Source organism: Apium graveolens, chromosome 3, assembly GCF_009905375.1.
Source record: "Apium graveolens cultivar Ventura chromosome 3, ASM990537v1, whole genome shotgun sequence".
Taxonomy (NCBI): Eukaryota; Viridiplantae; Streptophyta; class Magnoliopsida; order Apiales; family Apiaceae; genus Apium; species Apium graveolens.
In genome coordinates this window covers 294,820,784-294,882,828 of record NC_133649.1, presented here as the reverse complement: position 1 = coordinate 294,882,828, position 62,045 = coordinate 294,820,784, and the positions used below count along the sequence as shown (strand labels likewise).

General features: G+C 35.7%; 3 protein-coding genes, 1 long non-coding RNA gene and 1 pseudogene across 6 annotated transcripts; 4 read left to right on the top strand and 1 right to left on the bottom strand.

Annotated features, from left to right (window-relative positions):
• Window positions 1–2,344: 2,344 nt before the first annotated feature.
• LOC141715221 (uncharacterized) lies at window positions 2,345–3,082 on the top strand. Its single transcript, XM_074518697.1, has 2 exons — window positions 2,345–2,729; window positions 2,772–3,082. The coding sequence occupies exons 1-2, from the start codon at window positions 2,345–2,347 to the stop codon at window positions 3,080–3,082; spliced, it is 696 nt and encodes a 231-aa protein (XP_074374798.1).
• Window positions 3,083–5,431: 2,349 nt separating this feature from the next.
• Window positions 5,432–9,373, top strand: LOC141715220 (replication protein A 70 kDa DNA-binding subunit B-like). Its single transcript, XM_074518696.1, has 7 exons — window positions 5,432–5,798; window positions 7,555–7,642; window positions 7,731–7,855; window positions 7,981–8,198; window positions 8,286–8,443; window positions 8,703–8,997; window positions 9,083–9,373. Exons 1-7 carry the CDS (start codon window positions 5,534–5,536, stop codon window positions 9,209–9,211), a joined length of 1,278 nt encoding a protein of 425 aa, XP_074374797.1. The 5' UTR covers window positions 5,432–5,533; the 3' UTR covers window positions 9,212–9,373.
• A 104-nt stretch (window positions 9,374–9,477) lies between these two features.
• On the top strand, window positions 9,478–17,874 carry LOC141715219 (uncharacterized). The gene is made up of 11 exons (XM_074518695.1): window positions 9,478–9,888; window positions 10,464–10,561; window positions 10,674–10,766; window positions 11,969–12,266; window positions 12,850–12,918; window positions 13,002–13,121; window positions 13,240–14,619; window positions 14,754–15,068; window positions 15,221–15,293; window positions 15,754–17,767; window positions 17,830–17,874. Exons 3-11 carry the CDS (start codon window positions 10,743–10,745, stop codon window positions 17,872–17,874), a joined length of 4,338 nt encoding a protein of 1,445 aa, XP_074374796.1. The 5' UTR covers window positions 9,478–9,888; window positions 10,464–10,561; window positions 10,674–10,742.
• A 42-nt stretch (window positions 17,875–17,916) lies between these two features.
• On the top strand, window positions 17,917–20,729 carry LOC141711155 (uncharacterized). Of its 3 annotated transcripts, XR_012571247.1 has the most exons (4): window positions 17,917–18,086; window positions 18,287–18,327; window positions 19,440–19,545; window positions 19,861–20,729. It is a non-coding gene; the product is annotated as an uncharacterized LOC141711155 (long non-coding RNA). The 3 variants fall into 3 exon arrangements; XR_012571248.1 differs by lacking the exon at window positions 18,287–18,327; XR_012571246.1 differs by lacking the exon at window positions 19,861–20,729 and having other exon boundaries at window positions 19,440–19,758.
• A 6,064-nt stretch (window positions 20,730–26,793) lies between these two features.
• LOC141715218 (uncharacterized) lies at window positions 26,794–33,959 on the bottom strand (annotated as a pseudogene).
• Between the last annotated feature and the right edge of the window lie 28,086 nt (window positions 33,960–62,045).

Below are 62,045 nucleotides of genomic sequence, written 5' to 3'. Positions count from 1 at the left end.
ATTAATGTTTCAATTTTTTCAAAATAATTTATGAATGATCCAAACATAAGGATGTGAAGATCTATATATATTAGTGACATGATAAAATTCTTAGAAAAAAATAAATTTATTTGGTTTTGCTATTTTAACAGTCAACTAGTAGTTTGACCAGTACTTCTTAATATTGTTTAGTCTCGTATTGATGTTATGATTTTTTCAAAATAATTTATGAATAATCCAACCGTAAGGATGTGAAGATCTATATATGTTAGTGATATGATAAAAATTTTAGAAAAAAATATATTTATTTGGTTTGTTATTTTAACAATCAACTAGTAGTTTGACCAGTACTTCTTAATAATGTTTAGTCTCATATTGATGTTATGATTTTTTTCAAAATAATTTATGAATGATCCAACCGTAAGGATGTGAAGATCTATATATATTAGTGATATGATAAAATTTTTAGAAAAAAATAAATGTATTCGGTTTGCTATTTTAACAGTCAACTCGTAGTTTGACTAGTACTTCTTACTAGTGTTTAGTCCTATACCGGTGTTTCGATTTTTGAAAAATGGTTAATGAATGATCTAACCTTGAGGATGTCAAGATCTATATATTTTAGTGATATGATGAAAATTTTAGAAAAAAATAAATGTATTTGGTTTTCTATTTTAATAGTCAACTATTAGTTTGACTAGTACTTCTTACTAGTGTTTAGTCTCATACTCATGTTTCGATTTTTTAAAAATTGTTTATGAATAATCCAACTTTAAGGATGTCAAGATTAAACACCAATTTTAAAAAAATAATTTAAAAAAAAAATCGAAACACCAATTCAGGATTAAACACTAGTTAGTTATAATAGTCAAACTGAAGATTGACTATTAAAATGGCAAATCAAATAATATTATTTTGATATGAAACTTTTGTTATATCACTAATATATATATATATATATATATATATATATATATATATATATTGACATCCATACGGTTGGATCGTTGAAAAATATTTTTAAAAAAATCAAAACACCAATTCAGGAGTAAACACTACTTAGCTGTACTAGTCAAACCGAAACTTGACTTTAAATGACAAACCAAATAATATTATTTTGATATGAAACTTTGGATATATCACTAATATATATCTATTGACATTCATACGGTTGGAGCGTTGAAAAATAATTTTAAAAAAATTGAAACACCAATTCAGGATTAAACACTGGTCACTTGTACTAGTCAAACTGGAGATTGACTGTCAAAATGGCAAACCAAATAAAATTATTTTGATATGAAACTTTGTTTATATCACTAATATATATATCTATTGACATCCATACGGTTGGATCGTTGAAAAATAATTTAAAAAAAATTGAAACATCACTTGAGGAATAAACACTAGTTAGTTGTACTAGTCAAACTGAAACTTGACTGTTAAAATGACAAACTAAATAAAATTATTTTACAAAAATTCAAATTTTTAGGGGGATTTTCAAATTAAAATCGAAAAATTAAATTTGACCGGATGTGGTTGTATTTAGCCGGTCGTATTTAAGCGGTTGTATTTAGCCGCGGTCCTATTTAATACTAAATACAACCGGTTTACTCAATATGACTCGAGCGAATACAACCGGTTCAAAAACCGGTCGTATTTAGCTAAATACAACCGAAAACGGTCGAATTTAACTAAATACCACCATTTTTTGGGCGGTTCTATTTAGCTGTTTTTTTGTAGTGCGAATTCTAGTAGCTCACGAACCATTTTACTCATTTACACCCTAGTTCGAACCTCTGCATCAGTTGACGGAGACATGTAAAGAGTGAGTAAGGAAGATAAGATACATTCAGGGGAGGAATTAGGGGGGGGATCGAAGGGAGCCCCGGTCCCCGCCACTGCGGAATAACCCCAAAATTTTAATATAAAATTTTAAAATTTACTATCAAAAATTTTTTTGGTCCCCCTAGATTTAAAAAAAAATGAAATTGAGAATTGATTATACAAAATTTTATTGATTTTGTTAATTATTTCATTCAAAATAATATTGATTAGATGGAAATCATGGAATTTGTTCATTAATCTTAATAATTAATAAATAAACATATAAGATAAAGATAGTACAATTTGAAACAAAAAAAAAGATGCTTAAAACTAAAGTCTAAAAACAGAACATACTTGTTCAGTTGTTCTGCTCCGGTCCCAAAACCCCCAATACACACTATACATACAAGTTACAAAATTACAATCCCTAATATCATCTCTCTTTATCTACTCTCCTTTTGCATCTAATCCGTAAATATGAGCATTACAACAAAAGTCTCAAGATATTTTAAATGCCATGCATCTGGTTTCTACTACAAAGATGTTGATTCAAAAATTGAGAAGTGAAGGTTGGGAGAGTCTCTTAGAAAATGTGAGATCATTTTGTGAACGACATACTATCTTGATTCCAGATATGAATGCTCCCTATTTTGATGTGCTTAAATCTCTTCGTCGACAAGGAAAACAAAAGCAAATGGTGACAATGGAACATCATTACCGAGTAGAAATCTTTACAGCTGCCATAGATCAACAATTACAGGAGCTAAACAATAGATTCAGTGAACAGATGACGGAGCTTCTCATTTTAAGTGCATCACTAAATCCTAGGGATGGTTACAGGTCTTTCAACATAGAGAACATTTGCAAGTTAGCTGAAAAGTTTTATCCAGAAGATTTTTTGGGAGATGAAAAAATCCATCTACAGTGTGAACTATAACATTATGGGTTGGATGTTCCGGTTCATCCAGATTTGAAGAATCTGTCTACTCTTGGTGATTTATGTCATGGATTGGTAACCACGGGGAAAGCTGACATGTATCCATTAGTTGATAGACTATTAAGGCTTGTCTTGACTCTTCCAGCATCTACTGCAACATCTGAACGAGGTTTTTCTGCTATGAAAATTGTGAAAACAAGTCTTCGCAATCGAATGAAAGATGAATTTCTTAGGGATTGTTTGATAGTGTATATTGAAAAGGAGATTGCGGAGACCATTTATGCCGATGAGATAATTGATTCTTTTTATTTGATCAAAGAAAGGTGTGCACATCTCAAATAAATCAGTATATTTTCTACTTTTATTTATTTTGGTCCGCCCATGTTAGATTCCTGGTTCCGCCCCCGGATATATTGACCACAAGGAGTGGCCCGGGCAGAAATTTACACTTTTTAAGTTCAAATTTAGAAAAACAGAAACAGAAAAATAAGTAAATTTTTCTTCCGAATCTTTACCAAGACTAATATCATATATTCCCTTTTTTAAAAATAACATATTTTAGTATTTTTTTTTGGGCCTGTGGCTATATTTTACCTAAACGATTACGTATTTGTTGATTAAATTTGAAATCATGTACTTATTATATAATTTCTAAACATTTTAACATATTATAATTATAATATGTAACACTTAATTCACAAACTGTTTTAGGGTCTGTTTGTGTCCTCACTTATAAGTTACTTCTGGCTTATAAGCCTGTAACAGTTTATCGACGATTGTTTGTCGGCCCAACTTATAAGTTGAATTTGTAACTTATAAACTGATAAGTGAAATGTTGGTAACAACGTATTTTTTTCAACTTATTTTAAATTTTTTCCTTTTTTATTAACTTTAATTTTAAATTATATGTTTTAAATGTTAATTTAATTTAAAATTTATGAATTGAGATAATTATATTTAAAAATTAATTATTTTAGTTCATTTAAGTTAAAAAAAATTCTGATTTATAAGTAAAATTATCCAAATACTTATATAACTTATAAATGTTCATTTACTTATCACTTTTAAGTTATTTCTTCATTTTAAGTTATAAGTTATTTATTTTGAGATTTTCCAAACGGGATCTTAGTGTTACGCTGTAATGTTGTAGCATTTTGTTTACGTAACACGTCATAACAATAGGATGTTTGTTAAGTTATATATGGATATTTATTTAAATTATTTTCAATTAACATCGAATATGTTAGGTGAAACAATAGATAATTAAATCAAAACGGAAGTGTTGAGTTACAAGTCAAACTAGTCAACGACATTTTGCACTTATATAGTTATATAACGTTCTTCTCATTTAAAATTATATTTTTATTTGATAAAAGAATCTATATATCTATATAAAGGAGGGTCACAGGTGTCTGACGTGTCACTTCTAAAAACTCCTATTTTCATATTGTGCTATCTCCCATCTCCTACTTTTTTCTATCATCATCATTATCATGAATCAAATTAATCATAATCATGATTAATTAATTGATCCATTAATCCATTAATTGATGATTAATAATACATACACCTTCCTGCCTCCCGGAATTAAAAGGTAACGCCGGTTACAACTCTTCATTTACCCGCATTTGCCCGCAGGTCGGTATATAAATGGTGCCGCCATGCCAGTGTTTGGTCTTCACCGGGTTATTTCACGGGACAGGCTTATCACGGAGGTAATGTTCTGATTATTACTTCATGTGTTTTTATTCTTATTGTTGTTTATTTATTTGTGAATCTAATCTAATTTATGATGTTGTTCATTTATCAGTTAATTGATGTTGTTGGTCTAATTTATACTCATGTTCTCCTTTTTTTTATTAGTATATGTTAATTTGTTTATATATGCTTCTTCATTTTAGAGTGTTTGGTCAAGTGTTGTTATATGTTTAATTTGTGCTGCTTTTCTGTTCATATATAGTTTACATATGCTTTTTCGTTTTTGGGGGTTACCCCTATATGGTGATTATACTTTTTCATTTGTTATAAGCCTAAGTTCGTATATGTTAATTTTTTTTATATGCTTCTTCATTTTTGAGTGCCTGATCAAGTGTTGGTATAGGTTTAATCTTTCCTACTTTTTAGTTCATATATAGTTTGACATAAATTGTTGTCATATGCTTTTTCATTTTTAAGGGTTACCCCTGTATAATCACCATTATATTTTGTCATTTGTTACAAGCCTAATTTTGCGCTTGGTTACTTTATACTTTATTTTGTATGGTTAATGGTTAACATCCTTGTAATTGATAATCTTTGTGGTGACATTAGCTATGCTCTGAACTGATGTGGTTTGATTAATGGTTAATGGTTAACATCCTTGTAATTGATAATCTTAGTGGTGACATTAGCTATGTTCTGAACTGATTTGGTTATGGAGTATGGTGATTAAACTTTGTCATTTGTTATAGGCCTAATTTTGCTCTCGGCTACTTTATACTTTATTTTATATGGTTAATGATTAATTTCATTTCATCCTTGTAATTGATAATCTCTGTGGTAACGTTAGCTATGCTCTCAACTAATGTAGTTATGGAGTTTTCTTACCTTTCCAACATTGAGGGTGATGCGGAGGACTGGTTCATTAGAGTTCGCGTTTGCAGGCTATGGGATGCTGTCAACACAAAGGATAACAGTTTGCTTAGCGTGGATATGATATTAGTCGATGAAAAGGTGTTAAATTCTTTCACTAGCCTCATGTTTTTGATCTGTTATTTGTTACATCAGCTTCCCTTTTGATTATAGGAGAATCTTATGCATGCTGCTATCCGTAAGCATTTGGTGTCTCGGTTCAAGCACCGTGTGAGCGAGGGCCTGGTCTATAGCCTCAAAAATGTGAGGATTGCGGTGAATGCCTTGCAATACAGGCCCCTGGCTAGCAATCAAAAGCTGCTTTTCCTGCCAACAACCGAGATTGTCCAGCTAGACGAGGGTGTTATCAGCATCCCCAGGTTCGGCTTTCAGTTTGTTGATTTGCCCAAGCTTCAAGAACGCGCTGACGACGTGACCACTCTCTCGGGTAAATCTCTTGGAATAAGCTTCTATTTTTGTTTTAGCTCTGGATTGAAGTTAAATTTGCTAAAAAAATCAATTAGTTTGGTGTTGTCATGGTTTGAGATAAAAGAGTGGTTATTGACATAAATACCAGAATAACTCCTCTCATACCTGAGTAGTATAAGAACAATATAAAATTATATAGATATTACTTGGTGTGGTTCGATTTAACTGTAATGGAATTAAAACCTTTTGCTTATTGTTATTATTGTGATTTGTTGGTACTTAATCTTAAGGCATGCTATATAAGATCAGATTATTTTGCCTGGTATTTACGCTTGCAATCTTACAAGCCACTTATATAAATGTGGCTTGGTTTGGTTCAATTTAAGTTGGCTATGTTTCATATATACACTGAAATTGAAGTTGATGAACCATTGTTTGCTTATTTTAGCCTTATTCCCTGATATGCAAATAATTGCAGAGGTTTTGTATATTTAATATATATATCCCATCCTTTATTGATTATGTTGGGGTATAATAGACCTTTCCTTATAATATTTATAAATGGTTGTACAGGTGTCATTTAAGCTTCAAAATAGCTAATTGTTTAGCCACTTGATGGCTGATATCATTTGTAAAACCTTTTTTCTTTTAGCTGGCCTTTTCTTAGTTTTCCCAGACATCAATTACCCAAACTTTGAATGGAATTGAAACCTTTTTCTTATTGCAGATATTGTGGGCTGCTTCTATGGTTATGACGAAGTTGCAACCTTTTGCTTATTGTTAATATATTGATTTGTTGGTACTTAATCTTGAGGCATGCTATATAAGATCAAATTATTTTGCCTGGTATTTAGGCTTGCAATATAACAAGCCGCTTATATAAATATTGCTTGGTGTGGTTCAATTTAAGTTGGTCAGTGTTTGGTCAAGTGTTCTTATAGGTTTAATTTGTGATGCTTTTCTGTTTTTCTGTTCATATATAGTTTACATATGCTTTTTCGTTTTTGGGGGTTACCCCTATATGGTGATTATACTTTTTCATTTGTTATAAGCCTAAGTTCGTATATTGTGGGCTGCTTCTGTGGTTATGGCGAAGTTGCAACCTTTTGCTTATTGTTAATATATTGATTTGTTGGTACTTGATCTTAAGGCATGCTATATAAGATCAAATTATTTAGCCTGGTATTTAGGCCTGCAATCTTACAGGCCACTTATATAAATGTTGCTTGGTGTGGTTCAATTTAAGTTGGTTATGTTTCATAAATACACTGAAATTGAAGTTGATGAAGCACTGTTTGCTTATTTTAGCCTTATTCCCTGATATACAAATAATTGCAGAGGTTTTGTATATTTAATATATATCTCATCCTTTCTTGATTATCAATTATTGTTGTTGATCTAATTTATACTCCTATTCTCCTTTTTTGTTCGTATATGTTAATTTGTTTATATATGCTTCTTCATTATAGTGTTTGGTCAAGTGTTCTTATAGGTTTAATTTGTGATGCTTTTCTGTTTTTCTGTTCATATATAGTTTCCATATGCTTTTTAGTTTTTGGGGGTTACCCCTATATGGTGATTATACTTTTTCATCTGTTATAAGCCTAAGTTCGAATATGTTAATTTTCCTTCTAATATTTATAAATGGTTGTGCTGGTGTCATTTAAGCTTCAAAATAGCTAATTGTTCAACCACTTGATGGTTGATATCATTTGTAAAACCTTTTTTGTTTTACCCAAACTTTGAATGGCATTGAAACCTTTTTGTTGTTGCAGATATTGTTGGCTGCTTCTGTGGTTATGGTGAAGTTGAGGTTGTCGGGGCTGGCTACAAAAAAAGGGATATTAAAATTTTTACAGATTAGTAAGTGGGAAGTACTGACTGAAATTTTGGTTTGGTTATTTGACAATATATTCATGCTGCTATGTTTAACTCCTTACTATTACATTAGCTCTGTCACTAGCACCGTCACTTTGTGGGGGAAACTGGGCGAGACGTTTGACCCCACACTATATATTGGAGAAAGCGCACCCTACGTTATTGTTGTCTCATCTGTTACAGTGAAGACCTTTCAACGTTAGTGCTATGCTCCTTCGTAGTACAAAAACATCTCCAAGCCGTAAATAATATTTCTTTTTATATTTTATATGACATTTTTAGATAGTTCTGCAGTAACTATAATTACCAACTATGTCATGTAGGTGCTCTCACTTTTGCTACAACTAGCGCTAGCAAAATTTATGCTAACCCGGATGTGGAACATGTCTCTTCTATAAGGGAGAGGTTCTCGGCCTTGACGCCAAGGGTGGTGGCTATAGAGGGTTCCGCTTCTGCCAAGCTACCTCCCGAAGAAGCGATGTTTGTTAATAGGATGACTGTGGAATCCCTGGTTAGGGCTACATGTGATGGTGAACTGAAGGTTTATTCCAACCCCCTGGTGAGATCCCCCAAAATTTAAAAATTACTTCATTTCTTCTCAAACATTTTTGCCCTTAACATGTGGCAGGTTGGTGTTGTGACCTTGAAGGCAAACATAACTGCCATAAATAATCGCTTTGGATGGTACTATATATCGTGCAAGTCGTGCGTGAAGAGGTGCACTCTTCGGGAAGGGATTTTTGTGTGCAATTCTTGCAAGAAGCCAGTTACCCTCCCTCTGGCCATGTAGGTTGAAATGTGTATTATTAGTCAGTCGGCTAGATTCAAATTTTAGAGTTTTGTTTTGGTTATCGCATATAAAGTATAGGCTGAGCATATAAAGTGGGTGTTATGGTTTACAGTGGCCCATGGTTTGTGAGGGATTTTCTAGGTTAGAGTTTTCGTTTCTATTTGCGAGCAAATGTTAGTTACACATAGTTATCTTGGTACATAATTTTATGCACATGCTAAGAATTGCCAGCATTGAATTTGCTTTTCCTTTCAGGTTTTGCGTTAATCTACAAGTGGAAGATCGCACCGGGACTACAACTGTTGTTCTGCTCAATTCTACTGCCGAGCGTTTGCTTGACACCTCAGCCAACAAACTGATTAATAAAATGCCTGCAGGAGATACTTCTGTGCCCCCGGAGCTGGAAGCCCTTGTGGGTAGGGAATTTGTCTACAAGTTGAAATTGAACAAGTATAATTTGGTTGAAGGGCTGCAGGACTATGGTGTATCAACAATTTTCGTCCCAGTGGATGAGCTAGAGATTGCTTATGAAAAGAATGCTAAAGCACAGGTAGACCATCATGTGCTTACATTCTGCCTTAAACCACCCTGTTATATAATACAGATAATGTGTTTCTTATTGTCCTCTGCTGCAGGCTACACCTGATGTTGTGGGCTCTTCAGCTGGATCTGTTCCGGGAGGCGGCAATGACCGGAAGAGGAAGCTATCCCCTGTTGCGGAAGCTGTTGAAGCTGCACCCGGAGGCAATAATGGTGCCTCTTAGGCCAAGCTCCAGTATACTTGCTGCATCAGCATAACATTAAAATAAGTATTGCTTTAGTTTTTCCAATAAATGGTTGCTCACAGATGTTAAATTTCGCCTTGTAGTGGTATGAACTTTTTATAATCCACAGACGCAGACAATAAAACACAATTGGTTTGCTCATTATTTCTTAATTTGAATTGAAATCAAGCTTGACACTTCCCTGAATATTGTGTGGCCCATTTTTACTTGAATATTTTCACATTTGAAACAAGCCCTACATGGATATAAACTTTCCTTAACATTTATTCAGGTTAGGCTTTCAGAAATCAAATGCATTTAGAACATAATCCTTTATTTAGGGTGTATACCAAGTTCATATCACTTAGGGTGAAATGAATTCTACGAGCCCAAATCAATTCTGGGGGCACCTTGGTAGCCTAGCCGTGTGCCTATTTCTTATTAATGCATAATGCAGTAGCAGATGGTTGCTAATGAAAATAATTATTTTCAGCTGGCTATTTTATTGTTCTACATTCCTATTCTCTCTTATCCGCCGATGCAGTGCTAGGGTGCATCTGCAAGTGTCCGGTTACCATTAACTTGCACTTCAATGGTCTACTTAAATAGTAATCTTCTTATCATATATGCGGGGCTCAAGTTCAAGTCATATGTTTGATAAAAGTCCATAATAAAAGGTAATTTCTTGTGTTTAAGTACGTTACTCTGATTTTACAATTCGTGCAGGCTATGCATTTGTTGTAATGTTTCGCTTAGATATAAAGTTAACTTAATTTAAATAATATCATTTTGGGTTCTTTGAATTACTTGAAGATTTGTGTTGGTTGTGATTATGATTTGTAGTATGAAACTGCGACTGATAATATTAATGAATGTCAGTTAGTGAGCTAGAACTTAATTTGTCATCCCAAGAAAAGTAGGTCGGTGAAGGAGTACGGATATTGGTTATTTACCATATTTAAGTAGGCCGTAATTTGTTTAGCTTTTCTTATATTTAAAATGGACTAAATTGTATCATATTAGGTTCCCATTACAAGTATATGATGATGCCTTTATGTTAAGTAAATATGCTTTTGGAGGATGAATACGGGCTTGTATGATTTGAACTTTAACCCGTGTGATTATTTTTTAGAGGGTTATATATCTTTGCAAATGTTGTGCCTGTTTTCCCACTCAGCTGGAAATGTTCTTATCCTTACCTGAGTTTGTGGAATTATAATATTAGGTTGAGATTTTTCACACCTTTGTACAGATCCAGCATTCTTGTAGCTCAGATGCTCAGGGACACTCGGGAAGTTTCATTAGATAGATATAGACTTGGTGGTTTCAGGAGTTTTTGTGTTGTGAAAGGTGCTTGTGAATTTCTAGACAATTTACCATTTCTTCCTTCTTATTTTTCTAAACCTGCAATTTCTGAAGATGTTTTTTATTGTCAAATTTTGACTCTCCAAACAATTTACAGCCTTCAGTTTGCGGCACAAATCAGAATGAGATTACTAAACTGCTGTTCCTGGAGACTTTACAAATCAGAATGACAGTAATGAATTGCTTCATTGTTAGCCTCATATCATATCTCTCAGTATATAGTTACATTTTTATGCTTCTTGTCTGTTTACTTGGATACCATTAAAGTATGGATTTCTTCTTAAGACACTAAGTTGCTGCATTTCTTTGATAAAAATAGGCATGTACAAAAATACAACTGCAAACTAAAACCCCCCAAATAATGCACCAAAAAAAACATACCATTGGTTATTGGCAATAGACTATTTTAAAAACTAAAATATAAATAAATTTGAATCAAGGCTCATATTGTTAGATTCAGATTATGTACAATAAAATGTAAATTTTAAAGTTGAAAAAAATAAGATATTTGAATGGAGGCTCCCTATATATTAGAATCAAATTATTTAAGATGTTAGTAAACTTCATTATTGGAATCACATTATTTAAAATATTGGTGGATAATAAATCTGTGTTGCCCTCTGTCATAGAGCATCTCCAACCATAAATACAGACATATATTCATATTATATTTATACTTAATATTATATATGTGTTAAATTTTTATTTCATATTTATTAATTTAACTTTATGTAATATTAAGTGCCAACTATGATTTTTTTATTAATCAATTTTATTAATTATTTTAATAAAAATTACATATTTATATAAATACTGAGAAATTTAATTTAATCTAATATAATAAAATGTAATATACTTTAAATATAAAATTTTGTTATACATATAAGTATATGTGTTTTAACAAAATATAAGTGTCTTATTATAATTATATAATTATACATTCGATATTTTTCCATTAAAAAAATATTTTATTTTTACTTGTATATATTTAATATTTTAATTTATTTCCATAGATATAAAATAATTTAAAAATATATATAGCATAATATTTTTGAATATAACTAACTAACAAATTTACTTTAAAAATAAATATTGTTGCCCTTCACCTAGGTCATTTGGTTATATAGTTTTACACCAAGATGCTAAATTAGTTGGGGATGGTATTTTAAACTTAAAAATATGAAGTGCAAAAAATTACATTTACATAGTTTAAGTAACTGTAAGCTGATAGACTCTTCCTCTTCCAAGTTCCAGTGCTCACACATTTGTTGACAAAATATTTTGTGTTCTTAATCCTACATCTTAAGGCGGTAATTGCAATAGGTGGACCTGATGGAGCCTTTCTTCCCGACTAACAATAATTATGGCCCTTTGGGTTCTGTGTACGTGCAGGATACATGTTTCCAGCGCTGGGTATCTTCGCTAGCCCGACATGAAAGAATTCTGAAAATTCGTCATAAACGGCATATGCTAGCTGACCCCCACAATAGGAGCGTTCACACTACTTTGCTGAGAAAAAGAATAGCCAAACAAGCAAGAATAAGAAGAAAGGTTGTTATCCTGAGTAGAAAGCATCAGACTAGCCAAGGACTGCATTACTTAACAGCACTACGTATTATGCAAGTGTGCTCGCAGCTCCTTTCACAAGTAGAGATCTCGCAGCATCGTACTGACCTAGCACCATTGAATGGTATTGTCCTTACTTTAAGCTATATTCATAAACGGGCACACTTCACTGTTCATTATACCCTGGGAAGACTGTTTCCTGACATCACAATTATAATGTCAACATGCTTGTAACATTGACTGGTTATTGGTATAGACCAGTCATTGCGATGCCCATTTGAGGTGCATGTTATCATATCCTCTGCATCGTGCTATTTTAGGTGTTTAAACATAGGGCCACTAGAGATCACCGGCCTGCAAGGTAACTTGGCCTTCTGTTCTTAGAAATGCATATCCAACTAACTTGCATATATCACGCATTTTTGCTGTTGTTAGTGGCTTATATAGCTCAAATAGCTTTGTATAGTGTAAACACAATCAACGACTTATAATCCAGTTATTTGCATCTTGGCACTCAGTACTTTTTACTCACACAATTTTGCAGCTGGCTCATTAGAGAAATACGCGACAATATCTTCACACATAATTCAAAACTAATCAAAATTAGAAAATTGGGCCACTTTAGATGAACTACGTGTAAAATTAACTTGGCCTTCTTTTACATAAAACATGCATATTAATCATTGGTGAACCTGTTTCAAGCGCAGGACCTTCTCTGCCAATGCATCACACACCGGCCAAACGTCCAACACCAGAATCTTCCCAATCTCTATTAGGTATTTTAATGCACGCTTTGAAGCCTAAGGCTCCAGCTATTTATTTTATATTTAAATGATTCTGCTGGTATTTTTACTTCCAGCACAAAGGGCCAAGCAACCAAGGATTCCATGGCTCACATGCTCGGCCAAGTGTGCCCTAAATGGACCACAATCATCCACTGATGCAGGACCGAGCAACACCCCGACAAATTGGGCCGCAGGTACTGGTTAAACCAGGTTTTTTAGTTACATCAGCCTTTCCGCATCAACCATGCACAACAAGCATATCAGCTTCATTTTTTGTTGTTAAAATGTTGTTCACTTCCTGTATGACTATAGTTGAGCGAGCACTCCCGTCATATTTGGGGGCCCCCAAGCACAAGTGCAAACATTGTGGTGCTGCTCTATGGTATGAAGAGAGGATTAAAAGGAGCAGACACACCTCCAACCCACAATTCACCTTTTGTTGTGAAGAAGGCCGCGTGAAACTACCACTCTTGAAAGATCCACCCCCCTTCCTCAAACATCTGCTTAGCCACGATTCTGGGCAACAGGGTAGCAATTTCAGACGGAATATACGGCCTTACAATTCCATGTTTGCAGTCGCATCAATGGGAGTCCAGGTTGATAAATTAATTAACAATTCAAGGGGGCCTTATGTGTTTCGTGCTGGTGGGCAGATTTACCACAACACAAGTTCATTACTCCCACCAACAGGTAAAAAACCCCTGTTTGCCCAACTCTACATATATGACACTGATCATGAGATAAGTAATAGAATTAGCACACTGCGAAGTCCAGAGAAAGGTCCAGCTATTGACGAGAATGTTGTCCGAGGATTAACACAAATGTTAGACGATCATAACCCTTTGGTGAGATCATACAGAAAAGCAAGAGACATGTTCGAAGCACAGCCGGAGACCACTTTTCATTTGCGGCTTCCTGAGGCCCGTACCAGGGATGGCAGACAGTACAACATCCCAACAGAATCTGAGGTGGGAGGCTTGATAGTGGGTGAACTCACAGAGAAGATATTCAAGCGCGACGTAATTGTGCGCCACCGTACTAAAGGGGTTACCCACATTGACGAGTTGCACCCAAGCTATATGTCCATGGTATATCCCCTAATTCACCCTTATGGAGAAGATGGTTACAGACTTGGTATACCCTTAGCAGATCGAAGCTCGCAAGCATCAAAAAGACAAGCACTGTCAATGTGCCAGTATTATTGTTTCAGGCTCCAGCAAAGAGCCCATGAGGGTCATACCTTACTTTTGGCAGGGAGGTTATTACAGCAATATATAGTCGACGCTTACATGGCAGTTGAACAAGAGAGATTTAGGTGGATTCGGACCCATCAAACCGAACTCAGGACAGACTTATACTCAGGCTTGATGGATGCGGTACATCGTGGAGACTCAGATAGCTCAACGGTAGGAAAATCTGTGGTCTTGCCGTCATCACACACTGGAGGTCCGCGCTACAGGGCTCAGAATTACCAAGATGCAATGGCAATTTGTCGATGGGTAGGATATCCAGATTTGTTCATTACATTCACGTGTAATCCAAAATGGCCAGAGATAAATGACATGATAAGCTTGATGGGGCAAAAAGATGACCGTAATAGAGTTGATATTGTTTGCCGGGTGTTTGAAATAAAACTACAACAACTCATACACTACATCAAAAAGGAACAACCGTTTGGAAAAGTAATGGCATGTGAGTATGCTTTATTTATGCATTGCCTCCATTTTAAAACAACCGTATTTTAGTCTCAAATCCGGTTTATTTTTTTATTCTAATAACTTACCCCACCCTCCAAACATTCTTATAGTATCAAAATGTTTATGCAGGTTTATACACCATCGAGTTCCAAAAAAGGGGTCTACCCCATGCACACATTCTACTTTTCTTGCACACATCAATGAAGAATCCTTCACCAGAATATATTGACACCATAATAAGTGCAGAGATACCAGATATCAATATCGACCATGATGGTTATAACGCGGTCAAGAAATCTATGCTACACGGGCCGTGTGGTCAGGCCAATGCATCCTCTCCTTGTATGCAACATGGAAGATGCACCAAATTCTTCCCTAAGAAATTTAATGACATCACCGCAATTGGAGAAGATGGTTTCCCCATTTATAGGCGCAGGAATACTGGTATTTCTGTGGAAAAAAAGGCACCCTCCTGGATAATCGTTATGTTATCCCTTATAACAGAAACTTATTGGTCAAATTTGATGCTCATATTAACATCGAGCTCTGCAACAGTGCAAGATCAATAAAATATTTATTCAAATATATTAACAAAGGACCTGATAGAGCAACTGCAGTGGTTGAGACCACGATCGAAAGGGATGAAATTAAAGCGTACCTTGATTGTAGGTAAGTGTTGTATTTTATACAAAACAGAACATAATTGCCTTTTAAAATTTGCGCTCAGAATATGTGTTCTTTATGATCCAGATGCCATTTCAACTTAAATAATTTTATTCTAGGCTCAATATTAAAGTCTAGGCTTCCCCATCCCTATCTTTATTCTTATTCTAATATTTGTTAAACATGTTTAGGCTTGCATTTTATGCTCTAAGCATGTATTCCGTTGACTTAATTATTAAAAGATTGCACGTTAATAGAGCATGCAATTTAGAGCGTTGCACTTAGAATGTGTACAATGTTCATGTTTTTTTGGTCAGGTTGGGTTTTTAGTAAAAACAATTTTACTGGCTAACCAAAGATATATTTAAGTTTGAGTTATTTGGTCTTTAGAAAATCAACGGTATTATTTCTTTATTAATTAGACATTTTTATATGTTTGCATAACTTTTCTGTCTACCTCTATCAGGTACATATCAGCATGTGAGGCTTGCTGGAGAATTTTCCAATTTAACATCAACTATAGGTACCCATCAGTTGAAAGGCTGCCTTTTCACCTGCCTGATGAGCATACTGTTATATTTGACGAAAATAAATGCATTGAGAATGTGTTGAATATGCCCGGAATAGAGAAAACAAAATTCACCGAGTGGTTAAAAACAAACAAGAGGAATGAGGATGCCCGTGGTCTAACTTATGCAGAATTTCCCCAGCACTGGGTTTGGAATTCCAAGGGAAAATTGTGGACCAGGCGGAAAAAAGGGAAGGCAGTTGGTAGAATCTACTTTGCTCACCCGGCAAGTGGAGAACGCTTCTATATGCGCATGCTCCTTAATTTTGTAAAAGGGAGCACATCATTTGAGTGCATAAGAACAGTAGATGGAGTCACATACCCCACTTTTAAGGCTGCATGTTATGCTTTAGGCTTATTGGATGATGACAAAGAATGGATTGATTGTTTATCTGAAGCTGCTGTTTGGGCAACAGGAAATGAGCTGCGCAATCTATTTGTCACCATACTCGTCTTTTGCCAAGTTTCTAACGTGCCAGAACTTTGGAAAACTCATTCGGAGATACTCTCAGAAGACATGCTACACTTACAACGAAAAAGGTTTCATGCCCCTAACCTGCACCTAACAAAAGAACAAACTGAGTCTTATGCATTAGCTGAAATTGAGAGTCTCATGCAGAAATTAGGCAGGAGCCTACGAGACATAGATGGGATGTCGCAACCCGATACATCACTCACACAGGATCTAGCAAATAGATTGTTAAACGAGGAATTGGATTATGATCGAGCTGCTTTGAAGATCTTACATGAGAAATCACTCAATGCTTTAAATTATTTCCAAAAGAGTGCATATGATGCAATTCTTCACTCTGTTGAGCATGATGAAGGAAAACTCTTCTTCGTCAGTGGTCACGGTGGAACTGGGAAAACATTCTTATGGGATACAATCGCTTCTAAACTAAGATCAGAATCGTTGATAGTCCTTCCTGTTGCAACTTCAGGGTTGGCATCATTGTTATTGCCCAATGGTCGGACAGCACACTCCAGATTTCGTATCCCACTAGACATAACAGCTGAATCTACATGTGAGATTAAACATGGTACACAACTGGCCAAACTTCTCCAAAAAACTTCTCTGATTATCTGCGATGAGGCACCAATGACACACAAATATTGTTTTGAAGCTCTAGACAAGACACTAAGAGATTTGCTAAGCACAAGGTATGCTGATAGTCGGACCAAGCCCTTTGGAGGCCTTACAATCGTTTGTGGAGGCGATTTTCGCCAGATTTTACCCGTTATCCCTCAGGGTGAGCGTGCAGATATTATTGATGCCTCATTGAACTCATCTTATCTTTGGCCTCACTTCAAAATTTTTGAGCTAAAACAAAATATGAGGCTCCACAGGGTAGGAGTTGATGAAATACAGGCCGAGAAAATAACATCATTTGATAGATGGCTATTACAAATAGGAGATGGTTCGCTATACGACAATCCAGCACAGGAGATGATAAAAATTCCCCCAGAATTATGCAGGCCAACAAGCAAAAATTCAATGGAGGCGATTGTTGCGGAGGTCTACCCTTCCCTGTTGGAGAATTATAAAGATCCTGCATACCTAAAGGAGCGTGCTATATTAACCCCAAAAAATGAAACAGTTTATGAACTAAATGACTTCCTGATGAACATGATACCGGGAGAAGGGAGAACATATTTAAGCTCAGATAGTGTGTGCAAAGCTAGCATTAAGGCTGATGATGATTTGTTATACCCAACTGAATTTTTGAATAGTTTAAGATTCAGTGGCGTCCCAAACCATGATATACGCCTTCAAGAAGGAACCCCTGTCATGCTGCTCAGAAACTTAAATCAATCTGGGGGTCTCTGTAATGGCACGCGCTTAATAGTAACACGTTTGGGTAAATGGTCTATTCGAGCAGACATCATTTCTGGGACAAAAATTGGCCAAAATGTTACTATCCCGCGTATCATTATGTCACCAAAAGAGTCGAAATGGCCGTTCAAACTTAATAGGCGGCAACTACCAGTAGCACCATGTTTCGCTATGACAATCAATAAAAGCCAGGGTCAGACTTTAAAATGCGTTGGGTTGTATCTTCCTGGACAGGTATTCACCCATGGACAGGTGTATGTGGCCCTGTCAAGAGTCACCGCAATAGAAGGGCTGGTTATAGTAAATTCTGACAATGAGGTGAAGGACCATTCTCTTATTAAAAACATTGTTTACAAGGAGGTCTTCAACAACGTTCAGCCCACCACACGCGACTAAAGTATAACATCATACCCTTCTACTTCTTTTTTAGATCAAAATATATATAACATCCACACCGAAAATGCACAGATGCATGTATATGTTTGCATATCATAAGTTTGTCACCTTAGTTACTACTTGAATTGTAGTTAAGTTATGCACCTTTTTTCCTACTATATAGCATTCAGATTATTCATAACTCTAATATTGAATAATCAGACCGGCTACTGCTCAGGACTTGCCAGCCCTTGCCAAAACAGGTAGTCGATTATTTAGTGTTGAATCATCTTACCCTGTTCTTATACTCTCCTAAGATATAAATCTTCCACATTCATCATGTTACACGACCCTCTGGAAATTATCATGGTTGTATTTAAATTCAAAATAACAAGATGAAAACAGGCTTACATGTTGCGAACATTCAGCTCTAATATGAACCCTCACCCTTATTCCCAGGTTCCAGGGCGATCTCAAACAATATTAAACTTTAGTCCAGATGTATATTTACTTTCTCACTACAATCAGACACAAACAGTTTATCATTTTAAGCTTAAGTTCTTTCCTATTGTTCCTTGCCGTATTAATGTAGTAACCTTATCATTTTGAATGTTATACAATCTGTATCTATTATTTGTCCATTGTAATCTCTGATCGTCCTGTCATGTTCAATATCCTTTAAGCCACATCTTCACACTTTGTGTAACTAACATCCTTTTGGATCTATTTATGGACTCAGCTTTTATGTTTATATTTAAAGATATATGGTTGGTTACTTGATATGATTTTTCAATTTATTTGCGTCGTTCAACAAAGTAACTATTTTAGCTAATTTCTCAATAGGAACATGTGCATGTATTTATCTGATAATTAAAGTTTTTTAGCATAAACCTCTGTTGTAGTTGTAGTTCTGAACCTTTTGTGTTGTCTTCTGATAATTATCCTGCTGTGTTTTTTTTTGCAAGATGCCAATTGCAAGCCATGAACTTTTCTTTTATCTATATTTGGTAGTTCCAAAGTCTTCACACCATTGTTGTATATCGCTTCTTTGTTTTTCCATTTTCAGGCTCCTTACTGTGTGTTTCAGTTATGTGCTTTTACTATGTAGCTCAACATTTTGTTATTACGTTTCAAAATTGAGCTGTAGCTTATTTAGTTCGATTAATTAGTTGGAGTGTAAATCTGTAGAAGTGGCGTGCCTAATTTGATGATATAATAATTGTTGAAGGAGCTTGCTTTTCAAAACTGGATTATAGTATTGAACATATTTAGATTCGGCGTAGGGTTGTGATGAAGCAAAAATATACTGTTTGATGTGTCTGTTAAAAGTAATATAAAAATGCTGCGTTGTTTAATGAATTTCTTTAATGGTCAGGGCGTAAGACCAATTGCGATGTTGTGTGGTCATGCTGCACCAATAGTCGATCTTGACATATGTTTTCCTGCCACTGTTCCTGGAGAAGAGAAAATAGGAGAATTAAGTAATGTGGCGCTCAACTCTAGCTTGGTTGTTGCCTTCTTTGTAACTTTCTCTGTATGCAAGTACCATTCTTAAAATTTATTTTTCATGTTATCACACTAAAAAATGTGGAGTGATGGTTGGTGTCTCAGAGTTGTGTGTCTAAAACTAACACTCTTGCACTGGTATGTAATTGTCGAATACCGTAATTCTCAAAAGGAAGTAGTACTTCTGTTGTACAATGCTCTTCTGTACCTACATTATATGACTTGATTATGTGATGAATGAAACATTAACACAAACCATCATGACAAACCTTCTTTTACTATGGATGCAGCTCAGGTGCTTCTTCTCCGAACAAAAATAGCTCATTTCATAAGTTAAGTACTTTTACTGAAAATTATTGTTTAGTATGTATCTATGATTAAGTATCTGTTTGTTCATTGCTTAATTTTGTAGATTCATTTATTATTTTTCTTGTCTCCTTTCAAGAAATTAGGCAGCATTGTTAAAATAAATTCATGAAGATTTTAATCCTTATGTGACTGTTCGAAATTGTGGGATGCAGCTGGAAGAAAAGTGTCAAGTCTGTCGTGAATATAGTAACCAACTGACTGATACCTATGCTAAAGGTGTCTCGAATTTGAATAATTCACAAGTTGAGGCAGTGTTGAATGCCCTCTGTAAGGTGAAGTGTGACCATATGCCTTCGGTAGAACTTATCTGGGGTCCCCAGGAACAGGCAAAACAAAAAATGATAAGCTTTATAGGAGAAAGTACATGCCAAGATATGGTTACTCTTACCAACTCTCTTAATTCCTTGGAAAAGTTGTTGTTTCACGACAACATGGTTTCTGATTTATTGGAAAGAGTTTTTCTAGATCAAGAATTGGTCAAATATTCTCCAAAGTCTTGTGTGGATATGTCATTGCTGCGCTGCTTAAGAACCAATGCCCTTTCTGTTGGAAGAAGTCTTTGTCGTTCACTTTTGGGCAATATTGTCTCCCTTAGTTAATATTGAGGAAATGCCAGAACTCTTTGATTTGTCAACTTCTTTAATAGTAGAGAATTATTATATGCCTTCCGTTTATGTACAGTTGTGATTTGATCCGACAATTAGGACACATTATACTTAACTATCTATGTTATGGAGAAACACATCTATTTTGTGATCCCCTCCACACTTACAGTTTTACCTTGGTTATATGCTCACTTTTTCTTTCTTTATTTGTTCTAATTCTAATGAAACTTATGCATTGGGACATCATTAATTTTGTGGTGTAGTCTCTATGCATATTCCTTTGTTCTCTGTATGACAGATATTAAGATGTTGGCAAGCTAGCAATAATTGCTACAAAAACATGAGTTTTGTGTATCTATTTTTTTTGATTAAGATGTTGCCCTCCTTGACTGTGAGTGTTGGAAGATTATGTTTTCCACCAAAGTTGTAATTCATTGTATAATCTAACTTGAACTGATTATGCCATGTTAAAAATGAATTTTTTTTGTGCACCTTGACTTTTTAAATTTGTAGGGTGAAAAAGAATCAGAAAAAAGTTCCACTCTGATTTTAAAGGGGGTGAAAATGTATACATAATAAATTAGTAAATAAACTAAGCTCGAAATATAACCTGCAATTAGCCTTAATATATAATAATAAATTTAAATCGGGGTTAATATTAATTTTTAGTTTCACAAATTAAAGGATGTAGCTCTATGCTAATAATTTTTTAAAAAAAATTGTAAAAAATAGTTTTAAGTTCTTCTCAAGAGATACAAGATCTTTTATTGCTCCATTTTCAAAATACTAGAAGGTAAATATTTATCCTGCATTTTATTGAAAATGATCCTACACTCCAATAAAAATAATAGATACATGACAAAATAAATATATTGTAAATTGATATTAATTTTCTTCGAATTCTAAACATACTCAATACATATTATTTTATATATGCTCTTTAAATTTTTATAAATATATTTTAAGAACCGCGCGAAGCGCGGTATTTTTACCTAGTTATATATAAAAAAAAACAGTTTATTCTATTTCAAAGATACAGTCTATCATCTGAATATACTTTTGTAACATAACGCGAATATTATTATTGAGTGTCAATAATGTACACTATATACACTCTTCAAAATATATTATTAATTAAAAACATTTTTATCAAAACAAATTTAAAAAAAATTATATTAACCTTTGTGATACCCAACTGTGTACCAAACTAGTGAGATGCATATATAATTATCACACGAAATATCTAGTTTATAAAATATATGAAGCATTTTTATACCAGTGGAGTGTACAAACAGCTGATATTGGTCACTATTTTGAGAATGGTTTTGTTAATTTTATTAAAAAAATGTCATTTTTATCATTTTTCGAGAAAATTACTAGACTTTGCATAAATAGATGAGAAAGTACTTTAGTTCAACGAATATCGAAAAAACATACTCATATGTCCCAACTATTTTTTTAAATTTCAAAACTTACCAAAAATAGTCAATGGGTCCCATCACTTTACCACTTTTTCTCCATTTTCACACTATTTTTACTCCACTATCTTTCTTTTATACATTAAAAATCAATGGATCCTATCACTTTACACACTGTTCTTCCTCTTTTTTACTACTTTATACATATTTCTTAACCTCCGTGCTCAAACTAACGTAAAGAAGAATTGACCGGGACGGAGGGAGTATATATCTTCACAAAAAAAGATAAAATTACATGAAATACAAAATTGTTGAAAGTGAGAAATGAAAATAATAGGGGAAAACGGAATCACATGGGTGCATGTGAAGTGGGGGGATGACCCCATGAGAGGGATGGGAAAGGGGAGTTGTAAGTAAATGCACTCCGTTTTTTCCGGACGAGGGTCTTCTTCACCACTGTCGGCTTTGTTTGCCGTTACATTTCTCCTTCTTCTAATTTCTCTATTTTTTATTAGTACTGCACTTCAAATTTTGGGTTCGTTTAATATCTCACAAGTAAGTTCAGCATCTACCTATGGGTTATCGTTGGGGCTGGAAATGAACAGAGCTCTTCGTGAACAAAACTCGAGATCGGCTCGTTTGTTGTGTGAACTTGGCTCGGTTCGTTTTTTTAAATGAACTGGTCATGAACATGAAAATGAGCTCGGATAAATAAATGAGCCGAGTCGAGCCGAACTTTTTGTCTGTTCGGTTCGGACTCGGCTCGTTTAGTTCGGGATCAGTTCGGACTCGGTTCGAACTTAGTAACTCGACTCAACTCGACTCGGATAAAGTTTATATACGTTATAAATAATAAATTATTACTAATCACTTAAATATTTTTACTGGTACATTTTTTCATCGTTTATTAATAATTTAATTATTTTAGAGATTTTGTTTATTTTTCTAAATTTAATACTTAGTTTTTTTGTAAATAATTATCAAATTGTTATCATGATACATTCATCTCCAATTATTAATATTTCATAAACATCATTAGATAACTTGTAATTTACTTAAATTAAAAATTTTATTTTATCGTAGGTAATCCGCAGCCGCTACCCTTCGGGTGCGCACTGGGTAAATCCTACGGGTTCACGTAATAGCCTGCAAACCACGTGAACCAAGGTAAACCGCATTTAAGCGACAGACTCTGTCTCAGGAGGCATAATCATAAATTCTCCTCCTGTGGGATTCGAACATGTGACCAAGAGGATAGTTTTCCTCTCTGAGTCAACCCTTGCGGGCCTTAAATCTAATTTTAGTAAAACAATAAAACATAATAAAATTTGATATCGTCATTTTAAAAAATAATGTACGATTTATAAAGTTACGAATGTCTCAATAATTAAAAATAAAATTGGATATATTTTTAAAAATCGTCTTGAAAAATAAAATGATATCTAGATTAAGAAATAAGTGTAAAGTGTGAGTGTGCATAAATAATTTTAAGGTAAAACTAGTAGTTGATCTCGATATAACTTGTAAAATTATAAATTATACTTTAAGTTTATTCGATTGAAAAATATATTCAAAATATTAGTGGATAAACTCGACTTGGCTCGAGTTCGGCTCAGCTCGGTAGTTCATGAACAAACTCGTGTTCGGCTCGGGCTCGACTCGTGTTCGGCTCGGGCTCGACTCGTTTATAAACGAGTCGAGCTTGAACATCACTTTTCGCTCGGTTATTAAACCCGGCTCGACTCGTTTTAAAAATAAATTAAGCTCAGCTCGACTTCGGACAAAACTCTACTCGACACTTTTCGTTTGCAGTTCTAGTTATCCTCAAGGCATAAGGTATTAAAGTAATATCCTTTTCGAAATCTAATATTATTATTTTAATACCCTTTCTCACTCGAAAATTCATTTACAAGTCGAACACTGAATCACAACCGTCCATCTCGTCCATTTTTTAGACATAGTTTTGTCTTTCATGTCCATAACTGTGAAAATGTGGGTGGTAATACGGAGTTGAACTTGAGTTATTCCGCTACCCTCTGATACTATGTCAAGAAACCGGTCACTCCTCAAAATAATAGAGAAAGACTTTTTTCAATAGTTTATATTATTATTTTAACAGAAATTAAAATGAAAGGTCACAAACAATGTAGAGGTAAACCTAAGGTCAACTTTAGAGATATAACTTTAAAAATATTTGACAATCATAAAATTTTATTATAATTAATTTAAAGTTCATAATATATGTCTCGACTAATAATTTTGTGTTAATGAGTAGTGAGAGTTTGTCGATATCTATAACATCAACAAAATATATTCACTCCGTCTCAAAATACAACTTTCTTTTGATTTTTTACGCGTAATTTAAGGTGTATAAAAGTCATATTTCCGCATACTTTTTTCTAAAATTACTTTTCTTGAATTAAAATTTAATATGTATACTTTTATTCAGAAAAATTATTTTAAAAATTAATTTATGCGACTATCATTTTTATTTTATTTATTTATTTTATCGTAGGATAACCCGCAGACGCTACCCTTCGGGTGCGCACTGGGTAAACCCTACAGGCTCACGCAATAATTTGCAAATCAGGTGAACCAAGGTAAACCGCATTTATGCGACATGTTCTGGTTAAGGAGACATAATCATTAATTCCCCTTAAGTAGGATTTGAACCCTGTAACCAATAGAATAGTTATCCTCTTTTTAAATACACGTAAAAAGTAGGATTTGCACTATCATTTTTATTCACATTAAATACACGTAAAAAGTAAAAAAAAATGTATTTTGAGATGCTTACCATCGTACTTTATTCCATCGTAATTTATTCAGTTAGGTGATAACTAAAACCAAATTCAAATCTCTTGTAAATAATAATAATTTAGTATTTAACAAACATGTATATATTGCCATTATTATAGTATAGTAACTGCTACATGTTACATGTACTTCGGTGCATTCGAATTTAAGTAGATAAAATAATAAATTTAAAGAGAAGACGGAATATGTTCATCGGCACCGTAATGTTGAGAGAATTAGCGTTCCCAGAGGGACACATTAGAGATAATTTTTTGTTCAATCCCCTTGAAAGAATATCAATGTTGGTTTCTCCATGGATATTGTATATTTTGTCATATGTTCATCCTTTATATATAATTAATTTGTTTTTATGTTTAATATAATAAATTATCAAGATTCATGAAATACAACAGTAAAAAAGTAGTTTTTTTTAAATGGATTGGCTTATAGACTTACAAGTGAATATTTGTTTCAATAATAATTCTCGGGTGCTCGAGAGTCAAACCCAAAACCTGGGACAACAAAGAATAAGGCCTCACGACGGCTACCTGTGATATTTGACAAGAGCATCTTTAGAGCACGGAGAAGATGTACAACTTTTGCCATGAACAAACACGTAGATGATGGAAGTTACAAGTATTTTGGAAGAAATGTTACAAGAGGAGCGTTATACGAACATCGAATCACATCACATTTGAGCTTTATCGCATTGGTGTTTATGATGTGTAAAACTCACGCATGAGTGAACTACAATAACTTTTCCTAGGTATGACACCAAACCCTCTAACTTAACTTAGCAGGCCTTTGAGGAAATGTAATAATTTCAGGTTGAGCATTTTTAAGAAGCTCAATGTACTTTCTGGACTCAGAAGAATTGATCAAAAATGAAATGCAAGTGGAGATTGAGTTTACTCCAGAGGCATAAGAAGAAATGTGTTTTCTGGAGTAAACTTTTGGTCAGTAGGGTTTCATTGGTCTAAGATTGATGTTTTGATGTTTGTAGGTTGTTGAAACTTAAGGCTTTGATAGAAAAAAAATATAGCAGATCTTAAAGTTTTTTGTACGATTTTTAAATTGATGAGAGTTTGATGATTGTTTAGGAACAAAGGTTCTGAAGGCAGGCAGAGTGTTTGGTATGGAGGAACTGGTTCTTGATAACGTAGCAATGAACCAGTTCCTCCATACCAAACACTCTGCCTGCCTTCAAAACCTTTGTTTCTAAACAACCATCAAACTCTCGCCGGTTTAAAAAGCCTAAAAGGAACTTTAAGAACAACTTTATTCCTTTCTACCAAAGCCTCAAGTTCCAACAACCTACTAACATCGATCATAGACCAAGAAAACCCTACTGGCCAAAAAATTACTCTAGAAAACACATTTCTTCTTACGTCTCTAGAGTAAACTCAATCTCCACATACACTTCATTTCTAATCAACCCTTTAAGTCGAAGAAGTATCTTGAACTTCTTAAAAATACTCCACCTAAAATCGATACATTTCCTCAAAGGAAGTGGACACTGACAGATAATCTAGGTTTAAGGGTTTGGTGTCACCTTAGTAAAGGTTTTATTGTAGTCCACTCACGGGTGAGTTTTACACAAACATGAGACTAACAAATGGGGTAGATGGTGAGTTACTCTTCACTGCTAGTATTAACAAGAAATCAATCATGATAGATCATAGGACTATAAACAAAGCATTGCATTTTTCTTCCAAACACTGTGATTTACCTTGTCTTGATTTCTTCTCTCAACTTTTGTTTAATCAAGGTGAATTTCTACTCTTCAAGGGTTGGTGCAGTGTTTGAACTCTTGTCCCCCCTTGCGAGAGGTCAAGAATTCGATTACTTGTGGGTACGTGTCGCAAAAAAAAAACTTTCTCCTTCCTATCTACGTTTATTCATTTTTCATTGGTAAAATCACAACAAACATTACATGGTGATTTAATTTAACAATTTGCAATTCACGCGATGATACAACTTGCCTCATGTTTTCAAAATATCATGTCTCATTACTTGGCTTCTTTAATAAACGAAGAAAAATAAACATAAATTCCATAGAGTTGCAAAATTTTTAACAGACAAACAAAATGAGTAAAGTGTATATTTCTTACCTAAAGCTCTACGGCCAGTGATTCTTTGAGAGTGTAGCTTTGAAACCTCGACAATTCCAAGTACCCGGGCCAACAATCCGCAGCAATAAATCTTCACAATAAGATCTAGGTATGTAAAAAATGGATTGTTACAGGTAGAGGAGGAACATCTACAATGACCAGCCACTAATGTGTTCAGAAAAGAGAAAGCAGGCAGCGAGATGTCTAATTAGCAAAGTAAAATGTATGAGTCATTAGATCAAAATCCTTATGTCTGATGCAATGTCAAGTATCTCTTTTTCCCGAACTTTCTTCCACACACCACCCAACAACAAATGACCATGGCCGGCTTCTAATGATTGGCTTTCTTTGTCTTCTGATTCTAAACCTGCACTGCTCACTCTCATTTTTTTGCAACATGAACTGTCAAGATCTACAAGACTCCGATCTGCTTCTCTTTTACCATCACAGGGGTTCAGCTTCGGGAGCTCCTTGATTCCAGATGATGTTTTAACTTCTTCATGATAATTATCACCGTCGAGAACAGGAAGATGAACCGAAAAACCTGGAGCAGGAGGAAGCATACCAATGGAACATGAGTTCCAAAATTTTGTTACCACCCATACACTCCTACTACCAACCTGTCCATATGTTGCATTTTCATCAAGGTCCTTCACATGCTGCTTCTCAAAACCCTTTAGCTTATCAGCCGCGTTACGAAGATCATCCTCCTGCTGGGTGAGGTAGGTTCCAGAACTAACGGAGGGCAAATTTTCATCTTCATCATGTAGAGTCAAATTATTTATTAAAGCTAATTTTTTAAGTTTACAGGTAAGATTGCTATTTCCTGTCATGTGTGCAATAACCAAGGCTGACTTCATTAGTTGATTGTTTCCAGAAGATAACTTTAAACATCTACGTAGATATTCCAGTAATGTTGTATTTGGAAGAACCGGTTCTGTAGATGAACTAGTTTTAACTGCAGACTCTTTGTCCACTACAAGCTTTAATCCCTTACAACTGAAGACCAGCCACTCGAACAGTTGAGACAGCTGTTCAATTTGAGAGACCACTTCAACTGACTTCAAATGTTCTGCTCTTGACAACAACCCTGATAATGTTATATCAAGGCTGAAATGATTATAAGTGAATACACCCTAAAAATGACAATCAACTAAGGAAGAAAATGCAGGAGAGAAGAAACTTGATGAGGGAAAAGCCAAAAAAACGATTGTTTTTCCTTTGAAGCAGGTATATACTGATATGCAGATCACCTTCTACTAAACAAGGCTTGTAAAAGACAATAAAATCAACATAGCAGACCAAAATGAGTACGCAGAGTTGACAAATAAGAAATCAACACAAAAAGGGAAACTAAGAATTCTCATGCTTATAATTCATCGAACATTGGGGGAAACTAAGAACTCTCAAGCTTATAATTATCGAACATTGAAGCAAGGCAAACTCCTATTAGATTACTAATTAATTCGGGGGACACGTGCCCTGCTGTTTCTTTTAATTGGTAAAGGAAACTTCCAACTTCTTCAGAAGTTCTAACAAGTGCATTTCACTATCAGAACAAATAAAGCAATGAATCCTGCAATGAGACAAGCACCTTCCAGTCTCTAGATTACATTTTATAAGTTTGTCTCACAATCAAATACAACCGATGATATTATATTGTAAATATAGAAACCATAAGGAAGCCACACAAAAACATGTTAAAATATCATAGTGTTGAACACTTAGTTTGAATGCCACAAAACTTACCAATATTATAATTCCCCGACTCTTGAGTCTCAATCATATCAAGAATTTCCTTTGAAAAGGTTCACAAGCAACTCTGGTTCTCTTTCTAATAACTTAACAATGACAGGCTTCCAATCATCCAACCCAGTCTGCAAACTGCTAGCAGAGTGGCCAATAGAATTTTTTACCACATTTACCAAAACTGCAGAATCTGATGCCTTCAGCAGCAACCTCAACAGCACAGACACTACTTCTGGGGAGAAAGAAGAGTGCAACCGTGAAAAACTCTTCAACATTCTACTGATATGCTTCTTAGGACCTGAAATAAATTTCGTGACAAATGTCAAGTGACCAGCTTAGGCAGTCTACTACTAATTTAAGCACCAGTATTCTACAAAGTTGCAAGCTAGCAATTCCACTAGTAAACTTTGCATATTTATGCTTCATGAATCCAAGTAGGATGTAAAAGCAACCTCACATGATTTCAACTTATAAGAAACTCAACTTCTAAAAACTCAACATATGTAGCGAATAAATGGTTAATAGAAAAACTATAATTACCACATAATTAAATTGTTATTTTAGATTATATTGCTATACAAGGGTTTAATACTTGACGAATATCAACATATTTGTACACATTAGTTATTTGATAAAATCTGTGCATTAAAACAGGTTATAAACCTGTTCAGATAATGTTATTGATACTACATAAATTTATTTCAATGTTAGTTAAATGTATTATGTTGGTACTTCGCAATTTTTTTTTCTCTGTTTAAATCTATGACACTAGTAAGTTTGTACGAAACTATTACTTGGTATGTTGTAAGTTTGTTAATTATTTCTACATTTCATAATCAATCCAAGAAAATTTACTTAAAATTCCCTAACCTTGACACTACAATAGCTTCATTAGGTCTATTTTGGTAGACACGTTGTTCAGGATATCACATCTTCGAACTGGCCAAAGTGTGTCTGGAGATTAGCTAAAAATTAGTATTATCAAACATGCCGAACTCATTCTAAACATGTATTACATAGACTCCTAGGTTCATGGTAACCCCATGTCGACAATAGTGTACCTTGTGGGCCTAGGAAGACAATCAAGCCCAACAACTGCTACTCATTAAGTTATTACATTTCAAAGAACATTTAGAAAATGAATACAAAGTACAATTACTTTCTTACAATATTTGTCAATGTTGTATATTTAACTGAACAACTGGTAGTGATAAATCTTCTATATATATATTGAAGCCTATAACATTATCACCAACTCTCAAAACACTTGTTTAATTATGCATCATCTCCGTGTCCTACTTAGAAATAGACAAGTTCAAAATGAAGACACTCATCACAAAGTAAATCACCAGATACCCGCAATCAAACAGTGAGATAAAGTTTAAACCTGAGCTGATGGAGAACAAATATTAGGTAAATCATGTATCTAGCTTTTCTTAAATTCTTTTTGGGGTAAAAGGTTGATAGAGGCGCAATATGATAAAGGTTATTTTGCTAAAATTAGATCTATAGAAATATTAGGACTGAAATGAAAAAAACCATAGCTTTATAGCAGAAGTCGACTAGAAGTGTCCAAAATGGATAGGGGTGCAAGTTCCGGCCTCGATTTTGTTTTTAAAAAGATAAAGATGTAATTCTCCTTAATAAGTATCCAAGTATCGTTATCCATGTCCGAGTCAAGGGTTAAAAAGGCAAAATAAATCCAAGGATAATAAAGGCAAAATAAATCCAAGGATAATAAAGGCAAAATGAAAAGTGAGGGCAACATAGTGATGGCTTTTAGACAAAAGTCAAAACCGAAGAGTCAGCACAAAAACAAAGAGTAAAGAAAAACCGAAAATGTAAAAAATACAGGGAATCAAATATATAATCTTGCCTGCAGCCTTAAAAGAAATCTTGCAAGCCTTGAGTGAGAGAATCTTGTTACGTCCAAAAAGGTTTTTAGAATATTTAACACCTACAAGAAAATAAATAATGTAAAAGTAAAACAAAGCTGACAGATCAAATGGTCCAAAGAGTCGATCAAGATACATAAGCAAAACTTACATACACACGAGAACACTGCATTATAATGCTCATGTATTTAATGTTGATATTGAAGAATTCAACCAGGTAATTACAAGTCCATCTTTAAATCTTCTTATCTTTATAAAGCTTTTTCTTCAAAAATTATTATTTTTACCAGACTACATAATTTTATAGAAGTAGAATGTAGCAATTTAAAAAAAGTTCTTTACTTCTCTCTCCCATTATACTTCATCCTTAATTTTAGATCTTTAACATCCTCATCCTCTTTCATAAATTCAATATTTTCTATATTTTTCAACTAGATGTAATTTTTACTCGTCACGATATATTCCTTCCAATCTTTGAGCAACCTAAAAAATTCAAAATAATATTTCTTCTGGATCAAAGAAACCATTAGATTTAAACTATTATGTGCCTTACTACTAAATAAGCTACTAACTAAAGTCACATGTATCATGTATATGTGTGTGATGAGGCTCCACCCACGGTCATTCCTAGTACAGCCCTCACCAATGATTTGAGCAATATATGCAAAAGTAAATTTAACTCTGCCATTTAAACAAGTGCAATAAACAACTAGAAGCTATAGCAATTCCTGATGTAAAATCACAACTAAATTTTTTTACAAACTAATGTAACAACTTGATAGCAAATCAGACTATAGTCTTCTAATTAAACTTAACAAAGCTACTTCTTTTTGGGTATATTTGGTCTGATGTGATGTAATAAACAAGGCTAAAAAGATTGTAGTAACTGATTCATACTAAAAAAAAAGAAATTACATAATGCATGCTGAAAAATGAGCATGCTTCGCTAAAGAGGAAGTATAACAAATGAATGATTAAGGGATTATACATACGTCTTTCCTTGTCCACAGAAGAATTTGGCTGATGAGTTTGCTTCACATCAAATGAGAGAAACAATTCACGCAACACAAACTTAATCTCTTTCCTGATATTATTGCTTGGATCACTTGGAATAGCCATTGTCTGAGGCTCCCAGTAATAAGACTTCAACCACTCAAGTGCCTGAATACCACATGAGCAATTAACATATAATATGTGATGGACTGAATATCTGAATATTTGAATATTTGCAGTTATTTCTGATAAGGGAATGAATCTTATTTTCACACATATATATATGTGTGTGTGTGTGTATATCAGTTCCATTTCCCATCACTCGTAAGTAAATGCATCATTAAAAAAATATTTTTACTAAAAAATATTTAAAATAGTGGAAGAGTTGGACGCCCAACAAAAAAACGCTTAGAAGCCTTATTAGTTATTCCTCTTTTGATGCAAGACAAATGAGTCACGGTGCAAGGAGTGGTTTGTAAAAATAGCATAAGACAATAAACAATATTTAGCAAAGACACAAATAATATTCACTTGATCAAATAAGATGATTTAGTCCATCAAACTATACACTAATTTACCTTAAAAGAAGCAAGACGGACCAGCCGCAAAGATGGCAGATCACGATGTGAACACTCTACAATACAAAGAACCAATTGAAGTTATTATACACCAGAAAAATCAATGTCAATAAACACAACCATCTTCAATGGTGTCGAGAAAAACATAGCTTTTTATTACCGATACCATTAAAGCATAAGACTAAGAGGAACAAACAAAAAAGAGATAGGAGATACTTCTGTTAAAGTAGAAGGTCTAGATTGTAGCAATATTGAATATAAAAAGGATTCCTCACCATGACGGACATCTATTAGCATACGTGGAATGCCAAGTTCATCGGCCGCTTCCCCAATTGAAACCTCAGTCTTCTTACGTGTCTTTTCCACAACACCATTCACAAGTCTTCACAATTGAAATGCCAATGTAAAGATAAATATTTTGAAGCTCAACAATCAACATATAGGAACATTAAAAAAATGCAACTTCAATAATGTGTCAAAGCTATTGAAAACAGAATTGAAGCAAAAAATACCATTTGTTAATCATGCCAGGTTCATCAATAATTTAGGACGTCATTTAAGCTTCCAACAATAACAAGTACTCAAAATTCATGCCTTCAAATAATTTAAAAACATTATATGAATTTTTACAAGGCAATACATACCTCTAGATATATTCATACTATCATTATTTTATAATTACATCATGTAGTTTATAAACCTTAAGACACTGGATAACAAACTAAAAAGTCTCAAAAATTCCCCCGAAAAATGCTACTACATATCTTTAAGCGGTATACTCCGTTAGCTACGCAAGCAGACTATAAAGTATCCCACTTTACAACAAAAGCAGAGAACAACAAAAGCAGAGAATCATAAACAGCAAATACATTTATTTATCGAAAACAATACTTTCAACAGCTCGTACCTCATAATTGCCATACTATATAACATAGCCAACATCTCCTCCGAATGCAACAAGTTCTCGGAAGCATCATCCCTATGTAAGCCACAAACATAATCAATCATTCAATCATGCATATAAACATACATCTTAATTTTCTTATATTACCTTATCAAGGTTTAAAAATTCACTGTCTCTATTTAACAAGCTTATACTTAATCCGTAAATCAGTGATAAATTAATAGGTTCAATTATATTAACTTTTTTATCAGCATAAGCAAAAGAAAAATTGAAATGTACCTAAAGAAAGGATCCTTCTGTTGAATCTCGATAATCGAAGCCGTAACTTCAACCACAACCGGAATACACCCCCTACTTCGCCACGCACAAACCTACACAATTAATTTTCACACGATTAAAGAAATTAAAACAGCAACGAGCTTCGAGATTATAAAGGTGAAGCAATTGAGTATTATTACTCTGCGGAGAGATGAAGCGACTGAAGTGGGAGAAGAAGAGAAAAGGCCGTCTCTGACGAAGCGCCAATCGTCCCAGCTAATCCACGGCACTAGCTTGTGACCGGAAAATGAATCGTCGCCGGCGATTGAAACGGTGTCGTTTTTGAACCCTAAGATTGGCTCCATTTATAAAATTGATTAGTGACTATAGGGTTTAGGGTTTTAGCCACTCTCCTAACTAATTTTTTATTTTTATTTTTACTTTTAAAGATATAATATATTTAGCAGAAAAAGCTAAGCGATTGATGACACAAACAAATGTACATGATATTTTAATCTAGAAATGTACCTGCTGAGGACAAAAGTTCGGTTTCTAGGGTTCCAGCGTTCGCCATTTTTGGGCTTAAGAAGCCTACACTAATTTATGGAAGTGAAAGAGAATTCACGAGAGAGAGAGAGAGAGAGAGAGAGAGAGAGAGGGGGGGAGAGAGAGAGAGGGAGAGAGAGATGGTATAGTTTTGGGGAGAGGTTTGGGCGTAGAATGGGTTTCAAGATATCCGATTCATATATTTTATTATTTAAATTAAATATTTGTGATTTTATTATTTTTATTTTAGATAATTTAAATATTAATCAAATCAAAGTAATTATATTTTGTTTATTTTTTTAGTCACGGTTAAATATTATTTTATTTTAACCTGAATGAGTATTATACATTACTAACTTAAATCCCGTGCGATGCACGGGTTCTTGTTAATATTTAAAAAAATTATTTTACCCGTCATATTCTAATTTTAAAAATATTTTTATAAATATATGATAATTATAAGATAATAATAATAATAATAATAATAATAATAATAGTATAACTTTAGTAAAATGAGTAGACTTTGTCTAGTGATTTAACAATTTAGCAGTTTAGCGGATATATAATATTATTTATTTATTTATTAATAATAGGATACGTTGTGGTCGTAGTTTAGTACGATAAGTAGATTAATATCTAGTAGTTTAACAATTTAGTAATTTAGCGTATATATAACACTATTTATTTATTTTCTTTAATAAATAAAAATAGGGGATAATCGTTGAACCAAATTATATACCATCAATTTAGTAATTTAGCGGTTTATTTATTTTCTTTAATAAATAAAAATAGGGAATACCTTTGAACCAAATTATACCCCATTCCAGTTATTATAGTATAGTATAGATTTTGATTCCGTTTGATGTCATTATATCGACCAAATAATAATCTTTCAATTCCAATTTTATTTTAACACGGTTCAATAGTATAATTTTTTTAACCGCGCCAATAATATTTATTACTTTATTTTAGTGAGATGCAACAAATCCAACTAACTATATTTAGTTTTTTTTATCCCGTACGAGTAGTATAATTTTGTTTATTATAATTATCTCTTCATTTTAATTTTATTTTAGACTGGTTCAATAGTTTAATGTTTTTTTACCGGGTGAATGGTATGTATTATTTTATTTTGGACCGAGATCATTATATAGATATAATTATATTCATATTTATATAATTATATTATGAAGATTAATCTATTAATGAGACTGTTTTGTGTTAAATTTATATTTATGAATTTAGAGTACGACCACAAAATCAATGACCGTATTTTAAATTGTATATATGCTATGGACATAGAGGAAAGCCATTAATTATATAAATCCGGTATATGAACCAATTTCAAGTAATTATATTTTGTTTGAATTTAATTTTATTTTAGTCTGGGTTGAATATTATTTTGTTTTAGTCTGAATGAGTAGTATATATTATTTTATTTTTTACTGGTGTCATTATATCGACTAACAAGTTATCTTTCAATTTTAATTTTCTTTAAGTCCAATTCAATAGTTTAATTTTTTTAACCGTGAAATAGAATATATTATTTTATTTTAGCTACATGCACCAAATCCAACTAAGTATAGTTTTCTTTGGCCCATACAAATAATATAATTTTGTTTAAACGCAAATGGATATTGTATATTAGTTTGAACATTTTTTTCTCGGTCTCATTATAACTATCAACGAAATATCTTTTGATTTTAATTTTATTTTAGACCGGTTCAATATTATAATATTTTGTGTCCAGATGAATAGTATATAAGTTATTTTGTTTTGGACTTAGGCCCATTATACATATTTAATTTTATTTGTATTTATATGATGATATTGTGGATATTAATCTATTAATCAGAGTATTTTATGTTAATAATGTAAATTTAATTATATTTTTACGATTTTATACGTAAAATTATCATGCAGGCTGATAGCGTGTTTATATTTTCAGGGTGTGGTCCATGGGGAGTCTGTGTGAATTTTCTTTTTAGTTGTCTTGTTGTCTTCTTTTTCTTTAGTTTTCCTTTTATCCTCTACGACTAGCCAGCTGTCCTCTAGTCTAGTAGGGGAGTGACTGTTATAGGCTATTTCGACACGTGGAAGGTAGGGAGAAGGAAAGGATATGACATGATACTTTGGTGAGTGACACATATAAAGTTCAGAGGATAAGGTTGAGTTGTGGGGTCAACAGCCTACGAATATTGAGCTTTCGGTAATAACTTTTATCATTTGGGGTTTGCAGATATTTTAACTTACGGATTTCGAAGGTGCATTATGCCTACGAGGGGCGTAGGCCCTTCGTCGTGTAATAGGTTTCCTGGAACCATGGCGATGTGGAGCGGGGGAGGCCATGTTTCTATTTAAGATTCTTATGGCTAAGGTCGTAGGGAGACTATAAATCTCATGTCATCAGATGCCCCCCGTAAGTGTAGCTTTCTTTAGGAAGCCATCGGCGTTGAAGAGGGGTTGAATATAATGCCTTAAACGAATTTAAGTTGATTAAACGAATTTAAATTGACTAAATATGTTAACAATAATTTTTCCTCTTTTTTTTAAAGAGCGGATATACCGTTCATTAAGGAATATGAGGTGGAGGCGACGTGTCTTAGTGAGAGGTCCGGGTTTCGAGGAGGAGTGGGTTTCACGCGCCCACTTTTTCTCTTTTTGTGGGTCCCATGAATCATTAGCTTTCATGGTTTCGACGGTTCACCTCCTTGGAAAACGGGGGAAGTTATTAATTTCAAATACATTTATTTGTTCAGTTTTATTTTCTCTTGTTATTCACTTTTGGCCGAGACAGAGCTGAGAGGGGCGTCCGAAGGGATAAAACGCAAGGTTGTTCAATTTGTTCTGCATAGTTGTTGCATTCACAAACATGTAATAGTCTTAGCTTTGTTTTGATTTTGTACTTGGCTTTTATCGATTTGTGTGTGAACTAGTGATGTTTATGAAGGATTAAGATGTGAATTAGGGTTTTGTAATTAGAGAATGTTTTAAGCGAATGGATATTGAGAAAGAAGAGGGGGTTTTAGAGGATGCATGGTGAGAGATAATGATATTTGACCACTAGGAGGATATGGTTTAATCGGGTCTGAGGAGGAGGACTGAGTTAGTAAAAAGGTGGTGTAAGTCATATGTCATAGCCTATTTGTATATTCGAGAATTCAACTCAACTCAAATAAGAATGTAATAAGTAAATAGTGGATCGACCGTTAGAGAGATCTCGCAAAGTAATATCTGTCAAAGGATTCAGAAACAAGGTTCATCTACAGACTTGAGGAGGTAATTCACTGGAAGAAGTTCAAGAAGTTGATCATGCCTCAGTGATATAAATCAAGATCGTGGATTTAATCAAGTGACAGAGATCTCGTCAGAGTATCATTAATTACAAGGATTTAATCTGAAGAAAATTAAAGTGTCAAAGTCAAGACATGAAGAAACGTCATGAAAGTTAGTCACTCATGAACCAGACAGTACATCGAGTGTCAACATTGAAGTGGTGGAATTGATTCATTATTTTCAGTGATTATTAGAAGATCTGCAGAAGGATGGGTGCTGTTGAAGACTAGAATTAATTCTCTATTAATTAATTAAGTCATCTAATTTAATTAAGAAAATAAATTATATCTGCGAAGAATAATTTATTTATTAATTGAATTAATTGATTAATTAATTCTGAATTAATTTTAGGAATTTTCAGAATTTAAATTGGATTAAAATCTGCATTAAATCAGCAAGACAATTGAAAATGAACTAGCATGACAATCAGGATTGTCATACCGATTGTCATGCTAGGCCATTTTTAATAGTCTCACCGAAAGTTACACTAGGAGAAGGATTGTCTTGCTAGTTCATTCTGATTGTCATGCTAGTTCAATCCATTGTCCTACCGAAAGTCTTGCCAGCTATAGGATTGTCATGCCAATTCAATTCTATTCGACTGTTGATTAAAAAGAAGCAGAGAAGCAGCAACTCAACAATCCAGAACACAGAAGTCAAGAAAAAAAGCAGAAAAGAAAAACAAGAAGAAATATTTCATCTTTTCATCTGCATACTTCAAGATTAAATTTCTAGATTGTAAAGTTAAATCCAATCCACTAGAAATCTTTATCTTGCTCTTGTGTAACAATCTAGCGGATTAAAATCCCTAGAACTTAATCTCAAATCGCGTTTAGCATTTGATTCTAATTATTGCAAAAATAGAAAAAGTTCATGTCGAATTTATTCTAAATTTGTGATAATTAATTTGAGATTAATTCCTTGTAATCGATACAGTTGTTGTAACACCTTTCAAGTTTAATAATATTCTTATTTAACTTGAATTTTGTTTCATATTTTTTATTCCGCATTTAATTCGATTATTCGGTACTGTTTGTATTCAACCCCCCTTCTACAAACACATTGGGACCTAACAATTGGTATCAGAGCCTTCTGATTAACGAACAAATCAAGATCCTAGACTTTTGTGATTTTTCAACTCCTTGAATTTTTATTTATTCAAAAATTCATAATGACTTCACATAAAGTTGGAACCGTTAAAATTCCACAATTTGATAAAGAGAATTATATCATGTGGAAGAAGAAGATGCTATTATTTTTACAAGTTGCAAATCCCAAATATTCAAACTTGTTAAAGAAGGGTATAAAAACTCCGATGGTTATTGAACCGGAGGTAATAATAGATGGTGTGGTGACTACTGAAGCTAGAACCTATCCAAAAGAGCCTGAAGATTTTACTCCTGCTGAGAAGGAAGAAGCCTCCTTGGATGCCAGCCTTCAATTAATATTAATTGATTCCCTTGATCCCTTGATGAACAGACATGTGATGAACTGTAAAAATTCCAAACACATGTGGGAAACTATTGAGGTGATTAATGAAGGCACAGAGGAAGTTAGGGAGAACAAGTTGGAAATCCTAACCTCTGAATATGAACATTTCAAATCAAATCCAGGAGAAGGAATTACTGAAGTGTTTGAGAGGTACAATGCGTTGATCAACAACCTGAACATCAATGGAAAGTATTATTCAATCAGGGAGGTCAACAAAAAGTTCCTTTTAACACTGCCAGCTCATCTTGAACATAGAATCACTGCCATTAGAGAAGCTAGAGATCTGAGTGAGATTTCTTTGGACAGGCTCTATGGAGTGTTAAAAACCTATGAGTTGGAGCAGATTCAACAGAAGGAAGTCTACGGGAAGGATAGAATGGTCAGCACATCTACTGCACTTGTAGCTGAAGGTCAACAACAACAACAATCTCAACAGTTAGAAAGAATGGTACAGTTTTCCAAGGGTGAGGAAAATGAGTTAGTAGCAGAATATGATCCTCCTACTACAAATCAATCAAGTGATGATTTTTATTCCTTGGAAGAGCTGGAGCAATTGGAAGATGAATCAATGGCCCAAATTGTCAAGAGATTCTCCCATGTCAGATTCAGGAGGAATCCCAAGCTTAAGTACAAGTCCAACTACAACAAATTCCAGAAAGGTGGATCTTCATCCTCTAACACCAGCAGTGGTGGGTACAAAACAGGGATGGTTGATCGAAGCACCATTAGATGCTATAACTGCAATGAGTTGGGACACTTTGCCACAGAATGTAGGAAGCCAAAGCAAGTAAGAAAGAACTCTGAAAGGGCTTATCTGGCAAAGGGAAGAAGCTGGGATGATACTGACAGTGAAGATGAAGATGAAGGAAATCTTGCTCTTATGGCTATTGATGGAAAAGCTTCATCGTCAAGAATAGAGGTAAAACTTTCTGATGCTGAAATGGTTTATCATCTAAGAGGTAACTTAGATTGTGCACGTCGTGATAATGAACTGTTAAGTTTACAGATCACAGACCTTGAGAAAGAGGTCAATGAATTAAGACTTGTGCACGTTAATCAAGACAAATTAAAAGAACAAGTATCTTTTCTAGAGAATAGAGTTGACTGTTATAGAAAACTCGAAACTATTCTCAAAGACAAGATCACCGGTCTTGAGACTAAGGTTAGAGCCTACTTCAATTCTTGTTTGAAGGCTAAAGAGTTCTACAGTAAGCAATCTGTTAATCAAACATCTGGAATAGGTTATGATTACAATGTTGCTATTGGAGAATTAGGCATAAACTCCCCTCCTCGTGTATGTGCTAAAGGGAGGGAAGTACCACATGTGCTTAAGGGTGTTGATGAACCCCTCTATAAACCATCAATTGCTGAACCATTTGATGCGACCTCTTCTGTTATTCAAGAAGAAATACGTGCTGAAGATCTTGCTAATGAGAAGATTGTTTCCAAGTCATGTGAGTCGAAAGTTCCAGTCAAAGTTGTGAAAGCAACTGAGATTAACTCAGACACACATGAGTTGGATAACAATAATGCCATGTCTACCATGCATAAATTGCCTGCTGTTAATCACTCTCATAGAGCATGTAGTATTGCTAATTGTATGTCTTGTGCTTTTAAGATGATGTATGCTTATTTTAATGGTAAGCATGTTTCTAATGATAAGACTACTCCTCGTCAGCATGTGAATAACAAGAAGCATGATAGGTCAAAGACTGCTAGTCCTTCTAAGGCTAGAAAGGAGACATTTGTGCCTAGGATTAAACAGAAATTTGTTAAGGCTGTTTACAAGGTCAAATGTTCAGTCATTCAGAAAGTTGAGACAATTAAGATTAAAAATGTTGTTTTGCCTGACAAAGGACAGTTCTACAAGTATGCCGGGCCCAACCAAGTTTGGGTTCCGAAGAAGGGTTAATCCATTTGTGTTGCAGGGCATTAAAGTAGGTGAAACCGGAAGTGTGGATTCTTGACAGTGGATCATCAAGACATATGACCGGAGATAGAGCCCTGCTATCAAATGTGATTGAGAAAGCTGGCCCCCTGGTTACCTTTGGAGATAACAGCAAAGGTTTATCTGAGGGATATGGCTGTTTGCAAGCTGGGAATGTTATCATTGTAATTTTGTATATTGTGCTAGGTTATTATCAGGAAGCAGTATCTAACATATAGCACCAGTGACGAGACTTGAGAATATTACGACATATCAGACACCTGCTGCACATTACACTTGGAATTGTACTCTAGTAAGATGTGTACAAGTGTACTCCTGATTGGTGAGTTAAAAGAGGAAGTCAGTGCACCACAGTTCATGGACTTTGCAGCTGCAGATCTATTGGACTATGCAATCTCTTCTTCACAATCTCACTTCAGGTTGGTATGAACTAGTATACTGCTCAAGCAATCGTCAAGGACATGGTATGGCACTCTAACTGCAGTTACAGTTGTATATGAACTAGTAGAGTCGTCATATTTATAACTATCTTATCACTAAGCACAATCATATTGTTTTATATGTGCAGTGGTATATTGCTAATGCAACATAACAATTAGTATCTAAAGTACTTGACAAGTATCGGTCAATGATATCTTGTTAACATTATGTTGCAGATATTTGTAAGCTTTTGACATGAATGAGAATTACTTAGACTTTACCCTAAGTGATCAATGTTTTATCAAAAACTCATTCATATTGAAAAACAAAATCAAACTTTTTTCTACATTAGTGATTTCTTATGTCATGTAAAATCTTTTGAAATCACTATTGTAAATCATTTTCTCTCTATTACCATATATTCTGTGTTACAGATTCAATCTCCAATGGCTTTCTTTCATTAACAGTCATGAGGTTGAAAACCCACAACGTCTATCCCAGACTGTAAAGACAAACACAAAAACAGAACCAACCAACACTCTCTTACCACTAAATGTAGTATGAATGAGCGTGAGGGAGATAGTGCCTAGTGCACCACATAAGGAAGGTTCTGTAGTCAACCCAGTAGCTTTGTCTCCTACATAGATGAGTAGTATTTAAACCGAGACAACTGCTAGCCCCCATACATCTTCTCAAAAAGATGTAATGGCTGAAAAGGCATAAAAACAGTTACTAGATTCATTCTCTCAACAGGGTGCGTCTATTGAATTTTGCCTGTCGGCCAAGGTATCCGATGTAGTGTCACCACCTCAAATATAAACAATTCTTAATGCACAAGGAAATGTTACACACACAAAGGATGAGTTGACGGAAACAAGAGTTTCGACCATTTTAAGGTCAGATTCGATTGTTCAAGGTTCGTTAATGGACCAATTGCCTTTACAGGTGTTAGGAGAGGATACTGATCCAAAAGCCATATGTCAGTGGTCAGTGTCTACCTCCCCAGGCTTAAATCCCCTGGATGCATCTGCGGATAGTGGATCTGACATAGGTGCAGATCGGCAACTTGTTGACAATGATTCAGATATTACCTGATGAGTCACAAGGAAATGTCTTCACAGGCATTAGAAGGGAACTGTGATCTTTATGCTAAATTCCTTGGATCATTGTTTACCTTCCCAGAATTCAAATCTGGAACCCTAAAAAGGAAACTAGCAACTTGTAAATTATGACTCAGATTCATCTGACGAGTTTAACAAGGATGGGGATTTGTGAACTCCCATTGCACCACCTGTGACCTCCTTAAGGATGGCTAAGGTGATTTTCCTTGCAGGTACAGCTGGATTATGGAGCTATGAGAGAAGAGTGATACACTTGTGAGAATGAGTGTAAACACGAGTGGAGAGAAGAGTGAAACACATGTGAGGTACACTAAAACAGGATCACACACTCACAGTGAGGAAGAAAGAGAAACACTTGTTATTTCTTTTCCAACCAAGTGAAATATGAGAACTCCTTCAGACGACGGCATACATTCCTTCTTTAAGGGGGAGATAAAAGCTTAAGTAATAGTTTGGAGGATTCCTCAACTAAGGGGGAGAAATAGCAGGGAGGAAGAAAAAGATCCTAAAAATGTACACTACACCACACCATTGTTGTTTGTAACTACGGATCCTATTGTACGGGAGAGGTGGTAAACACAAGGTAATTTCCTAGTAAGGGAAGAAGCTGTTAGGGGAGTACCATTGGTTTTTATCTGCGGATCTTTTTCTTCCTCCCTGCTATTTCTCCCCCTTAGTTGAGAAGCGGATATCTGTCTTGCTTCTCCCCCTATGAGAATCAACTGATTAAAGAAGATCACCTTCGTTTACCACCTCTCCCGTACAATAGGATCCGCAGATAAAAACCAATGGTACTCCCCTAACAGCTTCTTCCCTTACTAGAAAATCACCTTGTGTTTACCACCTCTCCCGTACAATAGGATCCGTAGTTACAAACAACAATGGTGTGGTGTAGTGTACATGTAGGATCTTTTTCTTCCTCCCTGCTATTTCTCCCCCTTAGTTGAGTTGTTGTTTGTAACTACGGATCCTATTGTACGGGAGAGGTGGTAAACACAAGGTGATTTCCTAGTAAGGGAAGAAGCTGTTAGGGGAGTACCATTGGTTTTTATCTGCGGATCCTATTGTACGGGAGAGGTGGTAAAACGAAGGTGATCTTCTTTAATCAGTTGATTCTCATAGGGGGAGAAGCAAGAGATATGGGCTTCTCAACAGGAAATGTGGTTGTACATGTGAAGATGGAACTACTTGAAGATATGTTCAGTCTAGAGGAACATCTACTTGGAATCTGGAAAATGTTAAATCTAGTCCAGAAATTTTCTACTATTTACTTTACATTTCTGTTTATATCTTTTTCTTATTTGTTAGTTGAGTTATCCTCTAGGTATTTGTGTGTTATTGTCTAACAAACAAATAGGGGGAGATTGTAAGTCATATGTCATAGCCTATTTGTATATTCGAGGATTCAACTCAACTCAAATAAGAATGTAATAAGTAAATAGTGGATCGACCGTCAGAGAGATCTCGCAAAGTAATATCTGTCAAAGGATTCAGAAACAAGGTTCATCTACAGACTTGAGGAGGTAATTCACTGGAAGAAGTTCAAGAAGTTGATCATGCCTCAGTGATATAAATCAAGATTGTGGATTTAATCAAGTGACAGAGATCTCGTCAGAGTATCATTAATTACAAGGATTTAATCTGAAGAAAATCAAAGTGTCAAAGTCAAGACATGAAGAAACGTCACGGAAGTTAGTCACTCATGAACCAGACAGTACATCGAGTGTCAACATTGAAGTGGTGGAATTGATTCATTATTTTCAGTGATTTTCAGAAGATCTGCAGAAGGATGGGTGCTGTTGAAGACTAGAATTAATTCTCTATTAATTAATTAAGTCATCTAATTTAATTAAGAAAATAAATTATATCTGCGAAGAATAATTTATTTATTAATTGAATTAATTGATTAATTAATTCTGAATTAATTTTAGGAATTTTCAGAATTTAAATTGGATTAAAATCTGCATTAAATCAGCAAGACAATTGAAAATGAACTAGCATGACAATCAGGATTGTCATACCGATTGTCATGCTAGGCCATTTTCAATATTCTCACCGAAAGTTACACTAGGAGAAGGATTGTCTTGCTAGTTCATTCTGATTGTCATGCTAGTTCATTCAGATTATCTTGCTAGTTCAATCCATTGTCCTACCGAAAGTCTTGCCAGCTATAGGATTGTCATGCCAATTCAATTATATTCGGCTGTTGATTAAAAAGAAGCAGAGAAGCAGCAACTCAACAATCCAGAACACAGAAGTCAAGAAAAAAAGCAGAAAAGAAAAACAAGAAGAAATATTTCATCTTTTCATCTGCATACTTCAAGATTAAATTTCTAGATTGTAAAGTTAAATCCAATCCACTAGAAATCTTTATCTTGCTCTTGTGTAACAATCTAGCGGATTAAAATCCCTAGAACTTAATCTCAAATCGCGTTTAGCATTTGATTCTAATTATTGCAAAAATAGAAAAAGTTCATGTCGAATTTATTCTAAATTTGTGATAATTATTTTGAGATTAATTCCTTGTAATCGATACAGTTGTTGTAACACCTTTCAAGTTTAATAATATTCTTATTTAACTTGAATTTTGTTTCATATTTTTTATTCCGCATTTAATTCGATTATTCGGTACTGTTTGTATTCAACCCCCCCTTCTACAAACACATTGGGACCTAACAGGTGGTCTTGGTATGGATAAAGGGAAATCATATAATAGCGTTATACTCTTAGAATCATTTTCGTGCATACCTTTTATCAAACTTTTGGCCGTTTTAACCTATGTGTGTCATTCCTTGTTTTCAGTTGGGGACTCGAGCTGTAAATTTGGTTGACCGAGTGGAGAAAAGTAAGGGAAAGGTGAAGGTGGAGCAGGAGAAGGTGAAAACTGAAAGGAAGGCTAAGGATGATGCCCTTGAACAACTAGGGGAAATGAAGAAGAAGCATGATGAGCTGCAGGAAGTCCTTAAGTTTGATAGCGAGGAGATAGAGCGCCTAAAGAAGGATAACAGAGAAAATCTTGAGAAGTTACAGTCAGAGCAAGGGGTGTCAGCAAGCCTCCATTCGGAGATGGATAGGTTGCAAAAGGAGTTGGATGCTAAGGCGGAAGAAGTTCGGAAGGTGACTGAGACTTTGGAGAGGGTGGAGCAGGAGGCTCTCATTACTTATAAAGATATTGTGGATAAATTCTTGGCTTCGGCAGAATATGAGACATCGCCGTATGAGAAGGCAGGATCGATGCATGAAGATGGCTTTAACGATTGTTTATCATTTGTGGGTGAAGGGAATGTTGTGGATCTGACCAAGCATAGTGTAGACCATTTCTGAGCTTGGGAATTGAAGAGGATGGATGAGCAGGAGGAATATGAGGATACTAAACCAAAGGTGGTAGAAGAGGGTGGAGGACCAAATGCTGAGGGCGAAGTGCCCCTCCTAGGGCTGAAGATATAGCTGGGGACCCAACGGTCGTAGGGAAGCTTCCTGGTTCTGAGATGGGGGTTGCAGCCATGGCAGGAGGGGAAGATGTTATTAAGGCTCAGGGCCCTTCGGACGTGCAGACTGAACCCCCCAATAATTAACTTTACATGTCCGGCCTTGGGCTTTTATTATCTTTCCTTTTAAGCGGTTTCATTTGCTATGTTATATCGTGTGTTTTTCTTAAGCGACTTGGACGATGGTAGTGTCTTAGTACTGTTCTGTATGACTTGTGATGTTTAATCGGAGATTTTACCAGCTGTAATCTGACATGTGCTTTAAGGTTTTTTTTTACGACTTCGAGTATTTATTGTTATTGGTTGTGATAATCGGATTCAATTTTAAAAAGACACATAATTTTTATTATTATTTGGAACTTTGAGTTTAAGGATTTCGAACTTATCTTCTTTGAATTTGAATTCAAGGGTTTCAAATTTACAATTTAAGGGTTTTGAATTTACCTAGGGGGTTGCCCCATCAAAAATGGGGCATTTTCTTTAGGAAATGTAAAGTTTTTGGGAAATGAATAGTTGCGCTTGCATTTATGAGGGGTAGTGAATGGTTGTGTAAAATTGAGGAGTCACCTGTTGACTGAAACGGTTGGGGGGTTATAGAGGGGCTATATAAGGAGTATGGTTAATGGAGATATGGTTCATCTTTTACCTATTCTTTTATTTTCTCTCTGTATCCGAAGGCAAAAGAGAGAAATGTCTTCAAGTGGGGGAAAGTCCGCAAGGGAAATTCAGCTGGAGGAGTATTTGAAGGAGTCGAGAGATAGCATCAGGTCTTTGTGGGAGACCATCGTGGCGAAGGAGGAACAGGTGCAGGTGCTGAGTGAAGCTCTCCGTAGGCTTCAGAATGAGAATAAAGATTTAAGGATTTCGTTGGGCCGTAGGCCGCGTTATCCTTGATGTAATTTTGATTTTAATAATGTAACTTTCTATTTATGAATGAAAGAAGGGAGCTTTCGTAGAAAATATTCGATTTGTTTCTTTATTTTTGTTTATTTTATCATTATTGTTTTGTGATTAAGAGAAAATTTTTGGGAAATTGAAAAAGTTAGTAACTTGTGCTAATTAATGTAACTATGTTAAATGATAAGGAGATGAAAGGTCATTTTTGATCTATATAAGGAGCAGTTTTCCAGAGTTATTTTTATCTTTACTTGAAATCCCTCCTTCATGTTCCGAAGGCAAAAGACTTACACCCTCCATGGAATCTCAAGGTAGCAGTTCAACTGATAAGGGGAATAAGGCCTTGAAGAAAGAAGAACAGTTGTTGGAAACCATATCTAAGATGCAGGAGAGGATTCGTCGCCAGGATGGTAAAATTCTCAAGTTGGAGCTGAAGGTTGAAGAATTGGAGGAGATTATGGCTTCGGTGATGGAGGAGAATTACCGTTTAAGTATTTTGTTGGGGATGCATTTTAGGGGGTTTTCGTATGTTTCGTTTATGTCTTTTTTTTCGTATGATGAATTGTACCCCTATGGGGATGAAGTTTTGAGTTTCTTGTGTTTTATGAAATAAAATGCCATGTTGCGTTATTCTGTGTGTGTGATTATTGTGATAAGGGTGATTTGAGTTATGCGTCAATCGTAAGCAAATAATAACTCGGCTCTAGAGCAGAAGGCCACTAATTTTGATACAAATATACAAGTTGAAGCCGTAAGCATCTTAACAAATTTAGTCTACACAATAATGTTTAAAGGAGAAACTGTTATAAAGATGTTTGTAATATTAACATATGTCTATGCTAATGAACTGTTAGTACCGCAGGCGTTGAGTTACTTGTGTTGGTTCTTGTAACAAACAGTTATCTAGTCGAACTATTCGGGCCGCAGGTAGTGAACTGCGTATAATGGCGTTGTAACGAACAGTTATTTAGTCGAACTATTCGGGCCGCAGGTAGTGAACTGCGTATAATGCCGTAGTAACAAATAGTTGTTTAGTCGAACTGTTCGGGCCGCAAGTGGTGAACTGCGTATAATGGCGTTGTAACAAATAGTTGTGAGATAGTATTACTCTGGTCGCAGGTAGTAAGCTGCATATGAAGGCCCTTTAATTGGCAAGTTTTGGTAGGGGTTAATCCAGGGCCGATTATGGCTTTTTCAATGATTGTAATATACCCTATCATTTTAATATTTATAGCAAACCTTTTTACAAGCATAGGTTTCTTACTCATAACATCTGTAACAAGCCAACAGACTTATTGATAAAAATGCCTGAGGTGAGTGGCGTGTCAGGTGTTGGGAAGGGGTTCTCCAGATAATTGTGCGAGGTGATATGTTATGGGCCTAGTAGCCTGAGTGACGACATAGGGGCCTTCCCCGGTGGGGTCTAGCTTCTTGTTTTTAGAAGGAGTAGAAACTGAGGAGGCTCTAGCACTTGATCTCCAATCTGAAATTGTCGAGGAAGTATTTTGCCAAAGTGAAGAGCAGTCTTCTGTTTGTAGTTAGTCATCCGTATAAGAGCATTTTCTCTTCTCTCTTCAAGAAAATCCAGATTTGTTCGTAGGCCCTGTTGATTCAACTGAGGGTTATAATTCTGGACTCGAGATGAAGACTCTCCTATTTCCACTGGAATGAGAGCTTCGGTGCCATAGGTGAGCCGAAAAGGGCTTTCTCCGGTAGGTTTGCGGGTGTCAGTGCGATAGGCCCATAGTATATTCGGTAATTCTTCTACCCAGAGTGCCTTCGAATCCTGAACATTCTTCTTCAGACTTTGTAGAAGGGTTCGATTAGTGCCTTCAACTTGGCCATTAGATTGGGGGTATGCTACAGGGGATCTACGGTGTTGTATCCCGTAGGTTGTTAGATATTCCTCAAATTCAGATTCAAAGACTTGTCTTCCATTGTCAGTAATCAAAATACGAGGGATCCCGAATCAGGTGACGATGTGTTCATAAAAGAACTTTCGACATGTTGCTGAAGTTGTATGAGCCACAGCTTTGGCTTTAACCCACTTTGTCATATAATCAACGACTACTAGTATAAACTGAATATTTCCTTTGGCTGGGGGAAAAGGTCCCATAATATCCATGCCCCAATTGTCGAAAGGAATGGTGGATAAAATAGTCGTAGGAAAAACCGGAGGCAACCTGGGAACTGAAGCGTGAAACTGGCACTTGGCACAGGTTTTGACATAGTTTAAACAATCTTTCCTCAGGGTAGGCCAGTAGTACCCTTGCCTGATGATTTTGTGAGCTAGAGCCTCTCCAGATCAATGGCTTCCACATATCCCTTCATGAACTTCGAGCATGCAATAGTCTGTCTCTGCGCAATCAACACATTTAAGAAGGGGTGCCAAGAAAGATCTTCGATAAAGAGTGTCATCCACAGTAGTGTAATGGGCAGCTTTGGAGTGTAACAATTGAGCAGCCCTCTTGGTTTGAGGATATCTTGTTTATGGTTCGCTGATATGTAGCCCCGGTATTCATTAATCTCATAGGAAGAACACGGTAAACATATATTGCTCAATGGGTGATAAATGTTGTCTTAGCCTGGTCTTCGGGAGCTAGCTTGATTTGATAATACCCTGAGAAGGCATCTAGGAAGCTGAAGAGAACATTTCTGGCAGTGGCATCCACTAACTGGTCGATAGTGGGAAGGGGATAATAATTTCTTGGAGTAGCTATGTTTAGGTCAGTTTAGTCGATGCAAACTCGCCATTTTCCACTGGTTTTTTTGACCAACACAACATTCGATATCCATTCGGGAAATTGTATCTCATAAATAAATTTTGCTTTCAGTAATTTGTTGATCTCTTCATCTATGGCTTGCTGTCTTTCAGGTGCAAAAATTTTTCTTTTCTGCTTGACCATGGTTTTATTGGGATCAACATGGAGTCTATGAACAACGATGGACTCATCGAGGCCTGGCATATATTCGGGCCTCCAGGCAAAGATGTCTGGAAATTCACGCAGGAGTTGAATAAGCTCTTGCTTCAGGGCGGGCTGTAGGCTCGATCCGATGAAAATGCATCGAGTGGGATCCCCTTTCACTAGCTCAATATTTTCCACAGGTTCCCCTGGCTCGACCTTAGGTATGCGATGGAGTTCGGCTTTTATCAGAGAAGTTTCATAATAGGAAAATGAACTCTCAATCAAGAATACCTGCAAAGTGTCATCTTGGGAGTTCTAAGGGTCTTGGGGGAGCTTCCTTCTTTCTGTTCCCCATAGGGTTTTCTCCTCTTAGGCTGAGTTTGAGCCAAACTTAAAGCAGTGGAATAGCAATACTGAGAGGCTACAGGATCGGTAATCAACTCACCGGGTCCCATGGGGGTAGGGAACTTAACTTTGATGTGAGGGGAAGATATAATGGCTCCTAAGAAGAACAAGGTAGGTTGCCCAATGAAGGCATTATAGGGAGACACCATATTAATGACATAATATTTAACCTTGGCGGTTACCTCCTGCGGGAAGTTCCGAAAGTGGTGGGGATGTCAATGGCTCCCTGAACAGGTACGAGATGATTCCCAAAGCCGTAGATAGGCCCCTATATCTCTTCAAGCTTCATCTCTTCTAGGGGAGTATTTAAGATCATTCTTCTGAGGGTGTGTTTGAAAATTATATCCATAGAGGAGCCATTATCAATTAAGACCTTCTTGACGTCTTGGTTGGCCATATCAAGAGTAACCGTAAGTGGACCATTCCGACACATATTTCCCATGGGGTAGTCAGCATCTGAGAAGGAGATGGAGGCGCCAGTGAGGCGAAAGGCTTGAAGTGGCGAATCTATTTACATGATTTCGTAGGACGTCGTGTTCCCTCCCACAATAATATCAACCACATGTTGTGGTGGTGCGGCTCTTGCGACACCTTCCAATTGTGGAGGGTTCTGTCGATCCCGAGGGGGAAGGTAATAATTCAAGAGTCCCCTCTTCACTAGCCTTTCCAAGAAGTATTTCAGTGAGGTGCATTCATCCGTGTTATGCCCGATCCCTGCATGGTAATCACAGAAGCGAGCTTGATCTCTCTTTTCTGTGGGCATTCTCATAGGGTTTGGCAGTTGGAAAAAATCCTTGGTTCTTATTTGCTGAAGTATATAAGATGGAGTTTGTGTTAACGGGGTGAAGTTGGGTTCTTCCCGGATTTGTCTTGGGACAACCCTTTGATCTGTTGGGAAATTTCGTTGGCCTTTCCCCCGAAAGTCCTCCATCCCGTATACTTTCATGGCTCTTCGGATGGATGAGGCTGGTTCTCCCCGAGCCGAAGGATAGTATGCGCGAAGCCTTTCATCCGTGGCGATATAAGACGAAGCTATGGTATAGGCTTCGAAAAGGTCTGCAGGCTCTCGATTGCATAGCTCTTTATAACAATCTCTGCATTCCTGGTACTTCATGTTGCGGACGAAGGAGTCTACAACACTTGTCTATTTCAATTCTCTGACTTTGGAGGCCGCATTCTTGAATTTTTCAATGTAATCTCGCAGGGTTTCACCCTGTTCTTGCTTTACATTTTCTAGGGATATTGTATGGACATCATGAGGGGTATTAATACGGAATTTTGACAAGAATAATACCTTGAACTCTTCCCAAGAGATAATAGACCTGGGAGCTAAGCTTGAGAACCAGGTCCTGGCATAGGCTTTGAAAGTTGAGATGAACAGTCGACATTTGGTGATGTCGTTGTATCTATGACATATCATCTAGTTTTCATAATAACTTAAATGATCATTCGGGTCAGAAGTACCGTTGAATGATTCTAAGCCGGTGATTTTCACTCCAAGATTGACATGTGTAGCTTCCAATGCTTCAGTGAAGGGCGACCCTCCTGTAACTGTGTATGCATCAGCTCCGGGATACAGACCTTCTAACATGGCTAGGGGAGTCATCATATCTTCCTGTCTTTCTATGGGAGTAGCAGTTCGATGGGCCCTCCTCGGCTGATACGGGGACCTCCTGACTCTCCGGGATGGGGTTGACAGTCTGTACCGGGATCCTCCTTCATCGTGCGAAGTACCGTTTCCAGATGATTCAGAGGAAGGAGTCCTTCGGGCCCTACGGGGAGGGCGTTCCCCATATCGAAGGGTGATGTAGCTTGGATAAGAGCCTTGGGAATATTCATCTTGCAAACTGGGTTGAGGATATTCAGGTGAGGGAGACCTAGAACGTCTTCACAGATAAGAACTAGGAACAACTTCCGGGTAATATTGAGGATGATGGGCTTCTTGTTGATTTGCAGCCATCTGTGCTGTCAAATGATCCATTTGTTGTTGCATATAATTCTGTTGAGCCCTTAAATTGGATAACATGCTATATATGGGAGAATTATTGGGCGTTTCATAAGAACTGCCGTAAGTATGGGATTCATTATCTGATTCGTTACTCATTTTTCTATAGGGGTTATTAGACAAAGAAAGAGGGGATGTCGTTGTGGTATAGTGATTAGTATTCTTTGTTGGTTCCCTGGCAGCGGTGCCAATTTGATAGCGTGTTTATGTTTTCAGGGTGTGGTCCGTAGGGAGTCTATGTGAGTTTTCTTTTTAGTTGTCTTGTTGTCTTCTTTTTCTTTGGTTTTGCTTTTTATCCTCTATGACTAGCCAGCTGTCCTCTGGTCTAGTAGGGGAGTGACTGTTATAGGCTATTTCGACAAGTGGAAGGTAGGGAGAAAGAAAGGATATGACATGGTACTTCGGTGAGTGACACATATGTAAAGTTCAGAGGACAAGGTTGAGTTGTGGGGCCCACAGCCTACGGATATTGAGCTTTCGGTAATAACCTTTTATCATTTGGGGTTTGCAGATATTTTAACTTACGGATTCTGAAGGTGCATTATGCCTACGGGAGGCGTAGGCCCTTCGTCGTGTAACAAATTTCCTGGAACCATGGAGATATGGAGCGGGTGAGGCCATGTTTCTATTTAAGATTCTTACGGCTAAGGTCGTATGGAGACTATAAATCTGATGCCATCACAGGCCATTAGGGCTCTTTTTTGACTTAGTCAGCCACCCATATTAATATTTACCATTGGTAATATCATGTTCCAGTTCAAAGAAGTAAACTATTAAGGTACACTATAATTTTAAACCTGAAATTGTATTTAGAGACCGAATTACACACCAACAGTTGATACAGTAGAGCCGTTAACGTTAAATGTAAAATATGATAAATACAAATATGTCACTAACAATATTGACATTGGTTTTATTAGTTTCAAATACTGGATTTATTGTCCTCGGAAGTGCCGAACAGTCACAATTAAAAGCTGGACCCTAATGTTAGTGTCCTACATGGCCATTATCAGCACAATCTTTTGGAGCATCGCCGTTAAAGTTGTCTGCGGGTTTCAAAGAGCGTGCCAAACGAAGTTTGATAATATTTAGTGGGAATTGTAAACCAGTAATCCATTTATCTAGCAATATTTTGCCTTCCTTGATTTCATCCTTGTTTCCAGCAAAGAGCTTGCGTAGCTTCATCAAGTTGGGAAGCATGTCTTCCTTCAACTTTTTGTTGTGGTTATCCAGCTCCCGCACCTTAACCTTGTAACTTTCAATTTCTTTTTTAAGTATACATTTGTTGTATGCTGTTTTGTTAGGAATATATGTGCATTAGTTTGATGATATGTTTAACAAAACACTTAAGTAGAAGTTTAGTGTTTGCAGCCTCAACGGATAAGACCACTTTGGCTATCCGTTGATGGTGCAGCTTTACTTAGAAATAAGTCTGGTGTTGTAGTACATTTCAGTCTCTGTATTTAAGATATAATTCTTAGAAGTTGAGAGAAAATATAAGTCATGTTGACTACTAGAAGATATGCAAATAGGAAGGCCAATTATAAATATTTCATGCCTTGTAATTTTGTATAAATGAAGTGGTATCAACGGTTGTCTTAAAGACCTTCAACGGATGAGAAACAAAGCTTCAACGGATGTCTCTAAAGCTTCAACGGATAGAGCTTCAACTGCTAACACATCAACGGATAAAGCCATCAACGGATGAAGGCTTCAACGGATGTTCTGTTAAATAGCAGTTGATAAGTGGTAGTTGTAACAGCAGACAGAGGCACATGGGTTGACAGAGATAACTGAAATGTGGAAGCCTAATTTTAGGAATGTCAGAAAAAGCAGCCGTTCTACTCTAGTACAAAGAGGCAATAGTCAACAAAGTACTTGAGTGATATGGAGAAGAAACAAGTGGAGAACTTATTTTATTATTGTATTTTTATCTTTGTCTTCACTTGTACACTTGGTGATATATAAACCAAGTAGCAGCTAGTAATTAGATAAGAATTTTTCCAGTGCTGTTTAGAAAAATCTTGAGAGAAAAATTATCTAGTTTGTACTAGGACGCAGCTGTGATCAACATCTTGAATCACAGATTTTCTGAAATACCATCTCTGGTGGAACAACAAATCCACCAGAAAAGTTTTTAAGGTCTGTTGTGTTCTTTACATTAGTGCTTGAATATATATCTGTCTCTATTAGCTTAAAGCAATTCACACACTTGTTTATCTTGAACACAAAACCTTTAAAACTGCTCAAAACTTGAAAAAGTTTTGAGATTTACATTCAACCCCCCTTTTGTAAATCTCATTGTTAGTCCACTAGGAATAACAATTGGTATCAGAGCAAGCTCTTGATACACAAAGAGTTTAAAGATCTTGGAAACTAACAAAGATGAGTAAGAAGGATATTGGAGTAAAAATCCCAGTTCTTGACAAAGACAGTTATCACCATTGGAAGGTGAAAATGCACCTTCATCTACTCTCCCAAGATGAAGGTTATGTAAACTGCATTGAGAATGGTCCTCACATTCCCCACAAAGTAGCCACAGTTGCTACGGCCACAATTGCTGTTGGTCAATCCATTCCAAAACCTAGAGCAGAATGGACAATGGAAGACACAGAAGAAGTCCACAAGGATAAGAAGGCTATGAACATTTTGTTTAATGGTCTTGACAAGGATATGTTTGATAATGTGATAAATTGCACAACTGCCAAAGAGGTTTGGGACACAGTTCAGCTACTGTGTGAAGGTACAGAACAAGTAAAAGAAAATAAAATGCAGCTTCTCATTCAACAGTATGAGTATTTTCATTTTGAAGAAAATGAATCTTTAAATGACACATTCAATAGATTCCAAAAGCTGTTGAATGGACTGAAGCTGTATGGTAGAGTGTACCAGGTGAAGGATTCAAATCTTAAAATTTTAAGATCCTTGCCAAAGGAATGGAAACCCATGACTGTCTCCTTGAGAAACTCTCAAGATTATAAGGACTTCACTCTTGAAAGATTATATGGAATCTTGAAGACTTATGAACTAGAGCTGGAACAGGATGAGGTATTGGAGAAGGGAAGAAAGAAAGGAGGTTCAGTTGCCTTGGTAGCTGAAAATGAGAAAGAATGCAGACAAGAAACTGTGAGATCTACATCAAACTCCAAAGATGACACAAGCAAATCAGAATCAAGCAAGGGTAAGGAGCAAGTTGATGAGAATGAAGACAACTCCAGCCAAGATGACTCTGATGGTATTGATGAGCATCTTGCATTTCTGTCCAGGAGATTTGCAAAGATGAAATTTAGGAAAAACACTAGAGCCACTAAACCTCATAAGAACATGGTGGACAAATCCAAGTTCAAGTGTTTCAATTGTGGTATAAGTGGACACTTTGCAAGTGAGTGCAGAAAGCCAACTTCTGAAAAGAAGAAATTTGACCAAGTAGATTACAAAAAGAAATATTTTGATCTGCTCAAGCAAAAGGAGAGGGCTTTCATTACTCAAGAAAAAGACTGGGCAGCTGATGGAGAAGAAGAGGATGAAGATGTGGAATATGTCAACTTGGCTCTCATGGCTGATTCTGAGGAAAATGAAGTTAGTTCATCAAGCAACCAGGTAATCACTACTGATTTAACACAGCTTACTAAAGAAGAGTGCAATGATGCTTTTAATGACATGTCTACTGAATTGTATCATTTGCGTGTGTCTCTTAAATCTCTTGCTAAAGAAAATAGTAGGATTAAAGAGAACAATCTATTTTTAAGTAATAGAAATGATGTGTTAGAAGATAAGTTGATTGACCTAGAGAAAACTAAGCTACATTGTATATCTGTTGAAAATGAACTAGCTGAATCTGTTAAGAAAGTAGAAATACTTTCCAATCAATTAGAGAGAGAGCAAGAGGTGATTAAAGCCTGGAAGACATCTAGGGATGTTAGTGCTCAAATTTCCAAGGTCCAAGGAATTGAATCATTCTGTGAGACTGCCTGGGATAAAAACAAAAAGAAACTGGAATTAATTGATGGGCTGTCAACGGATGTGGAATCAACGGATGATGAAAGTTATCCGTTGAAGGAAGAAAAGGAGCATCTGTTGAAGGTTCCTCAATTAAAACAGGCAGATGTTTCTAATAGTGAAAATCTAAAGAAACTCAACAAAAAATTTGGTTCAACTTCCAAGAACTTTGTCAAAGGAGAAGCAAGCACATCCAAAGATTTCAGTAAGGTGAATATAGGGCACATGACCTTAGAACAGTTAAAGAATAGGCTCAAAGTGGTTGAGGATAAAAAGGAAACTAAAAGGAAATCTAATAGAAATGGGAAGGTAGGGGTTAACAAACATAACAATTACACACCTGATAAGTATGCTCCTAGAAAAAGCTGTGTGCATTGTAGTAGTGTTAATCATCTATCTGTTAATTGCAAATCTATTAAGAAAACTCCCATACCTGTACCCTCTTCCATGCCTAATATGTCTGCATCACCTCTGCATGCTATGCCTGTTATGTCTCAACAGAATCCTTATGCACATTTTGCAAACATGCCATATTTTAACAATCCTTATCTTGCTGCATTAAGTATGCCTCAAATGCCATACAATATGCCAATGTGGAATAACATGCTTGCACAATCCATGCCTTATCAAATTCCAAATGTGCTAAATGATTCTGTGACTAACCCTAACCAACTACATCTAAGATCAAGGTTGACTCAAAGTTACCTAAGTCTAAAGATGCAGGAGGAATGAAGTCTAGGAGAAAGGCTAACAGGAATGGACCCAAGGAAACTTGGGTACCAAAATCAACTTGATTGATTTTATGGTGTGCAGGGAAAAAGAAGAAATCTATGGTACTTGGACAGTGGCTGTTCAAGACACATGACATGAGATTTCTCCCTGCTCACTGAGTTTAAGGAGAGAGCTGGCCCTAGCATAACCTTTGGAGATGACAGCAAAGGGTTTACTATGGGATATGGCTTGATTTCAACAAGGAATGTCATCATTGATGAAGTTGCATTAGTTGATGGTCTCAAGCACAACTTACTGAGTATCAGTCAACTATGTGATAGAGGAAATACAATTTCCTTCAATTCAGAAGCCTGTGTTGTCACTAGCAAGAAAGACAACAAAGTGGTTCTAACTGGAGTTAGAAAAGGAAATGTGTACTTAGCTGACTTCAACTCTACAGATGCAGAATCTATTACTTGTCTCTTCAGCAAAGCAAGTTCAGTTGAGAGTTGGCTATGGCACAAGAAGCTATCCCATTTGAATTTCAAGACAATGAATGATCTAGTCAAAAAGGACTTAGTTAGAGGAATTCCTCTAGTTGAATTCTCAAGGGATGGTTTGTGTGATGCTTGTTAGAAAGGCAAACAAAGGAAAGCATCATTCAAAAAGAAGCTTGAAATAATAATTGATGAACCATTACAGCTGCTGCATATGGATTTGTTTGGACCAGTCAATGTATTGTCAATCGCAAGAAAAAGATATTGCTTAGTGATTGTAGATGATTTCTCAAAGTTTTCATGGGTCTATTTTCTTGGATCAAAGGATGAAGCAAGTGAAATCATTATCAATCACATCAGGCAAGTCAATAATCATCCTGACTTGAAGGTTAGGAATATCAGGAGTGACAATGGAACTGAGTTCAAGAATTTGTCAATAAGGCTGTTCTGTGAAGAAAATGGAATCATGCATGAGTTCTCAGCTCCAAGAACACCTCAGCAAAATGGGGTAGTTGAAAGAAAGAACAGATCTTTGATTGAGGTTGCCAGAACAATGCTTGAAGAATCAAAGTTACCAACATATTTCTGGGCTGAAGCTGTTAATTGTGCCTGCTACACTCAGAATATTTCTTTGATCAATCAAGCTAAAGGCATGACTCCTTATCAGTTGTTCAAGAGAAGAAAACCAACTCTAAACTTTCTTCATGTCTTTGGATGTAAATGCTTTATACTGAGGAATCAATCTGACCATAAAGGGAAGTTTGATGCAAAGGCTGATGAAGGGATATTTGTTGGTTACTCAGCTGGAAAATCTTATAGGGTCTACAATCTAAGAACCAACATTGTTATGGAATCTTTGCATGTTGTGTTTGATGATAAAAAGATTGATGGACTAACAGATGAGGGACACAATGAGAGACTCAAATTTGACAGCATTGAGATATATTGTGATGATAGTGAAGAGGAGATTGATGGAGATGACACTTCAAAAGGGATTCAAAATATGCCCTTGGATAATGCACAAAATTCTGCACCCGTTGATAGAGGCAATGTAGTATCCGTTGAAAGACATAGTCCATCATCCGTTGAAGTACAAAATGAAGCATCCGTTGATCATAGTTCATCAACGAATAATCGATTTACATCATCAGTTGATAGAACTCCAAATTCCCTGCAAAGAACCAACAACTTAGGGGGAGTTTCAACTAATCAACACTCTGTCTCACATCATGACAATACTGAGGCCACCTCATCTAGAGCACATCTTCCACCTCAAAGGAAATGGACCAAGAATCATCCCTTTGAACTGATCATTGGTGATGCATCATCTAAAGTGCAAACACGAAAAGCTACTCAAGATGAATGTCTGTATAGTAGTTTTCTATCTCAGGAGGAACCTAAGAAAGTGGAAGAAGCTTTATTGGATCCAGATTGGATATTAGCTATGCAGGAAGAGCTGAACCAATTTGAGAGAAACAAAGTTTGGAAGCTGGTACCCAAACCAAAGAACAAAAGTCCTATTGACACAAAATGGGTATTCAGAAACAAGATGGATGAAAATGGCATTGTCATAAGGAATAAAGCCAGATTGGTTGCTAAAGGCTATTCTCAACAAGAGGGAATAGATTTTGATGAAACATATGCTCCTGTTGCAAGACTTGAAGCCATCAGAATTTTTCTAGCCTATGCAGCCCATGCCAATTTCAAAGTCTATCAAATGGATGTCAAGAGTGCATTTCTAAATGGGAAATTGGAGGAAGAAGTCTATGTAAGTCAACCTCCAGGGTTTGAAGATCCAAATTTTCCAGACTATGTGTATTATCTGTTGAAAGCACTCTATGGACTGAAGCAAGCACCTAGAGCCTGGTATGAAACCCTATCAAAATTCCTTTTGGAGAATCACTTCACTAGAGGTACTGTTGATAAAACTCTCTTCTTTAGGAATGTTAATGGCTCTAGTATACTTGTTCAAATTTATGTAGATGACATAATATTTGGTTCTAAAGATAATAAACTTTGCAAACAGTTTGCTAAGCTAATGCAAAGTAATTATGAAATGAGCCTGATGGGAGAACTAACCTATTTTCTTGGTTTACAAGTTAAACAAGTTAGTGATGGAATTTTCATTAGTCAAACTAAATATATTCATGATCTTTTAAAGAAGTTTGACTTAATGGAATGTTCATCTGCAAAAACTCCCATGGCCACTGTCACCAAACTTGAATTAAATAAGACTGAAAGGTCTGTGGACATTACAAGTTATAGAGGCATGGTTGGTTCACTTTTATATTTAACTGCTAGCAGACCAGATATAATGTTTGCTACATGTTTGTGTGCTAGATTTCAAGTTGATCCTAGGGAGTCTCACTTAATTGCTATCAAGAGGATTTTCAGATATCTCAAGGGTACACCAAATTTAGGTATTTGGTATCCTAGAGAATCTGGCTTTGATCTAATTGGTTATTCAGATGCAGACTATGCAGGTTGCAAAATAGACAGGAAAAGTACAACAGGCTCCTGCCAATTCCTGGGAAACAAGCTTGTATCATGGTTTAGCAAAAAGCAAAATTCAGTCTCTACTTCTACAGCTGAGGCTGAATACATTGCTGCTGGAAGTTGCTGCTCTCAAGTGTTATGGATGAGGAATCAACTCCTTGATTATGGACTTTATGTTGATAGAATTCCTATCTTTTGTGACAACACAAGTGCCATAGCCATAACAGAGAATCCTGTGCAGCACTCAAGGACCAAGCACATTGATATCAAGTACCACTTCATCAGAGAGCATGTCATGAATGGTACAGTGGAACTACATTTTGTTCCAAGTGAACAACAAATTGCAGACATATTTACCAAGCCACTTGATGAATCAACATTCACAAGATTGGTAAGTGAGCTAGGTATGCTTAATTACTCATAAAATTTATGTCCTAATTGCAATTTGAATTGAAGCCTGAAATGTATTAGTTGCTAGAACAAATTTGACTTCTTAACAAAGATTATTCCATCAATGGATATTTCCTATCCGTTGAAAGTCAAAATTGTTCTGTCAACGGATGTTCATTATCCGTTGAAAGACATATACATTTCTGGAATTTTTATCCTTCAACGGATAAAACTGAAGTACCTTTCAACGGATGACAGTTTACTTTATCCGTTGAAATGTCACATCAGTCGATTCAGGTGTTTCACAGCCGTTGATTCTATTTTCTTAACCGTTGATACTCATACATACAGCTGTATGTATTTATTTTAAAGGTAGTTTTTAGAATACTTACAGTTTATTCTTAAACGGCTGAAATTCACTAACATATATTTATTGTTTAATCTTTTATTTATACTTCTTAATTTGAGAAAGTATATAAGCCCTTCTGTTTTTTCATTTTTACTTTACGCTTTCTTGAAATTTCAAAGCTTTTACCATTTTCTCTCTGCAAATCCTTCAAGTTATTCTCTGCAACTTCTACTTACAACAATGGCACCTGTAGTAAAAATTATGTCTCAATCTGGGTTCATCTATGAGAAGAACAATTTCATAGCTTTGGTAGCAAAGAATGAAGCCCACTCAGATTATCACAAAATGATGGACTTCATCAAAAACTGTAAACTTAGCTATGCAATGCTGGAAGCCCCAACGATTTACTGTGAAGTAGTTGAGGAGATTTGGACAACTGTTGAGTTCAACTCCATAGATATGACCATCTCTTTCACTCTCAAAGGTAAAAATCACTGTGTTAACTGTAAATGATTTACTAGCATGTTTTAAATTGCCTGAGAACAATGCCATGACACCACACACTGATAATGATGTATCTAGCATGTTAGATTCCATAGGTTATTCTCTTAACTCTGCTAGTTTAGGGAGTATTAAAAGAAAAGGCCTTAGGAAAGAATGGAGTTTTCTTGGGGATGCCTTTATCAAGGTTTTCTCTGGGAAAATTAGTAATTTTGATGCCATAACTTCATCTCTTGTTAATATGCTCTATATGCTTGTTTCTGATAGGTATTTTAACTTTAGCAATTATGTTATGCTAGAATTGGGTACTAGATTAGGTAACAAAGCTAATAGACCTAATAACATCTATTATGCTAGATTCTTTATGTTATTGGCTAACCATGTTGCTGAAGGTTTGGTCATAACCAATGAGAATAATAAACTCAAGTGTTGGGCACAAGAGAAAAGAGTTCTTGCAGATTTATTGAGAATGGATCTCAACAGCAGTGTACCATTGGTATATTTACCAATCATGGATGCACCTCAGGTAAGTGAGGTAATTATTTCTACAACTCCTACTTCTTCCAACCCCTCTATTTCTTTATCTTCTAGTGTGCCCATGGAATCTGTGACAATGCCCCAACAGATTCCTACCAAGGTCACCAAAACTAAACTTTCAAAATCAAAGACAAAGAAAACCACCTCTGTTGTTTCTCAAAAGACAATAGTTGTAACACCTACCCTTAACCCTGAGGGGAGTGAACGGGGTGTGAGTGGTGAGGGGAGGGGTGAACATCAAAAAAACCCCCAGGATAAGGAAGGAGAGATAAGTGCTTCCCAAGCTAGCCAAGCCACAGTTTCTCAAAAAGCTGTGGTGGTTGAAAAGGTCTCTAGCATATCCCTAGCTGCATCCTCCCAAAAGGATGTAACTATTGAAAATAGTTCCCAACCAGGAACACGGAACAAACGAGGGAGGGACACTGAAGCCAAACACTCGCCAACAAAAGCTTTTATTAGAAGAAAGAGGGCTAGAACCTAATCTTCTACACAGGGTGCACACACTGCACAGATACATCCATCTGTATCTATGCCTTCTCAAACTCAGTTTGATGTGGCTCCAACAAATATGGAGTCACAGCCCCATTCTCTCACAATTCACACACATCAATCACCACACACTTCATCACCATCTCTGAATGTGGATATGTTATTCCTATCAATTCCTGATTCTCCCTCTTTACAACTCAGGGAGGAGCCCCACTCAAATACAGGTGATCATCATCTTTTAGATGATTTGTTGGATCACCCGCAAAT

Coding starts and splice junctions, on each gene's coding strand:
- LOC141715221 (XM_074518697.1), top strand. CDS start 2,345: ATGTTGATTCAAAAATTGAGAAGTGAAGGTTGGGAGAGTCTCTTAGAA. Junction 2,730..2,771: donor TGAAAAAATCCATCTACAGT/GTGAACTATAAC, acceptor CGGTTCATCCAG/ATTTGAAGAATCTGTCTACT.
- LOC141715220 (XM_074518696.1), top strand. CDS start 5,534: ATGCATGCTGCTATCCGTAAGCATTTGGTGTCTCGGTTCAAGCACCGT. Junction 7,856..7,980: donor TACAGTGAAGACCTTTCAAC/GTTAGTGCTATG, acceptor TATGTCATGTAG/GTGCTCTCACTTTTGCTACA. Junction 8,998..9,082: donor AAAAGAATGCTAAAGCACAG/GTAGACCATCAT, acceptor CCTCTGCTGCAG/GCTACACCTGATGTTGTGGG.
- LOC141715219 (XM_074518695.1), top strand. CDS start 10,743: ATGACAGTAATGAATTGCTTCATT. Junction 12,919..13,001: donor ATCTTCCCAATCTCTATTAG/GTATTTTAATGC, acceptor TTTTACTTCCAG/CACAAAGGGCCAAGCAACCA. Junction 15,294..15,753: donor AAAGCGTACCTTGATTGTAG/GTAAGTGTTGTA, acceptor TACCTCTATCAG/GTACATATCAGCATGTGAGG.